Consider the following 71,714-nt stretch of genomic DNA (forward strand, 5'->3'; position numbering starts at 1 on the left):
GTCAGCAGGTAAGTTCTGGGGTTGGAGTAGGGTGGCGGGTGGACAGTGTACTGGGAAGGACCTGCAGTCCTGTCTGCTTGTCCGACCCATCATTTCTGTGAGCTGGGTGGATGATCAACCCCTGGGTCCTCAGAGGACAGCTGGATTTCAGAGCCCAGGAATCCATCCCGCAGATGGCTTCAGGCAGTTTTACCTTAACGGTTCTTTATTTCCTCACTGAAATGGCTTCTTCTTTTATTTTAGTTATAAGATTTGAAATATTCATGTATAGACATTTATTTATTTCATATGTTTTATACACATATATACATGTTATACTGGAAACAATCTAGATAACAGAAAATGAAATACATTGAATGTCTCTCCTGTGTGCCAAAGGTCTTTACTAATCTAAACCCACATACAAGGCAGAAGTCAAGGGGATCTTCTTTCTAAAGCTGGGTTAGATTCTTGGTTCTGCCCTTACAGCTACTGAGCTCCGAGTCATGAAGACTGAATATCACTGAGCTTTCAAAGCCTTCCATTTTCCACGTGAAAGGACAGTCTACTGAGATGTGTCCTCTGACCGCCCGCCCCCCTGTACCGACATTCCCCAAGCTGATTAGATTTCAGCTGCCGGCTCCTGCTTTCCTGATTAAAAGGCCTTTGGTTCCTTGACTTCACAGGACTAATTTGGTAATAAACCAATCAATTAAGAACATATAAACATAGTTTCCTGTTTACATTTGGAGCAAGCAGCTCTTGGCTGGATACAGCACCAAACTTCCTTAGCTTCCAAAATAGTTACCATGTCTTTTAAGAAAGCAGGTCTACTGAGCCTGGTAAGAACGCCAGTAACTCTGCCTGGCCTGACGGCCCCTGGGCTGCTGAGTCACAGGAAGTGTCTGGGAGGACAGCTACAGACTTTCATCTCTTGCCTCCCTGGAATGAATAATTCTAATTCCTAACAAAAAAGCAATTGTGACCTCAGAAAGCACACAGTACTACTAATTAGACCATAGATTTACTCAGTCGATGCCTGCCGTGTTTGGTGCCAAGTCTCAGATAATAAGGCCTTCCATTCTAACTCTGTTCCTTAGTCATTACCCCATGTGACCTCAATGCAACAGCCACAAAGGGGCTAGTGACCCCCATTGTTAGGACAGTACAGTGACTCAAAGTAGGATTCTGTCTTGTCTCCGATCATGATGATCCAGGGCTCCATCCTTCTTCTGCTGCCATGGGCCCGAGGCAGATTATTCTCCAGTTGATTCCTTCTGGGTCTTTTTGATGGCCGGACTCCTCTTCAGTGCCTTCCCCGGCAAACCCTGTTGGTATTTTAAGGGGCATGCACAGGAGGAGGCATGGAACTTCTCTGAATGTGGGATCCGGCCAATGGAGAGTTTCACTTTCTAGGACACGAGATAGGAGATAATTAAATGACCAGAGAGTATCCTTAGGATCCCATCCTTTATACCTCTTGAATCTGTTTTTGAAAGAAATCGAACGATGAGCCAAAGGCAGTTGCAGGTGATCTGTATGTTCAAGCGGAACACGGACTTTGATTTTCTGATATCCATAGGCCTAAGCCTCTAGGCAGGCTCCGGAAAGGGCTGATGGCCCCCTGTGCTGGCTAGTGTTATGTTAACTTGACACAAACTAGAGTCATTTTGGAAGAGGGAACCTCAGTTAGGAAATGCCCCCATGGGACTGGCCTATGGACAAATCTGTAGCACATTTTCTTGATTGATAATTGATGCTCACTGTGGGTAGTGATGTCCCAGGGCTGATGGTCCTGGGTGCTATAACAAAGCAGGGTGTGTAAGCCATTGGAAGGAACCTTGTAAACAGCACTCCTCCATGGCTTCGATTCAGTTCCTGCCCTAACTTTCTTTGGTGATGGGCTGTGATGGAAGTGTAAGAGAAACAAACCCTTTCCTTCCCAAGTTGTTTTGGCCATGGTGTTTTATCACAGCAGTAGAAATCTTACTAAGACAGCCACAGAGGATCAGTAGCTCAAAAGGCCTGTAGAACCCTGTGTATCCAAAGGAGACCACCAGCCAAAAGCAGAAGGAAACTGAAATTGAACGTTTCTCTTGCAGCTCCTCATTTCTTATCCCTCTAAACACACACACCATCTCCTTTGCCTCTGAAAAGCTGTCTCACTTTCCTCTTGCTGTCTCTAGCCCCTCCCTCTGCCAGCCTCCCCCTTCTCTGCACTGTGGATAAAGTGGATGCCATTGGCTCAGACAGGAGACCCAGGAGATGCCCTTGCTCTCACATGCCCTTTTCCAGGAACAAGTGTTTGCATTTTAAAAGAGGACTGGCCATCTGTTTTCTTGTAAAAGAAAGAAGTCAGGAGTGGTGGGGAGGAGAGTTTTCTACTCCTCTAGATCTGTGGTTCTCAACCTTCCTAATGCAGCCCTCTAATACAGTCAGTTCCTCATGTGTGGTGACCCCAACCATAACATTATTTTAATTGCTACTTCATAACTGTAATTTAGCTACTGTTATGAATGGTAATATACATATCTATTACATAGGTTATCTGTGAAAAGGTTTGATGGGATTGAGACCTACATTGGTGGGGGTTGATAGTGGTCAGTATTATTTGGGAGTTGTTCTCAGAAGCATGCAGAAGACAGCAAGAGCACAGGAGAGGTGCGGTCTACAATGGCAGTCATGATGGTGCATATGTGAACGGCCAGGTGGAGATTTAGATGTGTATCTGTTCACAACCCCTATTCTGATGTGGGATTCCCTTCTGTATGCTGTGATACCACTGATAAATAAAGGAACTGCTTTGGACCTATAGTAGAGCTATAGGGGAACAGAGCTAGGTGGGGAAAACTAAACAGAATGCTGGGAGAAAGGAGGCAGAGTCAGAGAGAAGCCATGTAGTCCTGCTGGAGCCGGAAGGAATTTTAGCAGGTAAGCCATGTGACAATACACAGATTAATAAAAATGAGTTAAACTAAGATGTAAGAGTTAGCTAATAAGAAGCTAGAGCTAATGGGCCAAACAGTGTTTTAAATAATAATCTGTGTGATTATTTCAATTCTGGGTGGCTGGTATGAACAAGCAGCCTAATACAACACTTTTCTTGATTGCTGAGCACATGTATGGATCTTTGGGCCAAAATAATAGTAACTTCCAGAAGTTGCACATGGTTTTCTTCACCCTTTGGCTGTAGGGTGGACCTTTGGCAGAAGCCATGAATTATAAGTTGCCAGACTATCGGGCTAGATCCCTCAAACCAACCTCTTATCTACCTTGCAAACTCCTATCAAGGATTGAACTCAAGCCAAACCCTGCCTGCTGTGAGGGTATCCTCAGAAGACCCATCTAGTCTCCCCCAACACTTTCGGCTCACATCCCAGAGCACACACTGTATTCGGAGACTGCTGACGATACTTGCTTTACCCGCTAATCTGTGAGCTACTTATGTGTAAGCCGAGACCACCTTTGTAGCCTTAGAACACAACAGTAGCCAGTAGAGAGTAGGGAGATGTTCAATAATAGCGAGGGAGCAGATGAATGATGAACCCTGGCACTGCCACTGACTAGTTTTGTGTCTACCTTCGTCGCATGCCTGACTGGCCTTACCCTTTTAGATAATACAATAAGAATTTCTCCCACTGTCAGGCTTATGGAATGATGGAGAAGAAACAAGCTGAGCCCTTAATACGCATGACACACAACCACAGACTCCCAGAGCCGGAAGATAGATCATTACTGTTGCTGCTTACAGACATTTCAAGTCAAGGTTCTATGCTTCCTAAGTATGTTAACTGCATGGCCCAGTGTTTTAGATGCATCTATCTGTTAACTGTGTGATCCAGTGTTTTAGATGTATCTATCTGTCTGTTAACTGCACTGTCTGGTGTTTTAAATGTATCTATCTGTTAAAGGTGTGGTCCAGTATTTTAGATGTATCTATTTAATAGAAGACAAATGTGAATGTCCCTAACAGAAGCAGCACATGTTGAGCCCTTCCTCTCCTTTCTCCCTAGTCACAGTCCAAAGATCCAAGAAGCACAGTTTGGAAACCATAGGGAGGGATGAGTCCTTGCTCTGCTCCTTGCTTTAGAGCAAAGAAGCTAAACACAGAGAAGGCAGTGCGGCCTTCCCTAGGTCACGGGGCTAGAAATCAATGTGGCTTAGAAGGAATGAACAATATGAAAACTATACTACCATGCGTGTAACATGATCTTGGTTTTTAATAATAACTCCATGCAGAGAGTTATTAGATGAGAACATTGACATTCAGGAAAGTGAGCCACTCCATGTCACATGGCCCTGCAGGTAGAGGCAAAGCCATAGTAATTGTGTCTGGGACATTGCGAACATGTTAGCATGCTATATCATTTTGTTCTTCAACAACTGCTACAATCACTGTCCCTCATTTTACAAAAAGGCAAGACACAGACTGCTTAAAGGGGCTATCTACAGTCCGCTAGTTAGTCTGAGTCATGGTGCTGTTTCTGCTCCCCACAGTGCCTGAGATCAAAAGCCCCGAGCCCTCTCTCCTAGCCCAGTGCTTTCCCCAGTAGCACTTGAAACAAAAGACAAAATTTCATTCATGTTCTGAGTCATTCCCAGACTTCCTCCCAGAGCTGGATCCTCTTCTTCCCAGCCCTAACTTGATCTGGCCTGGTCTGGTTCATAGGACTCACCTCCTTCTGGTTACAGCGGGTAAGAAACAGGGAAACTTCCTCCAGGTTCTGGGGCTTCAGGTCATTGACAGCCAAGATATGGTCTCCATGGCAGAATATGCACCCTAGTCGGGGAGGGCCTTCCCACTGAGCCACACTGCAGTGGGAACACAGCATCCAACAAAAAAGTGAGGCAGAGTTCATTGGCTCCTTGTGGGGGCAGGAATGGGGCCTGTGGGATTACCTCACTCTGTGCCGAGTTGCCCCATATTGGAAGCCAACTCTCTCCTTCTGTCTGGACTAACTTCCTCCCTGCCTCCCTTCCCTCAGAAGCTTTGCTCCAAGCTAATCACCCTCGCAAGGCCCTGCCAAGTCCAGTCCCTTGTTTTGCTTGTAGTTAATCTATCCTGTCCCAGGACTTATAATTATGCACGGTGGGAATACTTTAACTGTAGTTCTGAGTAAGATGTACTTTTTATATTTATTGACTCACGGGCCTCTCCTTTTCATCTGGCTTTATGACCTGGGAGTACAGAACTCCCTTTCTGTTTCCTTAGCTGGTGTTTAAAAATTGATAACTGCAGTTCTAAGAAAACAGGATGCTCAACAAACACCTGCCAGAACTGAGCACACAGAGCTGCAGTGAATATTTAATAAGTGGATGAATGAACGGACATGTAAGCTTGGGCACAGATGAGTCCATAGGCTGAGCAGGCGTTTACGAGTCTTAAATTACAAAGATTTTGTAAAAATGAAAAGTTGTGGCAGTATGGGATCTTATTTATATTAAAGAATTACCTTGTAAAAATTCAGTCTTCCACCAAAATGAATTAAACAATTTGGCTTATTTATTTTAAGATGGGGGAGGGGAGAGCATCTCATTATGTAGCTAAAGCTGGCCTTAAATCTACTACGAAGCTCAGGTTGGCCTTGAGGTCTATTCCAGGGAACTAAGATTACTGGCCTGTGCCCACATGTCCAGTCACAGTCTAAGAGGATGTAGAATTAGATAAATAGTAATTATGGGAGGCAGAGACAGGAGGATTTCTGTGAGTTCGAGGCCAGCCTGATCTACAGAGTGAGTTCCAGGACAAGCCCCCAAGCTACAAAGAAACCCTGTCTCAAAAAGCAAAACAAAAAATATTTGCCACACAGAATTTTGTGCTTGTGTTTTGGAATAGAAGTTTGAATGGGGTGTGGGACTCTTAGGCCCACATATATATCTTTTCCTTTTCGATCTTATAACCTCATTCTCTTCTTTCCTTCTTTAAATATTCACTCCATGGTGCCTGGAACAGCCTCTTGCCATCCATTCTCCTTTGAAGGATCAGAAACATCCTGAGTCCTGGGCTTTTTGGTTCTCTTAGACCCCCTCAAAAGTTGACCTCCTATATAACAATAGTCTTTCTGCTGGCGAGCCCTCTCTCTGGCAACACCAGCCCTAGTGCTCCGTTGGTTTTGTCAGATGCAGTGTTCAGAACGAGGGTGCCGTTTCATCTCTGATGTCTGTTCAAAGCTCCACCTACCATATCCGTCCTGCCGCTTCTACAAGAGCAAGATAGTCGATGGCATCTTGAGGAGTGAGGAACACATTCAGAGTCTCCACTTGGCTCTCATCGGGGACATTGCTGGGACAGAAAACATTTGTGTAAGACGCGTCAAACAGCCGATGGAACCTCGCTCTGAGCTATCCTTTTAGAGTGTATTTTTGGCCTTCTGCTTCTGAGATGACATTTTCCTGTTAAAGCTTGCCCAAAACATACCAAGAAAGAAATAGGAATTTAAGGTATGGAAAGACATTCATTAATCCTCCCTGCCCCTCTGGCATGTGGTAGTGGTTGGCAGACAGCAGAAGGAGGCAAAACTGGACCAAGTGGGCTTATAACCATCTCCATCCGGTCAATTTACATGTTTGTTTTCTGGAAATTATTTCATACAAGAGGGCATGGAAAGCAGCTAAAAATCGCAACTATCTTGTCAGGTGCCCTTGACGTCACCTAGGACCTAAACTCTCCCCTTCTCATCTGCTCAGCACCTCAGGAGGCTTGCCTGCCCACATGCCGCTAGTGTGGGAGGCTGGTGATGCACGCTGATGCTGGATCAGCATGGTCCAGGTTTTAGGGCCGGAAAAACTGGCCAAGGGAAAAGCGTTGAAACCGTTGGGAGGGCCACCCCCATCCTGGGGGACCACTCTTCTTCCAACTCTATCATTTACTGTCTATGGTCACAACACCAGTGACACAGAGAAGGGTCACAGCCTCAATGACACACAGAGGAAGCCTGCCATGCTTGTCTGACTTGGGAATTTTCAGAAACTACTTTGAAATTTGTAATATTGAGTGCATTTAAGGCATCTGTCTTGTTCTTAGGGCCCACAAAGTTTTAGAAATCAGGGCTTTACTTGAGTAATATAGACAATTTCACAACAGTTAGGGAGGCGGACCCCGTTTTGTCTTCTGCGGTCTGTGCTTCCAGGTCAGCAAGTGAAAGATACAGATAACTCCCTGTGCCGAGTTCTTGCAGAGAAGTTGCCTGCTCCGGAGTCTCCGGAGAGCTCTGGGTTTCAGCTTGGCCATCAGCAGATGCAGGGGTTGGTTGTTTGAAGAAGCTGGAGTATAAGAAGTTGAACAAGGGTCTGTTTAAGCACACGGTGACAGCTTCCCACTCTACCTGTCATCTAACAGCTGTAAGAAGACCAACAAAGCCTTGGAACACGTTCAGCCATCAGAATCCCACCAGAGGCCGAGTCAAACTGAACAAGCCTTCTTTCTAAAAATGGACTTGGAATCGAAATAACATTTTACAGGGTTGGGAGAACAGGGTGAGAGTTTGAGAGACATAAAAGCCAAAAAAACCCAGAAGACTTCTGAAGACAGAAGTGTCCTGATGTCACAGGTGGCTTTCTGTGGGTCAAGAAACCATCGCCACATTCCTTTCTCTTAAGTCCACAGGTTGAACGCCCGTCCCTTGAGCATCTGAAACCTGAAATGCTAACTGACAATACGGATGCAGCGTGTGGAGTAAGTCCACACCATCACACTGTCTTTCATGAACAAAGTCAATTTCAAACACTTTGCCTAAGGTTATCATCAGGTTATGTATAGAAGGTACATTTGGAAATATGAATCGTGCATGTATTTTATGTTTAGATGACTTCTGTTCCACAAGAGAGCTCATTATGGATATGCAGATATTCCAAAATCTGAAAAAAGAAATAATTCTGAAACCAGAAACATTTGTAATCCTAAGCATTTCAGATTAAGGACATCGACCTGAATCAATCAATGTGCAGAGCGGAGTCTTTGTGATGCTTTGAAGCAATTTCTCAACAGTTCAAAAATGAACTGGGGGCTAGAGAGACGGCTCGGTGGGTAAAGTGCTCGTTTTGTAAACAGTAGGGCCGCAGGTTGGCTCTCCAGGGCCCATGGAAGGCCAGGCGTGGTAGCGTTTCTCCAATCCCAGTGCTTCTGTGGCAAAATGGGATGTGGGGAATCCTAGGAAGTTCACAGGCCAGTTCATGTGGTATGTGCAGTGGCAAACAACAAGAGAATGACTCAAAGAGGAAGATGAGGACCAACACCCAAGGTTGCCCTCTGACCTCTACATGTGCCTCATGGCTCATGTCAACCACACATACACACATTATCCCTATATATACATATAAATGTTTGTATGTGCATATGTCCTCACACAAAGGTTAACATGCTGAATTGGTGGTAATTGCTCTATTAAAAATAGGTTAGCTAATAGCAGTACTTAGAAGGCATTTACACTCACCAGGATCTCATTGACATGTAATTGCTCTCAGATTTCTTGAAAACTTGGTCTGGACTACTGGATTCAATGGAGTCATCGGAATCGCTGGAGTCAGCAATATTCTTCAACTAAAGGCATGAAGAGAAGATAAAGGATACATGTCTGCCACTGGCCAGGCCCCTCCTCACCTCCCACTGCAGTGCAATGGAATCACACAGCTTCATCGCAAGGACAGCCGCTCTTCAGAGAATATCACCTGGCCTTAACCACGGGAGATGGAGCCACAGTTTCTGGCAGATTCAAAGCCTGTTTTCCCTTCCTGGGAGCCCTTGGGGCCCATTCCAGACACATGCATTCTATGAGAAGCTTTGGATTTTCCTGTCTGCCCATTCCTAGTCATTCACTGCATGAGCCTTTCCTCCAGGGGATTAATTCTATCATGGAACCTCGGAAGCTGATTGGGCCAAAGACTGGATGCAACTGTTGCTTCATATCCACGGATACTTCCCCTCTAGTTCATATCCACTGACTTCTCTTCATATCCACGGATACTTCCCCTCTAGTTCATATCCACTGACTTCTCTTCATATCCACGGATTCTTCCCCTCTAGTTTACCACTGACTTCTAAGTGGAGCATCGCCTTCCCGTCAAGCCAGTCATCCGTGCATCTGTCTCCTCACCAAAGGCTCTCTTCCAGACCTCACGCTCATGTGGTCTTCTTCGCCAGGCATGCCTTTTTCTTCTCCTGCCCGGTGAAGTCCTGTTGTTTCCCCACATTCCTGAATCACCTCAGCCTGCCTGACAGCTGTTGTACAGTTTCATCTCCTTCCCCAGATACCATATCTCACAGGGGTCTACAGCCTTCCTTTCTACACACCTGATTGGTTGGTTGCCCTAGAGAATACTAATGCAGAAGTATTCTTGGTGAAAGAAAGTGTTCTATGCTTAAGAAACCATGGCCATGCCTTGTGCTATGCACTTGGCTGCTTACAATGCAGAACTATGTACCAGGGGCTCTGAGAACTTCACTGTGATGGACAGCTTGTTCAAACCACTTGTGACTTAGCATTTCTATAACCAACTTGACCTCAGCATGCATCTTCAAGTTATAATGTCGTCATCTGATAGAAACCCCCCAGTTTTGGAGATGATGCCACTCTGCTCCCCTAATTTTGTCTACCACCTCATTCCACCTTTTCTATCTGTGGCTTACGCACATATAACTCCTTGGCCAATGTTCCAGGAAGTCAATCCATGTTTTGTCACTTCCTTGCTTAGAAGCTTTCTTTGTCCCTATGCTTCTCACAGAGTGAAGTCGGCTTGAAATCCAGTACCCGTCATGGGCTGGCTGGTTCTCCCATCACGGGATGGCTGGTTCTCCCGTCAGGGGTTGGCTGGTTCTCCCGTCAGGGGATGGCTGGTTCTCCTGTCACAGGCTGGCTGGTTCTCCTGTCATGGGCTGGCTGGTTCTCCTGTCACAGGCTGGCTGGTTCTCCCGTCATGGGCTGGTTGGTTCTCCTGTCACAGGCTGGCTGGTTCTCCTGTCATGGGTTGGCTGGTTCTCCTGTCACAGGCTGGCTGGTTCTCCTGTCATGGGCTGGCTGGTTCTCCTGTCACAGGCTGGCTGGTTCTCCTGTCATGGGCTGGTTGGTTCTCTTTTGTCCTGTTAATTCTCTACTCTGCCATTCCTTCACACAGTCTGCAGTGTTGTCTACCTGAGCAATTCATCAGACATGGCAGATGCCAGGGGTCCCTGAAGCCTGCTTTGACTCAAGTGGAAAGAGAAAAATCTGCTCTATGTCTGATGACCCTAGACCACTGCATGCCTCTTTGTGTGGCATTATCTTTGGTGATGGAGACTGTGGGCTCTGAATTGTGGAGACCATGAAGCCCACTCGTCACTGGAGCCACCATGCTGGGCACAGTGAAGTGTCTAGCACCCCGAAGGGCGTCCGGTTATTAATAGGCTGTTCCACACACACTCACAGCTGATTACCCAGTGACTGTTACCCTTTTCCTTTCAGTCCAGGAAACAGAAAGACTACTAAATTCCAAACATTATCTACTGAGTTCGCAAATGTCACCTCCTCTGTAGAACTTTCTCTGGTCTTTAAACTGGAAACCACCTTCCTCTTCCCACCCCTTGTATGACCCAGGCATCCTATAGGTATGTGTCTTGCTCCTAGGCTGATGCCAGCATTATAAGCAAGCCATTGGTCTCTGCCAGCTTCACCTCTGTGCCTTCCTGGTCTCAGCCTATTGTCCCAGCAGCAGTGTGTGGCAGAGGCTCAGCAGACGTGGTGAAGAGATGAATGATGGGTGGGTGGGGGTGAATGATGAGTGGGTGGGGGCACTCACTTCTGAAAGGATGCTTCGGGGAGTCTGATAGTAATTCTCTTCTTCTGTGTCTTGAGGGGGTTCTGAGTATAAATGGTCTTCATAATGATAATTATGATCTTGCCTGAGTTCTTGGAGACTATTTTGTATTAAATGCTGAAAAAGAAAGATGCAAAAGGAATTAATGAGTTCCTTCCTTCCTTCATTTCTTCCTTCCTTCCCTCCTTCCCTCCTTTCTTCCAACAAAATTAAACCAATCCTTTCTAGAAAAGCTTAAGCAGATGAGTTGTGTTGACAAGGTTGCAGTCTCTTTCATTACGACACGCGGAAGCCCACACACTGGACTTGCCTCCTCAATCTGGGTCACCTCTAATGGTGTGAATGTTTAAGCATAGCTCATGTCTGGAATTTTTCTCAACTGTGGAGGAAGTTACAACTCAGAACAAGAAGTTTTCTGCTGTGAGAGGCGTGGTAAGGCATAGAGCTTTGTCATGGTGCCTCCACCCCATCTCATTCCTGTCATCTCAGCAGCTCCTGAGGAGGCAAACAGCCCCGAGTCACTGGACCTCCAGGGTTCCTCTTCTGTGTTGTGCCTCCTCTGTTTCCATGGCAGTGCAGTTAGGTAGTGTTGGCTCCGTGACAGTGTGAATTATAGGTTTCCAGGTGAGGTAGATACGAGCAACTAATTATTGCCTTCCCTCCCCTAACAGACACCAGATACTCCACGAAGGCAGCTGCTCTGAGTAGCCTAAGGATTGTTATGAGTGCAATCTGGTTACTCCAGGAATAAGACTGGGTGGCGAGGCCTTGCATAAGCCCCGAATGTTTGTTAGGAATCCCATGGAAGGTAAGTGTGTGTGTGTGTGTGTGTGTGTGTGTGTGTTAGGTAGATAGATAGATAGATAGATAGATAGATAGATAGATAGATAGATAGATAGATAGATAGATAGATAGGATACCATGATTCAGGATGGTTCAACTTCCAGATTTTTTTCTCTCATAGAAAGAATACAAATGCAAGACACATTCAGTGGGAACTGTATTGCAGATTTTGAACTATAGTCTTTGTGTGGGCCACCAATAAGGGTAAGATCACTATTTTGTAAGTCTGGTGGCAGCAGTAGCCACAGCTCCTCGACAGCCCTGCAGTCACAGGGGGAACAGCAGACCCTGCACTGCATGTTTGTTGCTGAGCTGTGATGTTCAGAAAGTCAGGTGTGGTAAATGCACTTTCACCTCATGCTGCTTTCCATTTATTATGAGTTTATCAGGACTGGCCCCACTGAGAAGCCCACAAGCATCTCTACATACTTAAGTCATATCCATTTCTCTATCTCAAAGCTCTCTGCTGTGATACGAATGTTCCCCTCGGAAACACATTGCAATTGAAATGTCATTTTTAGAGCAGTAATGGTAGACCTTTAGGGATAGTCAGGTCATGATAGCATGTTCCTGAATGCCATGTCTGAGACGAGGAAGGCTGGTTCACCCTGGTTGTCCTCTGCCTTGCTCGCCTGTCTGCCGTTCACCTGATGAGCCAGCAGGAAGGCCCCTACCAGATGAGATCCCTCTCTTGATCCTGAACCTCACAACTGTCAGAGCTGGGGAAACCAATTGTTATTGCTGTTTGGAAACTCCTAGAGTACCGCAGTGTTCTGTTATGGATGCTGAAGATGCACTCGGCAGCGGGATTAGGCTGAGTTGGGAGAGAAGGGTTCCTGATGGACCAACAACATCAATAAGAAATCCCAGCAAGACACGTGGTTGTCTTTCACTTGAGATGGTTGAAAAAACAGTATTACTTGATCTGAATAAATAATGGGAAAAGGTAAAAGCTGCCAACAAGGCTCCTCTGTGGGGAAGGGTTCCTCTGAGTGGGAGTTTTTTTCAAGGTCAGTCTGACTGCCTTGTTTCAGGCCACTGGTTTTCCTCATGGCTGAGATGAGGCGTTTGGCCTGGTGGTGTTGATATGCCGGAAAAGCTTTTAGAATGTTGGAGAGCTGCCAGCTAGATAAAATGAGAAGCCTTGCCTGTGCTTGGTACCCACAGAGGAAAAGGAGCCAGTGGGGTGTCTCTAAGGGATGAAATAACAGATTTCAGGGAAATAAACTGCCCAGCCTGTTTACTGAGAATAGCCAAATCTAGACACACAACAAACCCAGAGACATGAGGGCACAATTCTGTGACCTTCAGGGGGCAGGAATTGCTATCTACTTCCTCAAACAGATTGCGTTCGAGTGAAGAGGATCTGACACCCAGAATGAGAAGCCAGACCGACTTCCAAAATGAAAGCCAAAAGTCGTTTCACAGTTAGAGTGCAATTGCCCTCCTGTGACTGTCATCCCCTCCACTACCACCTGGGCGTCCCTTCTCCAGGGTCCCCAGGGCTTTGACGTCTGCACTGCCCAGTGGCCAGTGTCATAACACAAAGACAAGGATCAATGGGGTGAGCCAAGGGAACTCCACCTTGCCTGACGGTACGGGCAGCACAATAGGAGATCATAGGGTACTTGGGGGACTTTGTGCCCTGTGTGTGGAAGGAGGGGAGGTTGCTGGCCACACTTAGGGAAGGACCTGCCATCTGTCAAGATTTTCAAAGCGGAACTAAAATCTTTAGAGTCAGCTAGGCAAGCGTTAAAGCCTACCTATAGAATGGGAAATGAGCAAATATGCATAAATATTAAGATCAGAAATCATTGTGTGTGTGTGTGTGTGTGTGTGTATGCGTTTTGTTTGTTTGTTTTTCCCCACTGGCCTGGAACTCACCAAGCCGGCTAAGCTGACAGGCCAGAGAACCCCAAGAATGCACCTGTCCCTTCCTTCCCGGTACTAGAGTTAAGATGTGTGCCGCCACACTAGTTCTGGGGAGTCAAAGCCAGTCCTCGTGTTTACATAGCAAACACTGCTCTGAGGGACCTGTCTCCTCAGCTATCTCCTCCAGGAAGATGGGCGAGGTCAGTGCCTGCTGCTAGCCAGTGGTTCTATTCAGCAATGGCCGCTCCGGCTGCAGCGTCCTGACACAGTAGGAGGAGGTGTGGATTACCATGTCTGGAAGACTGGCCCTCGGCAATGCAAGGCTGACATTCTCCGGAGCACTGTAGAGGCCAAAGAAAGGACTGGGGTCGGAAACTGGTCTTCTGTCACCCAGAGAAGGCTTCTCCTGCTTAGACAAAAGTCATTTCACAGTTAGAGTGCAATCGCCCTCCTGTTACTGCCATCCCCTCCACTACCACCTGGGCGTCCCTTCTCCAGGGTCCCCAGGGCTTTGACATCAGCACTGCCCAGTGGCCAGTGTCATCATACAAAGACAAGGATCAACCTTATCAATGACACTTTCTCCTGCTCCCAAGTCCCCAAGGACACCCAGCCTAACTTTAACAGGTGCCCTGAGTGCCCCCCAAGCCTCTCCTCCCCATCGTGTCTCCCTTCGCGCCCTGTCGTTTCTTCTCTCATCATCGAATCTACTGGGAGACATGCCTTGATCTCTCCTTCTCTGGGGCGTATGCTGTCAGCATGGAACAACATGGAAAATATACCCGTAGATGTAGCTACACCCAAGATCCTTCTGTGACAGGCTCTAAGAAATTTACAAAGCTCCTTATGAAGCCAATTAAAACCTTCAGCTGCTTACCTGACACAAGAGACATTATATTAAAATGCGGGCAGATGGAAACAATGTTTGAGACGCCTCCCTAGACTTAGCCATTCAAAGGGAAGCTGGCTATGTACCTAAAATCACAATGGTGGAAAATAGTATACTTCACGCTGCTATGAAAATTGCCACCATTAACTCTCACTCCTCCTGCTGCAACAATGACAATATAATTTAGCTCTCTTACAAAACACGAAAGTATTTTTCCTTTTGTTAATTGTGAAAGTAGCAAGGGCATGCGTGTCCTCGCTCATTTATTCTTTGTATTAGCACCAGTTGCTAAGGGGAAGGAAAGGGCCGCTGTTGTTTCTAAGGAAAGAAGGCAGTGCTCAGCTGCCCTGAACGCCATCATTAGTGATGTCAAGTTACCTCTGTATTCTGATGAGCTGCGTGCGCACCCCGGCAATATGGTGACATGAAGGAGACCCAGTCTTTGATCGTCTCCCTGAGGGCAGGAAGAGAGTTTCAGGTGACATTGGTAGCAACCTTTCCCACACTCGTTCTGGACCCAGCAGATTCTTTGCATCCGGAGCAGCTTTGGGATCAGCTGCCTATAGAACAGGACTCTTTCCCCAGGCAGTAGCCTGGCCCACTGTTCCCTCGCTGTCTCTGCATCTGCACAGTTGAATTAACCCTCACGACTCCTCCAGTATGGAAACTCAGAAACAGCAGCAGGAACATGGGGCACAGGGCTTCTGCTTTCCCAGGTGTTCTGCCTGTCAGCCCCAGTTCCCCGCCCCCCCCAGGAAATGCATTTTTAGGAAGAGTGTTGTATTGGTTCATTCTTTGTCTACTTGACATAAATACAGGTCATCTAGAAAGAGGAAAACTCAACTGAAGAAATTCCTCTATCAGATTGACTTGTAGGCAGGTCTGTGGGGGTATTCTCTTGATTAAATATCATTGTAGTGGGGCCTGGTCTACTGTGGGCTGTGCCGCCCCTGGGCAGATGGGCCTAGGTGCTCTAAGAAAGTAGGCTAAGCAAGCCATAGCGAGCAAGTCAGTGAGCAGTACACCACACTCCCGGGCCTCTGCATCGGTTCCTCCTCCAGGTTCCTGCCTTAAGTTCCTCCTCTGACCTCCCTCAATGATGGTCTGTAATCAGGACATGTAAGCTAAGCAAACCCTGTCCCCAGGAGTCAGTGTTTCATCACAGCAGACAGAAAAGTGAACAAGGCAAGTGCGTCTGCACAAATTGACACATCCCCCATCTTCTTTTCTGCTGTCTTGGGTGGCAATTCAAAAGAAAACTGCAGCTTTGGGTCAACTGGAAACACGCGAAGGCTTCACGCTCGACTTCAGCCTTGCCTCCTCCCACGCTGTAACCTCTCTCCGATAGATAAGCGGGCGTGAGATTCCATAGGAGCTGCTCTTAAAAGCCGCAGATGCCTTGAGGGTGAGCAGTCCCTCTCTGTAGTTCATGGTTTTCACAGAAGGCATCTGCGCGATAGCGACTGTCGTGGCTTGCCTTGTGACCCTCTCCTCATGTACGAAGTCTTTCCGGCTCCCAGCCCTCAGCTGTTACCTTACGCAGAAAGGGACCACTTGCAGAAATAGTTGGTTAGGTTGAGGTCATACTGTAGAGATACCTCCTACACTAGTGAGACTGCTAACTGCGGGGAAAAAAGGAGAAGTTTGACCCAGAGATGTGTGCATATGGGGAATGCCATGTAAAAGCTAGGGTTTGGCTGTTGTAGCCAAGGGACCAGCAGCAGTTCCGTGAGAGAGGGATGAAAAGAGCCTTCCTTCCACAGTGCTTCACGGGAGAGGCCATGTCTGCTCCTCATTCTGACTCCCAGCCTTCGGAACAGTGAGGTTAGAAACCTCTGTTGTTTATAACACAGTTATAACACGCGTAGGCAGCTAGCAGAATGATTCTGAAAACTACTTTAAAAGTCAAGCAGGAAGCTTAGTTAGCACTTGCCACGCAACCATGAGGATATGAATTTAATCCCTACAGAAAAGCCAGGCACAGTGGAGTGTCTGCAACACCAGCTGCGGAGCAGAGACAGGCGGATCCCGGCAGCTTTCTGGCGAGTCAGCCTAGCCTAACTCAATCCATTGAGGGGCTCTGTGCCAAAAACCAAAATAGACAGCTCCCGAGGAGTGATGGGCAAGGTTGTCCTCTGGCCTCCATGTCCACACACACACGCACACACACTCACATGTGCACACACACACGTGTAAACACTCAAATATGTAACCATACACATGTGCACACACTCAGATGTGCAGCCATGGACATATGCACACATATACACACACTAACATGCATAACTACACATGTGCACACACTCTCACATGTGCAATCAACACATGTATACACCCTCACATGTACAGACACACACATGCACATACATGTATACATTCAAATATGCAACCACACACATGTGGACACACTCAAATATGCAGCCACACACAATATGCACACTGGTACATACACACACTTACATGTGTAACCACATACATGTACACACATACTCTCATGTGCAACCACACATATGCACACACACGTGTAACCACACACATGTACACACACTCAGTTGTGCAGCCATAGACATTGCACACACACATTAACACACACTCACACATGCAGTCCACACATGCATACACACTCACACGTCCACACATATTCCCATGTGCACCCACACACATATGCACATACACGTGCACATATACTCAGATGTGCAGCCACATACATATGCACACATGCAATCACATGTGCAGTCAAACACATGTACACACACATCAGATGTTCAGTCATATACATACATGTGCACACATACTTACATCTACAGCCATTCATATATGTATACACACATGTGCAGCCACACACATGCATAGGCATGTATGCACACACTCACATATGCAGCCACACTTATGTGCACACACACTCAAATGTGCACACACACACAAAACCATTTTAGAACACTGAAGACTGCTGCTTTGCACGTGCAGCCTGGTTTCCCTCCTCAGCCTGTTCATCATCTATAGATTTATAATGATTTATAATGCTTTAATTTCACACTCAGCAGACACGCTCTCATCAGGCCCTCACCTGTCATGGCCAATGAGGAAGTAGTCCCTGTTTGCAGTTCTGATGGACATCACTTCATCCGGGTGGCATTTGAACATCTTCTGCACAGACTGCATCTTTTCCGGGCTACTTATACCAACTTCTATGATGGTGCTTCTACAGACACAAAGGAACCAGACGATACAGAGAGCAACTTCAGATAGAAACAGATCCCTATTTTAAATTAGGAATGAAGCTGACGGTTTCATTGACCCACATTTTAAAGACTGTCTAGTTCACATCATAAATCTCATTTGAATTCTTTCTGTTTTAGAAAATAACTCTGGATCTGCTTCATCAGTAATTGAAAATGCTCTGCTCAGCTGGAATTTCGATTCAGAAGTTTCCATTTGGGTTGGACTCCTGAGTCCACAAATCACTATATTTTCCAATATTTCGGGTATGTGATTTCTGAAGAAAAGACAAAGAATAGTTTATCTAAATATTTCTTAAAGTCCACTTTGGCTCTATGAAATTGAATTTAAGGAGCTCTTTCTCATCAAAAAATTAAGTGAGACAAAGTCCTCAATCGAAGGATCAGGAATTAGAGATTTACTGCCTATGACACAGTGTGAAGCAGCTGTTTCACTTTTACCCACGCCGTTTGTTATGTCGGTTCTTTTAGAGACACAAAACCTATGGCAGGTCTGAAGCCCTGGCTTCTTTTTGTTAGAGATTCAGGTTCAAGTTTCTGGGCAGCTTGTTTAGCGTTTGACTTGGGCACATTGTTGCTGTTCAGTTTTCCCGGTTTGGATACTCACAGATCGATTTCGATGGAGCCTCGGTGTTGATGGTCTTTGTAATAGGAGAGGCTCAGGCCCCTTTCCCCGTTCTGGGACAGGATGCAAAGCCGCCTTTTCCAGGAGGTCTGAAAATGAGAAGGTTCTGCTGTGTAGCTAAACCTCGAAGATGAGCAGGGACTTTTCTCAACTGCTCCTGAGGCAGGTGGGAGGCTGGTTAAACTACAGCAATTACTTACTGCCTTGAAGAAAAGCTGAGGGGGTGGCGACTTAATGAAGTAATCTTGTTTGTGAACTTCATTTCCATAATAAAATGTAAATTGTTTGCCTAATAAAAGAAAGTGAAGAGGGTTCAGTTTGTTCTCTCATAAATTTCAGAAAAGAATGGCTTCACTTGGAAAACAGTATCAATCTCCAAATTATTCCGCCTTTCAAAAGAATATGTACAGTAGCTGCTCCCCCACCCCAGCCCCAATGAAAGACCAACTGTAGAACAAGCAGCAGCTGGCATCCAGAGGCGGCTTCATTCAGCTCACACCTGCCTGACTCGGTTTCTACAGTTTGGCCCTGGGTCCCTCGGTGTGAGCAAAGTTTGTTTCCGTTCTCATTTTGACAGTGAGGTAATGTGTGACTAACCCAATCAAGGCAGGACCACGTGCTGGTGGGAGCAAGGCAGGAGGCACTAATCTCTCTGTTGCCAGAACAGGTTCGGTGGCCTCAGAGAAGGAAGTTCAGGAGAGGGGCCTCAGTAGTGTGACTGGATATCATGATCTCAGCCACTTCATTAAACAACCCCGACTCCATTTTCACCCAACAGGCTTTAAGCCTTTGGGAAGGTCTGTCTTTTCTGAACCTCAAGGCAAACCAGAACAACACCCTGGGATGTGAGATTAAAATGTGCTCTTAAATACAATTTTAACAGCACTGTTTTCCTGAATGAAAGTAGTCCATGCATTTCATTTAAACAGTTTAGAAACAACAACAACAACAACAACAACAACAACATAATAATAATAATAATAATAATAGAAAGCTACCTTTAATTCCAGGAATTGTGACAAAACAGCTAATATTTGGGAGCCTCTTTATTACTTCTGCCACCCAAATTTCCACAGCAGGTATTTCTGCTTTTATTTGTCAAATTGTGTGTGCATGTTTAGTGCACACACATGTGCACACACACTTCCTCACATACCAGGACTATTAATCTACACATGTACGTGTCACAGAAAATACTAGAGCACCCACATAAGACAAGACAAATGCCGATTCCCTCCAGCTCTGCTGGAAAAGGTTGTAATTCATGGGACGTCAGGTAGAGCACTGAGAACCATGCCAGACCCGCCTAACAAATCATCAAGAAGATCACGTTGTTCCCAAGTACCCAAGATTTATAAGAATAAGGAAATATTTGGTCCCAGTAAGGTAAAATTTGTAATGCCTGGCAACGGGTCAAAGGTAGCTGGGCACGCAGAAGAGGCAGACAAACGTGACAATAATACAGGGGATAACTAATCAATCAAGGCAGACCTTGAACAGGCACAGGTGTGAGACATGCCAGAGATTTACTGTTATTGGCAAAAGCTCGGGAGATACGCGAATTAGAGAGACCCAGAGTGAACTCTGAGAGACGAAAACAATGACACCTTGGGGGCAGGGAGGTCTACACCATGGGCTGTAAGAGAAGACTGAATATTTTAGAGGAAAATTACCATGCGACCTGAATGTGTAGTCGTAGGGACAATCAAAATAAGCAAAAAGTCCAAAGCATAAAAAGAGAGCTCATGCACTAGGAGCAGTCTTGTGTGGCCCAGTGTGCAAGAAGCTGAGATTCCTTAAAAAGAGGGGAAAAGGCAAAAAAAAAAAAAAAAAAAAAAAAAAAAAAAAAAAAAAAAAAAAAAAAANAAATAATCACACACAAAAAAAACAAACAAAAGGAAGCATACACACGCACACACACGCACACACACACACACACACACACACACACACACACACACTACCACCACCACCAATAACAAAATAACAGTAATTCACAGTCACTGGTCATTGATATCTCTCAATATCAATTGACTCAATTCCCCAATAAAAAGATACAGAATAACAGAATGGACGTGATAACAGGATCCATCCTTCTAATGCATATAAAAAATACACCTTAAAATCAAAAATAGACAGTACCTCAGAGTAAAGGGATGGAAAAATATTTTCCAAGAAAATGGATCTAAGAAACAATTTGGTGTAGCTATTCTAATGTCTAACCAAATAGTCTTCAAACTAAAATTATTCAAAAGAGAAAGGAAAGGATACTTCATATTCATAAAAAGAAAAATCTGCCAAGAAGATCTTTAATTCTTAACATCTATGCAACAAATGCAAGGGCACCCACAGTTGTAAAGGGAACACTACTGAGGTTTAAATCACACATCACCCTTACACATTGATAGATAGTGGGAGACTTCAATACCCTACTCTTCCCAATGTCATCCACACAAAAACTAAACAGAGAAATAATGGAACTAACAGATGTTATGGAACAAATGGACTTAACAGATAACTACAGAACATTTCACACAAATGCAGAAGAGTATACCTTCTTCTCAGCACCTCGTGGAACATTCTCCAAAATTGACCACATACTCAGTCACAAATCAAGTCTCAACTGATACAATAAAATTGAAATAACCCCCTTGCATGCTATCAAACCACCATGGATTAAAGCTGGATTTCAACAATAACAGAAACAATAAAAAGGCAATGAGCTCATGAAAACTGAACAACTCTCTACTGAATGGCTACTGGGTAAAAGCAGAAATAAAGAAAGGAATTAAAGATTTCCTAGAATTCAACATACTCAAACCTATGGAACATAACAAAAGTAGTGCTAAGAGCAAAGTTCATATCACTAAGTGCCTTTATAAAGGAATTGGAGCTATCTCATGCTAGTAACATCCCAGCACACCTAAGCTGTAGAACAAACATAAACAGGCTTATCCGAGATTTATAGATGGCGGGAAATAATCAAATTGAGGGCTGAAATCAATATAATAGAAACAAAGAAAACAACACAAAGAATCAACGAAACAAGAGTTGGTTCTTTGAGAAAATCAACAAGGTAGACAAATATTTATCCAAACTAACTAAAAGAGTATCCAAATTAGCAAAATTAGAAACAAAAAGCAGGACATAACAACATACACTAAGGAAATCCAAAGAACCACTAGGTCAAAAAAAAAAAAAAAAAAAAAAAAAAAAAAAAAAAAAAAAAAAAAAAAAAAAAAAAAAAAAAAAATTAAAAAAAAATTGAAGAAACAATTCTAAAAGTTTTGCAAACTTAGAACTATAAACCAAGACCCAATCAATCCAATGAACCTCACGAAACACAAGATATGGGAAAAGTAACATACCCTGAGGTTCCTCAAAATTAAGACATTCAAAACCATGTCACCAGAGGAGACATCTCAAAAGTAGACAGTGGAGCAAAGACAGTCCACACACAGCAAAGACAAGCAACAAGAGTGCTCAGTTTCTTTGTAAAATTTATTTATGGGTATGAGTAGTTGCTGTGGGACAATGGTCTTGTACCCTGTAAAGATTTGTTACTTGTATTTTAATAAACACTGATTAGCCAGTAGCCAGGCAGGTAGTATAGGTGGAGTGACCGGAACAGGAGGATTCTGGGAAGAGGAAAGGCTCAGTCTGTAGTCGTCACAGAGGAAGCAAGATGAGAATGCCTCACTGATAAAAGGTACCAAGCCACGTGGCTAATATAGATAGACAAGAATAATGAGCTAATTTAAGGTGTAAGAAAGAGTTAATAGGAATCCTGAACTACTAGACCAACCAGTTTATAATTAATGTAGACCTCTGTGTGATTCTTTGGGACTAGATGGCTGTGGGACTGGGCAGGACAGAAACTTCTGTCAACACTGTAGTGTAAAGGCTAGGGGTGGACAATGAGATTACATCGCTACAATGAGCCTGGATTATTTGTGAACTAATGTGCTATTAGTTAGGCTGTTATAGGTTTAAAAACATATAAACCCTAAAGTAATGGCTAAAAATAATATAGTACAGTTTAACAGGCTAATTAGAAGGATGAAGTCCAGTCATAAAAGTGCTCAATTAATTCACAAGCGACCAGAAAACACGTGTGTGTGGTGGGGGGGGGGGTGAGTAGGCCAAATGAGAAAAATAAAAAACAACAATGCGATACAGTCAAGCCTGAACACAACAGTCACATAAAATCTAAATAGTCCAAGTACCAGAAATCAAAGGAAGAAGTTGGCAAATTGGATCAAATAATAAGATCCAACTCTATGCTTCTTAGGAGAAACACAGGTGTAGGAAGCAAAAGTAAAAGAAAAATCACGCATGCCTTAGTAAGAGATCTCATTGCAAAAGCAACTTGGAGAGCTCTGGAAGGGTGCATTTAGCTTCACTTCAGGTAACCGTCCATCACAGAAGGAGGTCGGGGAATGAACTCAAGGAAGCAGAAGCCATGGAGGCCTGCTCTTACAGGCTTGCTCCTCATGGCTTGCTCAGCCTCTTTTACAAGTCAAGGTCACCTGCCCAGGGTTGTCATCACTCACAATAGACTGGGCCTTCCCACATCAATCATTAGTCAAGAAAATGTACCCAACAGGTCAGTATGGTGGGGGCATTCTCTCAATTGAGTTTCCTCTTCTTAGAGGACTCTAGGTCAGGAAGAAAAACAACAAACAAATGAACAAAACCCTATGCAGTACAATACACCGTGTTAACCCGAATCACAAGGAATCAGAGTAGCTGTAGTATGTCATGTAGATTTCAAAGCAAAATTTAGCATCAGGGATTAAAGAAGGTCATTTTATAATAGTATAGGAGTCAATTAATCCTAAGAGAATATAATAACAGTAAACATATGTGTACCCAATAACAGAGATTTAAACATGAAGCAAAACCTAACAGAATTGCAAGAAAAAATAAACATATTCAAAATGAAATGCACCCTTGCCCCTTGTCCTTCATCTCCTGAGAGAGGCAGGAGAGTTGACCCAGACCCCCACCAACTGAGTGGGTCCTGCACCTCACCTGGGCAGCCCAGTAGAGCTGACCCAGTTTACAGGGGTGTGAGTGAGTCTTCCAGAATTCATGAGTGTGAAAGACCTGGCACTGCCTCTCATCTGTCATACCTTAGCAGGGGCAAGGGAGAGGTGCCTTCCCTGACCCATTCCTGGCTGCCTGTGGCAGGTGGAGGAGCTGGTCCTGAGGTCAGGAGAGACCCTGCCTCTCACCAGCTGCAGTGCTCAGGAGAGCGGCCTGCACCTCGTCTGGACAACACAGTAGAGCTGGCCCTGCTGGTGTAGGTGTGGGTGAGCCATCCCTAAGGACGTGCGAACAGGAGTAATAGCCTCACTTGCTGCTTATTGCGTTGGGTGAGCTAGCCAGGGCAGTGCTGGAGAGGTTACCCCTGCTGGTGAGGATGGGGGAGAGCTGGTGGACTGGCCAACCCAGCAGCCACCCAGGCCCAGAACCAGAGCTTTGAGTAGGCTCACTCCAGCATCTACCCCATCTATGATCTACTGGAGCACCTGAAGATACTGGTCCTGTAGATCCAAAGCTGCAGGATCTCCATGACACAGGGCAACAACAGTCTATTCTGTGAGGGCCGAGCATCAATAGTGTAGCAGAAACCAGAGGCTCTGAACTAGGCCAACGACTCATTGCAGTGAACACTTGCTAGTCACGATGAATGTGCTAAATGGTACACCATGTGACTCCCTGTGACAGTACAGCTTCTGTGATAAGAGGTTTCTTTTTCTTTTTCTCTTATCTTTTAAATTTTATTTTGTTTTATCTTGGGGCAGGTGTCACAAGGGCAAAGGGCAGATGTGAAGGATAGGGAGGTGAATGGAATCGAGATGCATGATGTGAAATTCATAAAGAATAAAAAGTTAAATTAGAAACAAAAGCAAAATGACAGTCACCTACTTAAAAAGCCTTCTCTCAATAACAAGGAGAGCACGCAAGGGAAAAAATCAGCCAGGATACATCAGCTTGAGCAACATCACCAATGGCTTAATCTGGTTGGTTAAGAGCATTTATAGAGGACAGTGGCAGAATGGTTGGTCCTGTTGCCCTGTGTACAGCATAGCTCTTCTTTGTTGACTGAGGTTTCTGTCCTGCCCAGTTCTGGCAGTTGTTACGTCCCAAAGAAATCACACAGAGGTCTACCATAATTATAAACTGTTTGGCTTAGTATCTCAGGCTTCTTATTAACTCTTATGACTATGCAGAGCAACTGAGCAAAGAAAGGAAATAGAATGCATCAGGGGTTAGAAAGAATTAAAAATATCTTTCCAGATGACATGATCCTGTGGTAGAAAAATCTCAAGCAGTTCACAGACACAATAAGAGTTAATGGACAAATTCAGGGGTGTGTGAGATAGGCCACTGTGTGTGCAGGAGCACAGACATGAACCTGTTCCAGTGTGTGAGTCACTGTGTGTGCAGGTGCACACATGTGAGCCTGTTCCACCTTGACTAAAGGTCAAAGTATTTGAGTTTACTTTTATTCTTTCAAAGTTGTTGGTCAGTTCAGGTGTAGCTACAAACAAGAAACCCTGATTAGTTGGTGTTTTGGGCATTATGATGGCCCATAGAGGTGGATCTGCTCCACCCTGACCATAGGTCAGAGAATTCAATCCTATTTCTGCTCCTTTATTTTCAAATAGGAGGTTTGATATAGGGAGTGGCTGCCTATAGGATATTTGGTCCAGGGTGTATTTACTGCATATTCCTGCCCAAAACATCAGAATACTTAACTCAGGAAATAGTGGCTGGAGGTCTCAAGCAAGCAGGTAACTGTTCTGATTGTCCAATGCATCATGTTAAAACAGTATTTTGTTTTCTCCCCGCTCTCTTTTGTACTGGGGTGTAAAGGCATATGAAAATAAACACAGGTGGACTCAGTATTCACTGAGTTGCCCTCTTGGTATTAACTTAAGTCTCTGTGTTCCTTTCGTGTCTCTGTTCCTCCTACCTAACATTTCTAACTCACATGGCCCCACCCTGGAACATAAGAACCCGTGGCTTACTACAACTATACAACCTTTCTCAGATTTCCATAAAGTGGTAACAGATATTGGGACAGTGAAAATAAGAGAGTATTTTCATTTATTATAGAATCTCCCCAAACAAGATACATAAAGATACATTTAACCAAAGTGGTGAAAGACTAATATACTGAAAATTATTAGACGAATTTAAGACAACATAAATAAGTGGGAATACATCTGATTCCCATATGCACTCATTGAAAGACAATAGTTCTCATAGTAGCATATTAGAAATTACCCCAATGCAGATCCAATGCATTTTTATCTGAATTGTAATGCATTTTTTAAGTGGAAAAACTCACTCATATTATCATGTAGATTTCTCAATAGCCTTGAATAGTTAAAACAATTTTGAAAGGTAAAGAATATTCAGATGTCAACCACAAACAAAAACAAATAAAACACCAGACTTTCCAGGGTTGGAGAGACCGAGAGATGGCTGGCTACTCTTGCAGAGGACCCAAGTTCAATTCACAGCACCTACATAGCAGCTTACAACTGCCTATAACTACAATTTCTGGGGATCCAATACTCATGTCTGGTATCCCTGTGTACCAGACACGCACAAGATGCGCATATATGCGCTGGACATGCACATGGTGCATTTACATCCATGCTAGTAAAACATTCATGCACATAAAAGAAATATAAATATATTTTTTTTAAAAAGATTCTTACTGCAAACCTGTAAGAATTAAGAGCACAGTGTGTAGACAGAACCACAGACCAAGGTAATAGATTGTAGAAACCAGAAATAAGCTGATGCGTCAGTGCCCAAGGTCATTACATAGATAAAGTGCAATCCCCTTAGCAAAACCCTTCCAGAGTCACCGTGTGTTCATGCACAAAATGAGTCTGGGCTCTACAAACCAGTACATTGATTCAGCAGATGGGAATGGGAGAAAAGACTTGTCTCTGACCGTGACAGACAGCTGGCTGACCCGCACTAGAAGTAGGGAAGGACTTCTATTCTAGAGTTACAGGATGCTTTAGAATCTGTAGTTAAGAGCACTGGCTGCTCTTCCAGAGGTCCTGAATTCTATTCCCAGCAACCACATGGTGGCTTACAACCATCTGTAATGAGATCTGGTGCCCTCTTCTGGTCTGCAGGCAGACATGCATGCAGAACACTGTATACATAAAAAATAAATCTTAAAAAAAAGCGTTTGGTTGGTGCTGTGAAGCACAGCATTGTGACTGTACTATGTCTTACTAAATTACGCACCTTTTCTTAAATATGTTACGAAGTTAAAGGCAGGAGGGGCTGTAGTTCAGAGGTTGAGTGCTTGGCTAGCATGGGAAAAGTTCTGAGTTGATTCCTAGCATCACACACACACACACACACACACACACACACACACACACACGAAATGTTCTAACATTAAGGGATATGTGATCACATACAGGTTTTTCACAAATGTTCGAGGCAGCTTTACTCAAAGACTAGAAGACTGGAAGTGACCTGGTTCACTGAAGGTCAATAGATTAACGAATTGTGATAGATCTATGCACAGGAATACGAGTTATGAGCGAAAAAGAAACAAGCCATTTATATATGCAACAACAGAGGTGCATCTCAGATGTTCCTACTTAGTGATAAACTAGTTGCTGGGGATAGAGCTCAGCTGGCAAAGTGTTTGCCTAGTACGCATGAGTCCCTAAGTTCAATCCTCAGGGTCGTATCAACAGAGCATGGTGGTTCGTGTGTGTGTGTGTGTGTGTGTGTGTGTGTGTGTGTGTGTGTGTGTGTGTGTGTAATCTTTGGAAGGTGGGGGCAGGAGGATCAGGAGGTTATTTGAGGCCAGCCTGGGCTACAAGAGCGATCCAAACCCAATACAAAGCTATATCCAAAAGGAACAGATACCAAGTATAAAATTACAAACAACATAAACAATATTAAGCAAGGAACACATGATAAATGTTTTGAAAAACATTCTATTACAAAGAGTTTAAATCTGGCATCAGAAATAAGCTTGGCTAAATCAAAAGAGGAAGCTAACTATGACTATCTAATCTTCAACCGCATCGAAGGCCTGAGAAGGGAGATAGAAGTGCAATCAGGCAGCTTCCAAAGCGCATAGTTTACGATGGAGACAATTGGCTACCTGAACAATCACCCAAAGTCTCATTGCAATGTTGAAGCAACCACCTTTCCCTAAGGCCTAGCATAACTGACAGACCATTTTCAGAGGCACGAAAATTTTTAGCACCATCTTACCCTTATCCTATCTTGGCAAGGTTGACAGTTCCTTGCCTAAAGGCCAATTATGCCAAGAAGAAAACAAACTCTGAGTGGAGTGTCTTTGGTGCTCAACATTCTCTCAGGAGTAGATTGGTGCTATCAGGAGCAATCATGTCTCATGTCAACAGAACCGTAAGTTATTTAAATGCCATATTCTACAGATCCTTGAAGTGGTTGAAGATTACCTATCTGGGCAGAATGCAATCTCTATGTATCTAAAGAACCTAATTAATCTGATTATACGTATAACAAACATGAACAACTATTGACCTATAATATTTGATACCTGTATAACTTAAAGACTAAAACTTCATGTCAGAATATTAAGTAATCTAAAAACAAATGTGCAGCAAATGAGGAAAATGGCCTCAAGATGTAAACAATGTGTAAGTATCTTGATCAGAGGTAAGAATAATATATAATGCAATATGAAAATATATCTTAAAAGTTGTACTGATATACAAAATGTCCTAAACAGAGGTATAAACGTGCATGCAATCTGACAGAATAACTTTGCATGGGCCTACAAATATTGTAAACAGTAATAACAAATACAATTTGAACTTGTATTAATATATAAAAAACTATGCCAGTGTAAATTATCTATAAATAATAGCTCATAAGTATCCACTCTGTTACCCATTATTATTATCTGGGGAAAACTCACGCCACAGAAACAGAAAGTCTAAGTTCAGCTGTGCCACGGGGGAACCACACAGAGAAAAAAATACCTGGTCTGTGCCCCAGTTTTTCCCAGACTCCAGGAAGCCACGCCTTAACTAGGACCCACCTCTTAATGATAACTGGCTAACAAGGCTTCTCCATCACCTACACATAAGTCTCAAGAAACATCCAGGGAGAAAGGGAAGAAAGATTGTAAGAGCCAGAAGACTAGAAAATCTGCTGTAAAACTGAATCTCCTAGAAATGGCAGCCTAAGATAACCGTAGAGAAGGAGAATTAGCCTCTTACAAGGATGAGTCCCTTAACTGGTTACCCAATACAAAGGGATCAGCCCTTTTATTATATAAATGATAAACAAGGATTCAGCAGTTGTATTTATATATATTTATATGTTTGTGTATCTGTGGGTGTGCATATAATATATATGGGTGTGCATGTGTGTGTGTGCATGTTTATAACACTAATAAATTAAAGAAAAAGTGGCCACCAATTTGAAAATGGATGAGGGAGAACCAAGGAAGGATTGGAGGGAACAAAGGGAATTGGGGAAGTGGTGTGATTAGATTTTAATTAGAAATATGTATAAAAAATTTCAGAGGAGGACCAATGGAACCAAATAGAAGACCCAGATATCAATCCACACACCTATGAACAACTGATTTTTTGACAAATATAAATGGAAAAAGAAAGTATATTCAACAAATTGTGCTGGCATAACTGGATATCAACATGTAGAAGAATGAAAATAGATCCATATTTATTGACGTGCACAAAACTCAAGCCCAAATAGATCAAAGACCTCAACGTAAAACCAGCCACACTGAACCTCATAGAAGAGAAATTAGAAAGCACACTTGAACACATTGGCACAGGAGACCACTTCCTAAATATAACCCCAGTAGCACAGACACTGAGAGAAACAATTAATAAATGGAACCCCGTGAAACTGAGAAGCTTTTGTAAAGCAAAGGACACGGTCAACAAGACAAAACGACAGCTTACAGAATGGGGAAAGATCTTCACCAACCCCACATTGGTTGAGGGCTGCTTTCCAAGATACACATACACATACATATACAAATAAAATAAGAAAGTAAGTCTCCCATGCATGCTAAGACACAGCTCAAACAACTTCTCCATACCCCAGCCTTCCCTCCAGCTTCCACAGGGCTTTGTTGTAGTCCATGATTACTTTGTGGCTCTTTTATACATGCTGAGCTGAGGTTCTCCATGCACTGCCTGTCTGTGTCTCTCCCAATTTCTCAGTGAGATTCTAAGTTCCCTGGGAACAACAGCCTATAGCAAAGGCTTCTGTACACCTGCTGGAGTTGAATGTGACAGTTTGTTCTCAAGTTGCTGCGTCCCAAGTTCTGCTGTTTTAACCACTTTTCTGGAGTGAATTCTGTTCGTCCTGGAGTGAATTATGTGCGTGTACAGGGAGTGTGTGCTGAGTGTTTGCACAACATGAGCTGAGCTGCCTGCCTAACAAGCCCCAATGACAATTCAGGATTTGTTAAGTGAGAATTCTATGCAAAATTAAAGGAATATATATCCTAGTCGTGCCTGGGCTGTAATTTATTAAAGGCACTGTCTCCAACCTACAAATGGAACTCTGAGCCAATGACAAATAGGAAATGCCAAATGTCTTGATAATTCAGCTTTTACATATAATAAGTGAGTCCAACAGCTTCTACTTTCTCTAGACCAATTGTCACTGTCCCAGAATATCTGTTGTCCCTACGAAGCGGGAAACTGATGTCTGGGTCCTGGACAACCTGATGGACCTTGCTCCTTACTTTTGATGGAAAGATGTTTTTTTTTTCCACCACCACACCCCTTAGGTACCTGGACTCTTTGCAGATCTGGGTTCCATCCGGATGGCTGTTCTTACCTGTCATAGAAGAGGTGAGACAACAGTTAGCCTCCAGATGTGGCCGCAGTGACTAACTCCATCTGCAGTCAAGACAGGCCCCACCAACTGTGGCTTCTGTCTTTTCTGTCTGTAATCTATGTATGGAGTCCAGAGGTCAATCTTGGGTGTACTTCCTCAGGTGACATCCATCTTGTTTTTGAGACAGGGTCTCTCATTGGCCTGGAGTTCACCTGACTGGCCAGTAGGCCACAGGAATCTACCTGTGTCTGCCTCCCCTACTGATATGACAAACATGTGCCGTCATACCTACTTTTCAGTGTGGCTTCTGTGGAGTGAAGTCAGGTCCTCATGCTTAAACAGCAAACCCCTTACTGACTGAGCCAGTCTCTCCAGCACCATCTCCCCAGCTCCTCTAATTCTTTGTTAACGTGTTCCCCCATTGTATCCAAAGGTGATGGTAGCCACGGCGCCTGTGCTTACCCAATTGGTGATCTACGAAGAAGCTGTGAGAAAGAATACAAGGGCAGTCCTCCCTGTGAGAAAGACTGCAAGGGCAGTCCTCCCTGTGAGAAAGACTGCAAGGGCAGTCCTCCCTGTGAGAGACTACAAGGGTAGTCCTCCCTGTGAGAGACTACAAGGGTAGTCCTCCCTGTGAGAAAGACTACAAGGGCAGTCCTCCCTGTGAGAAAGACTACAAGGGCAGTCCTCCCTGTGAGAAAGACTGCAAGGGTAGTCCTCCCTGTGAGAAAGACTGCAAGGGCAGTCCTCCCTGTGAGAGACTACAAGGGCAGTCCTCCCTGTGAGAAAGACTGCAAGGGTAGTCCTCCCTGTGAGAAAGACTGCAAGGGCAGTCCTCCCTGTGAGAGACTACAAGGGCAGTCCTCCCTGTCCCCACCACATGTGACTGTAGAAGGAGAGCCCCAGGGAGGCAGATTTGAGACACCAGAGCAGCACAGAGGCAGCCGATCCTGGGTCAGATAGCACTGAGAGGCAGTGTGGGTTGAGAAGCCGCCATGATGAGCCATCTTCACATCTCAGGGTTGCTTTCTTCAAAGAGAACCTCATGAGCAAGGCCCAGAGACCCCTCTTCTTCAAGTGCCTCTGCTAACCGTGCAGCCATTCCCAAGATTTCCTGATGCTGAGGCCCAGGACTGACCCATGGAAGCTGACTCTAACCAGATTTGTCTATCATCCATGACCATCTAGGGCAGTGGTCCTCAACCTGTGGGTCACGGCCCCTTTTAGGGGGTTGCATATCAGATATCCTGCACACTGGGTATTTCTATTACAATTCATAACAGTAGCAAGATTACAGTTATGAAGCAGCAACAAAAATAATTTTATGGTTGGGGGTCACCACAATGTGAGGAACTGCATAAAGGGTCACAGCACTAGGAAAGCTGAGGACCACTGGTTAGGGGACCGAGAGGTCGAAGGGACGTCCACAGAGTGAGGGCTGCAGGACCGATGGACTAGGACTGTGTCTGTGACCTACCTCTACCTTGAATTAGTAACACCTCAAAATGGGAGGCTCTGAAAAAGGAGGCACCAGGCAACCTGGGGCCCACAGGGAAGAAGGCTGAGGGCTGTTTGCACGTCTGTCCTGGTGTGACCGTGTGACCGCTCCTTTCCTGACCTTTGCCCTTGGTTATCATCAGCCACTCATTCCTCTCTCTCTCCTTTGCTGGTTGGGGAGAAGCAAGTCGGAGCCGTTGAAGACCAGCGTGCGTTTCTGGACTCTTCTATCTCACCCCCGCTGCCCGGGGAAAGGGTTTCTCTCCTGGAGGGGTCCTGAGCAAAAGCAGAGGTGACTATCTCACTGCCCCTCTGGGGCATCTCATGGCCTGCACTGGAGAACCGGCAGCCTTTGCCCTCACCTGCTGTGATGGACCAATTCCACTGGATGGAATGCCAAGCAGGAGAGGCCAAAGGCCTTTGTTCCCTTGAAGAACAGTTCTTTACAAGAACTCAGAGATACTTTGCCCTTCGTTCCAAAGGCACAAATAATTAAAAATTAAAATATACATTTTCAAATTGCCCTTGAGAATTTTATGCCAAAAGCATGAATTTCTGGCCACATCTGTAATCCCAGCACTTGAGAAATAGAGGCAGGAAGATCATATACTCAAGATAGCCTCGGCTACAAGATGAGTTTTAGGTTGGCCAAGGCTAATTTGAAATCTTATTTAAGAACAACAACAAAAAAAAACCCTCCCTGGGCTTCTTTTCAATGTCAGAGTGTCGTTGCCAGAAGTGATTAGGTATAAGCGCTTTCAGGATGCCCTTTCCTCCGGCCTCCACGCGTGTGGGACACGGCCATCCACGCATGCAGCGTTTGCAGCGTTTAGCCCAGTGAGAAACGGTGCACAGAGCCTGGATCCTGGAGCTTTGCAGAGGAGGCCAGTTGTGAGCAACATATTTTAAAGCTCAAAAGTGTTTGGAAGTTGTTCTTCGGGGAAAAAAAGTTTTGTTTTTCCTGATAAAATACGTAATTGTTTTTAAAGGCCTTATAGTCTGCAAAGGGGAGGGATAAAATCTTCCCAATAACGTTAGTAAGAACAGCTTGTTACTTTATACTTTGTACAGAATCCATGCTTAATCCTTTCCCAGCACCAGAGCTCCAAGTGGAGCCAGAAAGAGTGGCAGCGGCACCCTGGGCACTGAGCACCCAAGGTACTTACCAGGCACTGAGCACGGAAGGTACCCACCCATTTGCATGTTTTATGATTTAGGGTCTTAGAACTAGCCTGCTCTGAAGGGGGTATTTCATAAATGGAAACCTCCCTTTGAGAGAGAAAGCGGGAGGTGAACTGCATCTAGTTCCCCAGGGCAGAACAGACAAGCCCCACACCTGCACCTATGCATATCTCTTCAATTTAGCACTTTGATCTCCTTCAGGAAGATCTCCCATTTGTTCCCCAACCTGTTTACTGTCATGTCGGTTGGGATTTCATAAGTGTGATGCCAAGAAGTCCCCTTTTCCTTGGGCTCTGCCACCTAAGAAGACTATAAAGAAAAACCCTAAAATATCAAGACCGCTCAACTGGAAAATGTCCAGTTTTCCAATTTGTAGTTGCTCAGTTGTGAAAAAACTCCCAGATCACCAGATCTTGAGACTCTAAACTCACAGTTCAGCAAGCAGTACTCACCAGGCCAGGGGCAGTTCTCTGTCCAGCTCCGGAACTCCTCCGGTTTACTCTGAGCCTGGCCCGAGGGAGAGGATTAAGTACAGGCTCTGTCAGAAACGAAGCAGCAGGAAGTTCTCAAGCCTTGGGAAGATCTTACTTTTGTCCCAAGCAGGAATAGAAGCTGGTGCTCGGGGAAGTCCTGGCCTTTCGTTCTTCTTGTGGCTTGGAACAGAATCGCACCTGATGTTACAGGTATCTGGGGGCGGGGGAAGCATACAAATTTGAAAAATTCCTGCAAGACTTTGGACCATAGTAACAATGACTCAATGCCAACCTAGCCTTGACCTTCTGCAGTGCCTACCACTGAAACAATTCCCCGCTTCCCACCCGGCCGTATCTCAGAAACACATCTTCCTTAGGAAGGAATGCTTTGTCCTCAACGAGGAAACAAAAAGCTTGGCTTCTCTAACACAGCTGTTCCTTCTCAGGCTCTCCAGGAAGACTGGCTCGTTCATGCTTGATGGAGCAGTTTCATTGGTGCAGTGAGGGGCTAGGCATGATGGCCAGCACACGGCCTCTTCCAAGTAAGAAGCTTACACAAACGGTTGCCATTTGACAAGAGCAGAGGTATTGGCCAGCTGAGGGGCTCGTGTGTATTTTAATTCATAGTTCAGAAAGTGAGAGGTGGCAGAGTGTGAATGAGTTATCTTGTTACGCCTTTAGAGATGAAAGTACAGTCTTGGATCTTTGGCACCCTCACAGAGGTAGATCAGTTCCTGCCCACTTTGGCACGTATTCTCGTTGTAGTCTTTCAGACTTCAGACTTTGTTCTTCATTGGAAAAAATAGGAAGGATAATCCTTTCGTTTTTCCCTTTGAGACAAGGTCTCATTGTTTCTGAGGCCAGCCTGGAACTCATTAGGTAGTCAAGGCTGGAGTCTGAGCCAAGCCTTCTGAGACGGGGATCTACAATCCTACAGAATATGTGCAACCATGCCCAGCTTTGGGATAGGTAATTCTGGCTTCACAGATTCTTTCCTAAGAAAATAAGACTTCAGATCTAAAAACCAGCACCATGCTGGGTAGCCTCCAGCCAAAGTTCTTTGTTGTTTAACTTCTGCACCCATGGAGGGTGTGGCTCGCGCTGGTTCCTTATTTAGCCACTCTTCTGGGCTCCAGGCACGCAGAAGCAATCAATTTGTGCACCTGCTGCACAGAACTCGCTTTGCTTGTTTTAGGAGAAACCATTTCTTGAAATGTATTTCCTGATAGAAAGTCAGCCTTGAACCTGGACGCCCTCTGTGGTTCCATAGCAGGTCTTAGTCCAGTCGCTGCTAGTTAGTGCCCTAAGCAGTTCCTCAAAAGCTGCTCTGGTCTCCACTGGGAAGCACAAAGCTTCCGAGAGTCTGTCACCCAAGCAAGACCTAACCAAAGGGAAAGAGGAAATTGCTTTACGGTCTGTACTCCTTCACCATAATAAAATAGACAGCAGGCCCATAAACTTCCTATCTTCTGTGTTCCAATCTTTGTCCCTAATTCTCCAAAAACCTGACACAATTTTTCAGGGAAGGGGCTTAGCATATCCCACAGATGCCTGAGAAAGCTACTTATACTGTAGATACAACCTATGAACCGAAATGATGTCTGCTCTGGCATCAAATACTAACCTTGTGAGGCGTCCGTACACATGCCATGAGACACAAGCATGCTTTTCCTTATTAATCATCGCCAACAACGTGGGCAAGGCTGTCAGCCTAATATCTTCGCAAGCAAACAATTTCTCTAAAATTTCAGACAACCAATTTGCTAATTTCATGATGGGCCTCTGTCATGAGATCACTGTTCAATTTCCTGTTCCTCATTCACCAAAACAGCGCTGGAGTGTGCACTACAGGACAATACCTAGGGTTTACTGGGGATTTTTTTTAGCTCACTTAAAATATCATTCAATCACAACAATTTTGTAGGGTAGGAATGATGACCTCATAATTTAAAAAAGAGGAAACTGTAATTTAGGGATGAAATAGCTTGCTAAAGCCAGGGACAGAAATGAGGCTCTTGTCTATGCTGACCCTGTGGCTGGCGTGTCCTCCTTTGTACTCTGTAATCCGTGAGTCCTAAGTTTAACTGGACGGGTTGCCAGCTCCACGGTCCTCATGATCTCATTCCTGTCCTTGTTCAAAGCAAGGGCTCATCAGTGTACAGGCTGGCCATCCACATGGTGTAAGCCCATTGTCTGTGTGGAAGGACATCCATGTCGATGCCACCAGGAAGTGGTGACATCAGTCACACTGCAGGCAATCTTTACCGTGTCTCTTTTCGGGGGACAAATAATTAAAAGAAGCAAGAAAAGGCCTACACACGAAACAGTAATAATGAGGGCGTCCTACAGGCTTTGTAGAAAATGACACCAGGGCAGAAATTCATCTCCTGCCCTGTCTGATGTCCAAATCACCCTGTCTTTGTGAAGACAAAGAATTTGGTAATCTGAAGCATTTTTATGATTTTAGTGAGTTCCGGCACTGGACCGATGGATGGGCAATGTGGATCATCCATCATCATCATCATTATTATTATTGCAGCAGTAGAAATCACAGTGGCCTCTTATTTGTCAGGCATCATGAAGGATGTCTGGGTGAAGGAGTCCAGATGACCTGGTGAATTTCTAACGCTGGCTTTGTGACTCTGATTGTTTCAGACATGGTCGTCTGCCATATTTATCACATTCTCACAAGAAAGCATCCAATCCCCAGGGAAGAGATGTGGGGGGGACAAGAATCCCTGTTAAGTCCTTTCTACATCAGGGAGGGACAGTTTTCCTACAAGGCCTCAGGAAGATTTCCCATTGCATTTGATTGGACTGGTCATGCCACCTCACGACCAGTCTCAGAACCAAGAAGAGATGGAGTCTCTTTGGCTTGGACTGGTTATGATTCTTTCCACTGTCACGGGAATGAAGTCAGGGCTCAGCCAGGCAGGCAGGGATGGCAGCTGTGCACCAGCCTGGCCTCCTCTCTGGGAAGGGCTGCGGAAGCGAAGCCTGTCCCTTGATCTCCATGCACTAGCCTTCCTGGTCTTCCACCCTGTCCCCACCCTCTAACTTACTCTTCCCTAAACTCCTCCCCTGGCTAACTCCTGCTCATCCTCCAGATCTTGCTCGTGCCTCTCTTCTCAGGGACCTCTCTCTCTCCCCCCCTCTCCTCTCCTCCCTCCTCCCCTCCTCCCCCCCTCTCAGGACACCATCTGGCCCTGTGTAAACTTTGGGGGCACATTTCACTACTCTTCATTTTGCGCTCATTGTCTGCTCATTTAATCCATGACTGTCTCATCCTCCACAAGACTGCGATCCAGTGAGACAAACACTGTGTTTCTGCCGACCGATCTCCCCACAGAGAGCTGTCGTGTCTCTCACAGTCTGCTCATGGTGGTGGGCCTGTGTTACGGATACACAGACCCTGAAAAGATGAGCATCTTTGATGAAGTCATCTTTGAGCCAGGCAGACTAAGGAGCCGGTACCACACTGACAGCATCCACCACTCTGTTCCTTCCTCCCTCCAAGGTCACCTTGAAATGGCCTACCTCTGCGTGACCCTTAAAAACTTTTAGCCTCTGTTTTTCAGCTGCACCTCCCTAGCTTTGCTGTCCTTCCCACCACCTCACGATAAACCAATCGCCTCTTCACCCTCTCTGCAGCCTCAAGACTTTCGGCCTTCCTCATTCCTTCGGCATGTCAGCTATGCTGACTGACCTCTCCTAGCTGAAACTGCCATTTCCTCTCCTCCTGCAAAGCTGATGAGCTAGGCTGGGCTTTGTGCGAGAAGACAGCTGAAGGGATGGAGTGAGCGAGCAGCAGCCCCCGGCACTGGCCTTCCCCTGGCTGGTCACACATAGCAGCCTCAATGACAGACTTTGCTCAAAAAGGCAATGGCAGTGGCCACCCTCGCTGAAGCCCTCTTTACTTGGTTTCTAGGTTGCTCTCACCCGGGTCTTATCTACACTGGTCAGTTTCCTTGGTTCCATCCTATTTATTTCTCTATTCACATTTCAGAACCCTCGGGGATCCTTCAGAGATGTCCTGCCTCTGCCTTTCCCAATGCTAGAAGCACTGTAGGTCCATTGAGGTTCACAACCGTTAAGAAGCAAGACACAGATTTGTCTTATGCGTGACAATCTTCGGTTCTGGAGCAGATATGGGAAATTCATGGAGGGTGGGTGGGTAGGTGCCTCCATTCTGGGCTAGCATCTGCTAGGGAGGTACCACAAAAGAACCGAGGAGTTAGGTGTACTGACAAGTGAGTGCTCAGATGATGACCCATGGAATCAAAGGGGTATAAAGAGGGAAGGCGTAAAGAGACACATGGATAAAGGAAACGGAAATGGGCTCCTTGGAGTGGGAGTCCTGGTGAGGTCAGAGACTGATGGTCCAAGCTGGCTGGAAGAGGGGTGGTTCTTAGAAAGAACAAATTTGAGTAATCTTAAAAATAGAGTGACTGCCCGGCAGGGTGGTAGACTGTGTGCAAGGCCCTGGACTCACTTGTGCCCCCAAAGTAGAGCAGCTGCAGGACTCAGGCCACTGAACTGAGCAGTACAGAGAAGATCAGTGACAATGAGATCAACGAACTGAGGACTAAGTTGTTTCATCCTCCATGTGGGTATCCAGGTAATGGAACAACATCCTTTGGAAGTTTCCAAAAAGAGGGTTTTTTTTTCTTGTTTGTTCTATAATATGATTGTGAATGGAGCCTTGGCTGTGGCCTATAAAGGTTTTAGAAACAGAAAAACATAATAAAGTTAACAATTTCCTCCCCCTTAAACACACACACACACACACACACACACACACTTTTATATTGGATTCATTGGTAAAAGCAAAGACACAGACGCCAACGAGGACTTTTAGATCCATATAGTGCTGAAGTCATGTTTATTTTTATTTCAAAATGACATTTGGGTCCACATAGCAGGGAGAATGGAGATAGGCAATAAAGGGCAAATCAAAGATTCCAGACTCAGGAGACAGTATGGCAGTGAAGCTAGGAGGGAGAAGGGAGGTTTGGAGACAAGATAGGAGGGAGGAGGGATGCTAAGAGGGAGGAGGGATGCTAGGCGGCTCCCTCCTTTTACTCCCTTTCTTTCTCCTGTCCTAAATGTTAATCCTGTCATTGTGGCTGTCCATGAGCTGTGGGGTCTTGCTGGACAGGGAAAGGGGCTGCAGTTCTCAGTACAGAAGATGAAGGGAGAGAGGAGGAGGGCCCCAGGAGCAGTGGTCCCCACACAGAAACTTACCTTCCACTGCCCTTTATATTGTCCAGGATGTAAAATGACTTCCGGTCTCTGTGAGTCAATGATGGGGCTTTCCTGCTGCTTGTGGTGTGAGTGGCCCAATTTTCAACTTCAAACATAATAGAACTAATTGGCCATCCATTTCCTGAACCATATAAGAGAAAGTAGGCTATAGATAAATTTATATGAATCATAAATTCAAGGAATCAGATAAACCCCATATAATAAGATTATACTCCAATTGGTATTGTGCTTTTGTTATTGTCCTTTTGTATTGGGAAATGTGGTTTTTTTCTTCAATGTTTTAATCTCTTTCAAGCTCTGCTCTAGCCTGCTTTCTGTTGCTACAATAAACACCATGAAGGAAAGGGTATATTTCAGCTCACAGGTCACAACCCATTATTGAGGGAAGTGCAGACAGGAAGTCAAACGAGATCTGAAGCAGACGCCACAGGGAAATGTGGCCAAGCTACCTCTCATACACAATAGCTCAGGCCCACCTGTCTAGGGATGGTGCCACCTATAGTGGGCTGTTCCCTCCTCCATCAATGGAACAAGAAAGATGCCCACAGGCCAGTCTGATAGAGGCAGTTTCTCCATTGAGGGTCCCTCTTCCCAAGTATGTCGGGTTGACAACCAAAATTAGCCATCACAATCTCCTATTTCAGTTGGTTATATTAAAAGGGGGAATATTTAATTTCAATGTTTATTGGTATGAATTGGATAGCAGGCACTATGGGAATAGAGAAAGAGACACACCAGTGTGGAAATAACCAGGGTGTCTGTCAGGATCCCTTGGCTCGGAGTGGACATGGGGAGACTCACTAAGGGTTATTTACAGAGGTGTCGGTTGGGTTAAGGGAGCCAGTCAGGCATGGTGAAATGCCAGGGCCCACTAGCTGCAAGCCTTTACCATATCTAAGCCTGGTGAAATCAGAGAGAGGGAAGGGTTACCAGACTGTGAGGAGATTTGTAGCCATGGAAGAGAGACCACACTGCCACAGCAGAGGCCCTGGGATGGCCAACATCACTGCCAAAACCATGACCAGAACAGACAAAGTGGAGAAACTGGGGATGGGAAGAGATGGGGAGACGTCAGCAAAGGAGAAAAGACGAGGAGAGAGCCAGCAACATGATATCAGAAAGAAGCAATGTTTAGGGAGGTCAGCCATGTCCTCTGTCATCCGACTGGGATGCATCTCCTGGATTTGGTGAGGTGAAGGTCCTCGCGATTTTAGAAGACCTGCTTGTGAAAGGGTGCCCCTCTGTATTCTATGATTATGTTTGTTCCCATTGGTTATTAAAGAAGCTGTTTTGGCCAATGACCCAGTAGAGTAAAGCCAGGTGGGAAATCCAAACAGAGATATGGGGTGTAGCTGCCAAAGGAGAAAGACGTCAGCTGGCAGCCAGAAGCTTACTGGAAGGTCACAGCCTTGTGGTGATTCACAGGTTAATAGAAATGGGTTAATTCAACATGTAAGAGTTAGCTAGAAATATGCATAAGCTATTGGCAAAATAGTGTTGTAATTAATATAGTTTCTGTGTGATTATTCAGGTCTGAGCGACCAGAAAACAAATGAGCAGTCTCCTACTACAATCGGCATGGATGAGAAGAGGCAAGATCATCTACCTGCTGAGAGCCATGGTGGGGGCAAGGGATAGAGGAGTGGTTCTGGAGGGCCACATGAAGAAATCTGGAGGGGGTATGATCTGGGGGAGATGAGTGCTGGAGTTAGTCCATCCAGAATTGAGAGCTGGGGTATTTATACACTGCCTCCTGCCAGCCATCAGGAAGACAGAGATTCACTGGTACAGGTAGCTTCTCAGCTTTGGAGGCCATGGGCATTCCCAGGCAAAGCCAGTGGTCAAAGAGCACTGACTGATACGATTGGCTGTCTCGTCACCACGGACGACTGCAGAAAGGAGTTTCAATAGGCACATGGGTACCCTGCACTCAGAGTTTTGAGGCTAAGAAAATCAGTATAACAGGAGCTTAATATTCTACACTCAACCAAGGTTTCAAGGATGAAGAAGACAGAATTTATAATAGGCGAAATAATGGTTCCACACAACAATCTCCAGAACTCAGGAATATGGTACTGTGTACGGCCAAAAGCGAATTCAAAAACATAAACTGAGGGTCTAGAGATGGGAGGAGGGGCCAGACTGACTCAGCTAGACATTACAGACACGGGTAAGGAAGACATTGCAGGAGACTGAAGACTGAAAGGCCAGCAGTCTGTCAACATTCCTTTCACCATTATTCCTGGAACCCTGGTTTTCTCGCTGTCTCTCACTTAGGCCTGGTGGGAGGGGCCACAAGGTCTCTGCTCTGCCTCCCTTCTCCACCCCCAGCCCACTAGATGTTAATCTCCCCAGAGAAGACTTTCCCAGTCATTCTTGCCCAACCTCCCACTTTGTTGTTTATGGTCTCCATATCTTATTGATCTTGCTACTTAATATTTCCTGGTACACAGAACTGTGTTAACTATCAGTGCTCTCGACCAAAACACGAGTTCTTCCAGGAGTAAGACTGTTTTATCTTCTGCTATATCCCCAGTGTGGAAGAGCACTTTACACACAGTTGAAGGAACACTTAATGAAATGTACAGACAGGTCACTATAAATACGGCCATTTCAAGTGCCGTTGATGGCTAAGGACGAGTGGCGAGCCCTCACGGAGCTGTGGTTCTGCTGAGAGGACAGCTGGGTAAGTTTTTGTGTCCCCGCCCACATCTCCTGAAAGAGAAATTGGCCTTCAGCCCCCCACAAGCCTCGTCAAGCCAGGAAAGAACTTAAGGGCCGACTGCGATTTGTTGAAAGTAAACCCCTCCAACACAACAATGTTCAGTCACAAACTGGTTTTCCCTGTACCCTCAAATGAGAGTGAACTTTGCTCCCATTGGCTGCCTGGCTGCAGGGACATGGCCCACGGTGCCAGCATTCCTTACCTTGTGCTAATCCATCACCTGTAGTCCATACCCAGGTCTGATTTTAGAGTGGCCAGGCTGCTTTGTGTTAGGTTTCCCTCACAGGACTGACAAAACACCTGAGGAAAACAACTTAGGGTAACTCTGGGTCACAGTGTGGGGGTGGGGCAGTCTGCCATTGGGGGAAGTGGGGGGCACTCTGTTATTGGGGGAAGGATGGGGATGGGGCAGTCTGTTATGGGGGAAGGATGGGGGTGGGGTGTAGGCTATCATTGGGGGCAGGAGCATAAGGCATCTGGCTCTATTGTGTCCAGCCATTGCTTAGGCAGTTAACTTCTCCGACTCACCAGGTGTGGAATGGCGCTGCTCACATTACGGGCATTGTCTGTCCACCTTGATTAATCTAGTCTGGAAAATCCCCTGTGGCTATGCCCAGAGGAGTGGCTTCTTGCTGGTTTTGGCTCCTGTCAAGCTGACCATCACACCTAGATTTATATTTTTATAAAATTAAAATATCATTACATCATTTTCCCCTTTCCCTTTTCTCTTGCTAGCTTCTCCCACACACTTCCTGCTTTAGATCAAATCCATGTGCCCGTTCCTTCAACTGTTGTCTACAGTCTGTGTGTGTTTGTGACTTCAGGGCTGACCACTAGGAACTTTCCCTGCATTCCCCCTCCTCTCAGCGTTCCTTAGTGGTCTGTGGTTCTTTGTCTAGGGTGGAGGCCCCACAAGATTTATCCTTTCCATGTTAGCTGTCTACTGGCTTCATTCTTGTTCAGGCAGCCATGTTGGTGACACTTCACAGGTGTAGCCTCCCTGACATTTCTAAGAGACTCAGTTCCAGAAGACATCCTGCTCCTCTGGCTCTCAGGATGCTCCTGCCCTCTCTTCCCGATGTTCCCTGAGCCTTAGGTGCAGGAGCTGTGATTTCTTATAATCAATCAATCAATCAATCAAACAAACAAACAAACAAAAAAGCCGATTGAAGATGTTCACTTTAACAAATTTCCTCTGCCCCCTTGCTTTTCCTATCTCCATTTATCCAGACTCCCTAGAGGGTGAGACCTTCCTTAGGTTCCAGCTTTCTACCTAGTCAACTCACCCTTCCCCATTTCTCCCCAGGTGTCCACCTCCACCTGCAAGGATTGAACACAGACTCCTGAGCCCAGCCTCACTCTGGGATGAAGTGATCAATACCACAGAGGCTATAGTGTTGCTAAGGTGTCTGTGGTGGAGAACCGTCATATTTGGTCCCTCTCCTTGTGGTCTATAGAAGCCTACCTAGACAGGCTCATCCATCTCCTGAGCTCCACAAGGATTTGTCCTTTTGTTGTGGAAGGTCCTTCTGTCTATGTGTTGCTTTTATTGGTTAATGAATAAAGAAACTGGCTTGGCCTATAGCATGAGAAAAAGAAAGGCAGAGAGAGAGAGAGAGAAGTCATGGAGCCACTGCTGGAGAGCAGAGCTAGGTGGGGAGAACTGGACCGAACGCAGGGAGAAAGAAGGGCAGAGTCAGAGAGAAGTCATTGAGTCCTGCCAGAGCCAAACAGAACTTTAGCCGGTAAGCCACAGCCATGTGGCGATACACAGATGAATAGAAATGGGTTAAATTAATATGTAAGAGTTAGCCAATAAGAAGCTAGAGTTAATGGACCAAGCCGTGATTTAATTAATGCAGTTTCTGTGTGATTATTTCAGGAGGCCGGGAACCAACAAACAGGTCTTCCTCCAACATCTTCTGCTTGAGATGAGTCAGTATTTTCTCAAAAACACCCACCAAAAGAAATGGGTCCTTAATGATTGTATATGTTTATGGAGTCTGAAAAACTTTTTTTTCCCTGCAAGTTATTACCCTGGCTTCTCCCAACAGACTCACGAGACAACGATGCTAGAACAACGTTCTGCAGCATTAGCTCCAGGGCTATCAGATTTAGCTAAACAAATACAGAAACAAAACAGTAACAAAAGTAATTTATAAAAACCACATCAAAGTAGGAGGGGCATGGAACGTTCCATCCAATACTTGGTGAGTACTTACACCAAAATAAAATTTTATCTACAATTTGTAAATGGAGGCTGTGTATTGGTTTTCTGGCTGCCCAGTTCCAAATAATGACATAGAAACTATATATTCATTACAATACTGTTTGGCCAATAGCTTAGGCATATTCCTAGCTAGCTCTTACATCTTAAATTAACCCATTTCTATTCATCTATGTATCACCACGAGGCTGTGGCCTACCAGTAAAGTTCAGGTGTCTGTCTCCTTTGGCAGCTACATGGCATCTCCCTGACTCCACCTACTTTTTCTCTATAGCTCTTCCAGCCTGGCCATATTCTGCCCTTCCATAGGCCAAAGCAGCTTTATTCATTAACCAGTAATAGCAACACATATACAGAAGGACATCAAAAAGTCAGATGTATTTGGTGCTGCCCTAACAGAAAGAGCTTCTCCAAAGACGATGAAGCTGTTTTGGAAACAAATCATGCAATGGGATTATGCATCCACAGGAGACTATGGGAAGCAAAGGGAGATGCAAAGAAATGCAGAGAACTCCATGAGCATCACAAAACAGTGAACCATGGTGGGGAGAACCAAATGCAAGGAGCATCCATCTGAGGCTGGACAGGCAGTTGCCAGGTTGGAGTGTAAGGTGTGAGTCCTCTATGCAAAGTCGTGGTTCCAGTTCTCTGTGACAGTTCCTGATTTCAGAAACACATATACTGGCCTCCAGACATGTGCACGTTGTTGTCTTGACAACAATCTGATTTTGACAAAGGCGACACCATGTGGACTATTGATGACATTTTCTCTAGGCACTCTGGGAATTCTAGAGGTGGTCTCCTCTTACACAGCTCAGGTGAGTGATATATGCCCTTCTTTTGCCTCTAGAGCCCTCCTTTCCTGTGCATAGACAATCATTATCCTTAGAAAGTACCTCGTGTACATCAAAATACCATCTGTAGCCCTTACCCTCACCCCCTTTCCTAAGAACCTTTCTGTGTCACACGTTATCATAGGGTCAGACATAAAAACATTGGCTGCTTCCTGTATTCTATGCATTGTGCTATGTGCTTGGTCTCACTTCACCCTTGGAGAGAAAGAGTAAACAGAACGATTCCTATCTAAGATGGAGAACAGGTTTGGAATGGTTGAGAGTCCTATGGGTTGTCTAATATGAAGCAGTGGAGTTGGGATTTGAAGCTGAGGTTGTCTGACACCATATGGCTTTTCTCGGCTTGTGTACTAGGAGAAAAGGGGATGACACTAACAGCTTCATCTCTGCACTAGTCCAGCCTTGTGCTTTGCTCAGCTTCCTTTCTGAAGCTCCTGGGCCTTGGAACAACCACTGAGTAGACCTTCTCCATTCCATGTGGGTGGCTCGGGAGATTAAATGTGTTATCAATACAGCAATCCTTAAGATGTACACATATTCTTGGAAACCTTATTTTTAGCCATGAAAAAGAGTGTCACCACAAAGCTTTTGAAGAAAGACATTGCAATCATTGCCAGTATGCCAAACTCTAAATTAACCCAGGCACAGTGTTCTTTAAGCACATTTGCTGAAGCTGAGGGGCAAATAATTTATAGTTGATTCTAGGTAACGGGCTATCACTGCGTACCGAGAAGCTGTTTTCTGTGACCCATATCTTTTTCAGCATAAGCTGCTCTTTGTGCCTTATGTAAATATTTGTGAAATTCATGCATGCTCAAGGAGAAGGCTGGCGTCCTCAGGCCAACCAAAATCACAACCAGCAGCCCAAAAGCAAAAGAATTTGTTTGCTCCATCTTGCCAGTACTTACGGTAGCTGGGGAGCAGGGCAGTCTGCAGGAGCTGTTCCCAAGAGTCTAAGAACAGCTCTATACACCCAGAAGAAATGCTTGAGAATCATTTGTTCCCTTCCCTACTTAACATCAATCTAGTTAATATTAATTGTGAAAGGCATTGCAGAAAAAATAAATTCCTTTAAAAACATCAGTAATGGGGCTGAAGAGCTGGTTCAGTGGTTAAGAGTAGCTACTGCTCTAGCAGGAAAGCTTGGTTTCCCGTACCCATGCTGGGTATCTTCTAACTGCTTTTAACTCCAGTTCCAGAGGAGCCAACACTCTCTTAAATGCACGTTTCCCTACTACATACACATTATTAAAGATGGAAACACTCAAATGTCAGTACGCATTGTGGAGATGAGTGGCCCCTCTTGTCTAGCAGTGACTGTCAAGGGGATTTATTCCAGAGACAAGAGAGGCCGGTGTCCCTGGGGTAACCTGTTGAAGGCTGCTGGTTTGTGTCTCTCTTACACTTCACAGCCTTCCACAGTAAGTTGCCTTGAGTTTAAAATTCCTAGGTAGACTCCCAAAATTCCTGGGCAAGGGCACCCCAGCCCTGAGTGCATTAATCTCCGGAGTCCTTTGCCAGTCAGTGTGGGGAGAGGGTGCCGTGCTAGTTCCTCATTGCTGTATAAGCACACCTGAGGCGCAACTGAAGCCAGCAAAGGTTTGGTTGCCTCATGTTCAGGATCTTAATCCACCAGGGAAGAAAAAGCAGAAGACTTCACAGCAGCACGAACACGCAGCAGGTCCTGTCATCTTGACACTTCAGAAAACACACAGCTGGAGTCAGCATCTTACCTTAAAGGTCAGCTCCTAATGCCCCTGCTGCTAGCTTGACTGCATGCCCCAAAGGCTGCACAGCCCTCTGAAGAAGCTCCACTTGCTGGAGACCAGGGGTCCAAATGCAAGAGTCTGTGTGGGCTTTTCACATTCAAACTGCAACCCAACAGACAGATAGGCAGGTCGCAAACAGTCAATACTCCCGGTGCTTCGATTGTCCTTTCTGGCTGTTTAACTTAAGAGCCCTTTAGAAACCATAGGAAGCCTGCTTCCTTGGAGTGTGAATTGGAAATTCTAGCAGTAGTGGTTGAACAAAGATTCCTGGTTTTCATCCCAGACCTTCAGAACTGCAGCGGGAGCACAGCAGGCTAAGGAACTGCTTCGGGAGTCTTCTATGAAGGTTCAGATACCCCAAAGTTTGGGAATCATTAAAGGAGCCATCTATCTGCAGCCCCAACCTCCTCCACCCTCACGTTCCCTCCATTTTTCTGGCGGCTAGAATGGAAAGTATTTCTTCTTATCAACTTGCCTCTGCCCCAGGCAGAGGGGCAGCCTCCATTTGTATTTAGAGCTGCGTAGACACAACTTCCTAGTTAGTTAGTTTAGCGGGTGCTTGCTTATCTTTTCTGGGGTGAGCATTATTTCTTGGTCACATTTGAAGCACACAACAACACAACATCTGGCAATGAGTTGGGTTAAAAATTCACTCCACCGGCCAGTCCCTGCAATCCTGGAAGACTTCAGTTTGACAACACAGGTTAGAAAACACGAACAAACAAAAGGTCTGGGGGCAGGAAGCGCAAGTGGGTGGTCTGTTCTTGATTCTCACATCATCAGGATTTCCTGCCACCACCGTCTCCTCCATATCACATCTTCATGTCACCGCCATCTTGGATGTCTACTATTTATTGTTCTTTATGCAAGCATCTCCCAAGCCCTCCACTCCCATCCTCTCCTTTCATCTTCATGTTACCTTCCTAGGAGGATGAGGAAACGGAGGGATCACATGAGTATCATGCGACCAAATGGCTCAGATGGAAGCAGATCTTAGATCAAACTCAGTCTAATTTTTAAGCATCTCAATGTTTTCTTGCTTTAAAAAAAGGTGACAATTTGTTGACTGAGATACGTCTTAAACAACCGAAGCAAAAACTAACAATGTAGGCCAAACCCACCCTGTCACTGACACTTCCTTCTCCTGTGCCTCCATCAGCCTCACGCTATTTGCTCAAGCCAGCCCATCAAAATTCAAGAAGTCCCCAGTCTTGTGTATCTGAGGCTACCACCCTTCCAAATTTATACTCCACAGGCACTGTATGGCTTTAAATGCTTCAATAATTTTACTGAAAACCGTGGTGGTGTATTTATAAAACATAAACTAAAACTAATGCCAAAGGCAGCTCATCTCATTGGACCACTGGATTTTCAGATGTTGGTCATATGTTATAGAGGGCTCTTCATGCATGGATCTACAAACTAATGGAGCTTCCCTGTTCACATCAATGTGAGGTGTTGGCTGGGAATCTCCAAGTATGTCTTTAGTGTGTCTGTGTTTATGATTTACAAATCCAAATGAATGACTTAATATCTAATGCCAGGCTCCTGAGGTCTATCAGGAAAGCGATCTGTGACCCAAGGTCACGCGAGCAAGGAGAGAGAATACATCTCTGGCGTAGGTCGCAAGGGCAGGATGAGAGGTGGGCGTGGAGGAACAAGCTTCCAGGCTTCAATGCGCAACAGCTCCTGCCTATATGTGAAGACACGTGCTACAACACTTCCTTTCTATTTAGGAAGACATCTCGACATCTGCAGTTCACATCCTCAGACACGCCGAGAGCATCCAGGTGAACCTACTGTAACATGCAGCAAATGCTTTGGAATGGAGACAGGTATAAGACATGAAACGCCTATATTATACAGGCCGTGGGGGCGGGGTGCTATGGCTTGAGTGTGACTTCAGCTCCTGTGCTGGAAGTCTAATTCCCAAACTGACATTCTAGCCGTATTTGGAGGTGGGGACCTTGGGTGGTTGATCAGTTGCTTTTCTCATCGCTGTGGTAACATACCAAACAGTAGCAATTGAAGAAAGCATGACTGTTGGTTCTGACTGTCAACGAACACCATGTAGAGTCACTGAGAAAGGAGTCTCAGTACGGGGTGTCTTGAAGAGATTGGCTACGTCTGTTAGGGGGTTGCCTTCTTTCTGTTAATTGTGGTGGGATGACTTCCCCACTGTGGGCAGACTACTAGATAAAGAGTGAGAAAAACCCCTGTTGAGTATGGGCATGCATCAATTCACTGCTTTCTGTGGTTGGCTGTGGATCTGTGACTAGTTGCTTCAGGTTTCTGTAGCCTTGACTTCCACACAACGATGGTCTGTACCCTGAGACTATGAGCCAGACGAACCTTTCTTCCATAAGGGGCCTTAGCCTGTGTGTTTTTTTCACAGAAAGAGGAAATTAAACAAAAGGATTTATTTTGGCTCACAGTTTGAAGACACACAGTCTATCTTGGTAGAGAAGGCATGGAGGCAGGGCCTGGGGTGGCCAGTACATCACATCAGCATTCAGAAAGTCAAGAGAGAAAACTGTTCCTCAGCCAGCTTGCTCCTTTGTTCCTTCAAGTCCACAGGACAATTTCAAATCCAGTTAGGCTGACATTGAAGATATTGCTGGAGGCCCATATTTCAGTGTAGAGGAAAACACTTACATAAATATGTGCTCCTTCAAGGTGATGAGCACACGGATCTAAAACCAGACTCTTGTTGAAGGAATCTGAGGTGATACATCTCAGGAAGTATCCCTGAGATGCTGGGACACTGCCCTTTGCCCTCCTGGCTTATTTCAGTCAGTCCTCTCCACTTCAGTATTTGCTGACCCAACCAACCAAAGATCAAACACATCTGATAGGCTGGCTAGTCTACTAGTTGACATAGCAAGCTCCAGGTTCAGCTGAGAAACTCTGCCTCTGTGATAGAGGAAAACTTCACTGTGGAGGTCCAAAAATGTGAGCCTGCTCCACCTCGTCTGAAGGTCAGGGAGTTGGAGTTGTTGATAACAACTGTGGCTACACACCCCAACCTAGGATGTGGTTACTTGATGTTTTGGACATTAAGATGGCCCATAGAGGTGCATCCTCTCTACCCTGACCGAAGGTCAGAGAATTCAAGCACACTTCTGCTCCTTCTTTTGAAATAGGAGGTATGACTTAGGAAGTGTCTGCTTTCAGGATACTTGGTCTAGGGTGGGTTCACTGCCTAAACAACAGAATGCTTTTCTCACAAATTAATGGCTTGATGTCTCAGAATACTGAAGCAAGTAACTGCTGTAGTTGTCCTTTGTATCAAGTTAAAGCAGGTTTTTGCCTTCTCCCCCATTTTATTGGGGGTATGAAAGCATATAGAAAATTAACCATGGGCAATTTCAGTATTCACTGGAGCTCCCTGCCGCTACTATCCTATGTTTCTGTTTTATTATTTTCACTTGCATCTTTGTTCTCTCTACTCATTTTTCTAATCCCCGTACCCCTACCCTGGCAAGTGGTATACTTATTGAAGCTGGTCTCCAACACTCCAGTGTCATGCCCACACATGGGCACCTACACATCCACAGACATGCACACAATATACAAGTACAGAAAAATAAAAATATACAGGGGATATGCACAGGCTTGTGTGCAAATACAATGTCATCTGATGGAATGTGGGCATTCACGGATCTTGGCACCCTGGGGGTCATCCTGGAACTAGTTCTCCCATGGATTCTTACATGAAGCACGATTAATAAAAACTCAGAGAGAGAGAAACTGGGGTTCAACCTGAAGGTCAGAAAAGCAAAACAGCCAGTCACTGGCTCTTACCTCGACCTCAGTCCAAAATGGTGATCTTAACTTCAAGAATGAGACTGTGACTGAGAGCTGTCTCCTCCTGTCTTATTCCCCTCTAAGGTGGGATTAAAGGTGTGTACCACTACTGCCTGATTTCTATGGAAACTAGTGTGGCTACTGGGATTAAAGGTGTGTGTCATCACTGACTTGTCTGTAAGGCTGGCCAGTGTGGCTGTTTTACTTTTCTGATCCTCAGGCAAGTTTTATTTATGAAAATACAGGTGAAATGCCGCTACACTTACAACTGTGGGAACCAAGATGAGCTGCTGCTGCAAACTGATGGCTACCACAGCTGCTCGCCTAGCACAGCTGCTCGCCTAGCACAGCTGCTCGCCTAGCACAGCTGCTCGCCTAGCACAGCTGCCTGCCTAGCACAGCTGCCCGCCTACCACAGCTGCTCGCCTAGCACAGCTGCTCGCCTAGCACAGCTGCTCGCCTAGCACAGCTGCTCGCCTAGCACAGCTGCCCACCTACCACAGCTGCTCGCCTACCACAGCTGTCCGCTTACCACAGCTGCCTGCCTAGCACAGCTGCCCACCTACCACAGCTGCCTGCCTACCACAGCTGCCCACCTACCACAGCTGCCCACCTACCACAGCTGCCTGCCTAGCACAGCTGCTTGCCTAGCACAGCTGCTCGCCTACCACAGCTGCTCGCCTAGCCCACTGCATTTTGGGAAAGGTCCCAAAGAGGAACAATCGGAGGGAGGGGTGTGCACCCAGGATACAAGCAGGCAATGCTTGGTCATGGGCAAGCCTGCCAATGAAATACGGCAGGCGATAGCTGCAAGAGACTGAAGGTCAGTCAGAGCCTGTGACTTTCCAGGAGATGCCACAGGCTTTCTCACAGAGAGGAGTTCATCTGCCTAAGGTTTTAAATGGCACATGCACAAATCCCACTACTTTATCTTGAAATCTGTTTTAAGCAATTCATAAACACAACGGGCTTATGATGGTTTACAGAAATGTGCTCAGGAATAGAGCTGAGGACAATCTGTGAATGTATAAATAGCCAACTGCTTAAATAGGCTGATGGCACCCTGAGGAAGAACAGGCAGAAATCCAGTTCTGCATGCATGGTGCCCACAGACGCCACTCAGAACACCGCCTCCCTCCTAACACCACACACGGCAAACTCAAGTGATGAAGACACAGGGCTCTCCTGCAAGGAAAGCCTGAGTTCTCCAGACCAATGAGAACTGGGAAGGACTGCTCCCAGCAGGTAAAGATGCTTGCTGGAAAAGCCTGGCATCTGGAGTTTGATCCTTGGAACCCAGATAAAGGTGGAAGGAGAGAACGGACCCCACAGAGCAATCCTCTGGCTGCCACTTGCACACCATGGCATGTGCACAACTCCCACACTAACAAAAAAAAAGTGCAGCCATAGAGTTATGAATGAACTTGGGTCCACGTGGGAGAGGATATCTCATCTTGATAAGCAAACTGTCTCTATGAGCACCCAAGAATGAGGATGCTTTCTTAACAGGGTTTAAGGAGTTGAAAGTACAGGTTGTAGATCCCTGAGCTAAATGCCTGGAATCGGAAGTGTTTCAGATTTTAGAATTTTAGGTTTGGGATTATTTGGATAGATTTTACTAGCTAGGGATCCTTAATCCTAGCGACCTCAAATCCCAGACTTTTTGAGTACACGAAACCATTTTGGAATATTTTAGATACTACACACTCAACCTGCAGTACCCACTGTTTGTAACCTACATAAGCAGGGGTCACTCTTCTCTTGCTATGATAAAAAATACCGTGACCAAAAGCAACTCAGGAAGGAAGGGTTCATTTTACCTTCTGGTTTGTGTGAGGCAGTGCTATAAACCCCCAAAGCTGGCTCCCTGTGGCATACTTCTTTTAGGAAGACTCTGTCTGCTAAAGGTTCCCCGCCCTCCCCTACCAGCACCACCAACTGGGCACCAGGTGTTGAAAACTACATGAATCTCTGGAGTTGTCTTTCATTCAAACCACAGCATTTGGAAAGTTAAAACAAACTATCTCCAGCTGCCTCTGAGAATCAAGTGATGCTTCTGCAATGAAAAGCAGAAAGTCAGCACTAGCAGTGGACAAGGATGGACATTGATGCCCAAAGTGGTAACGGATTAAACATCACTTATGTGCCTGTGGAGAATGTACTAGAGATCCAATCAGATGCAGAGAATCTAGATACTGAATAATGTGCAAGAGAAGTGAGCTTGGTGGTTGTGGTGCCTAATGAAACACGGGGACCCGCGAGTGTCTCCACTTGAGAGAGCACTGGCCCCATTTCTCACCATTTGATTTAGCTCGCTCATGAGCACAACTACAGATGTATAATTTCATTTTAGAAATGAACTTGGTTGTCAATAATTTGCAAAAAGAAGGCTTTACTTCATTAAAATCAATAAATAATCAAAGCTTAGCCCTTGGGATCATTTCTTCCCCTTTGGCAGAACTTATAAAACCAATGGCTAGGCCAATATGAACAGTCCATACACTTGGATGCCTATATTTCTACACTAGCCTACTTTGCTTACAACAACCTGTGGACTCTGGCAGCTGGAGGGTCATAGTCTCTACTTTAACTGTGACCATCTGGTGTAGTTTTGATGGCAGGGACCAGGGACAAGTTCTACAAGTTGGTCTTAAACAATTTGCTTTGTGGAAAGACTACTTTTACAACACTGATTCCCCCCAACCCAAATTAATAGGAGGTAATCCATCCCAAACGCTTTTACAGGTTAACCAGCACTTTTTATGAAACGATTTGACTTCTAGGCGATTGCACACTTTTTGTGCTCTAGCTTCAGAATAAATGTGTGTACTTTGTATGGAGACCAAGTCAGTAGGGTCATCTTCTCCATTTCCTAACTACTACTACTACTACTACTACTACTACTACTACGTCGTCTTCTTCCTCTTCTTCCTCCTCCTCCTCCCCCTCCTCCTCTTCTTCTTCTTTTCTTCTTCCTCTTACTCTTCCTCCTCTTCTTCCTCCTCCTCCTCCTCTTCTTCTTTTTTAATTTTCCCTAATTTCTCTGCCTGAAATAACTTCAAGAAGAAAGCAGTCAGGGCCAGTTAGGAGTTACTAAACCACATTTTAATTAATAAATAGGAACATTTGTTAACACTTATTAGATGGGAAAAAACAGAAATGTATAACGAACAAATTCTTAAGAAAACGGCGCCTTGAAAAGAAAGCGCCAAGACCTTTGCCCTAAGCTTCATTCGTAGAATCAGAGGCAACAAAAAATTATTCTAAAAAAACAAAAACAAAAACAAAAACAAAAAAAACCACCTTGGACTATTTGAAAGAATTCCAGATGCATCTGAAATACGAAAACATTATTTTGCACATGCAGTAGAAACAGATTGTTCTTCAGCACCTGTGTGGATGGTCTGGCGAGCGATGAACAGATAAACTGCTCTGCATACAGGGGGACTGATTATCTACGCTCACATATGGGCCACGGTCACACCCACTCCCTGGCTCAATAGCCCTTGCCCTGCTCTGCATCTCAGGGACCTCAGTCCCTGGGGGCCTCACTAGCTGCTTGCAAGTTCCTTGGAATGGTGAGGCGCTGGTGAGGACAGGAGGACAAGCCTGGGTAGGCCTGGGGATGTCTCAGCATCGGACTCAGCTCCGGCTCGGTTTCTATCTCAGACAGTGGCTTTGTCCTTGGCAGGACTCCATGCACCACAACCCTCCGCGGTCCTGGCTCTTAGGAGGCAGTGCTAACCCAGTTCTTACTGATGACCAGGGAACCAGCCTCCTCTTGGGGCCTCAGGCACACACGAGGCAGATTGCTACTGCTTGGCTCTTTTTCTTAATCACCGTCTTAAGTGAATTCCCCATTGAAGCACCTAGAATGGCTGTTTTTCTAGACTGAGTCCTGCATCCTAGAATATGAACTGTTTTCTCACTTCCCTGGGAAGGTCTGCATAAGAATCTGTCCTAGCCAACTCTACACAACAGCCACGTTTTCCAGGAGAGGTCGATGAATATCATAGCTGTATTTGTTTGTCAAGAACTGGAATTCTCTTGGCCAAGTTTGACTAAGACGTTGGCTTTCCATTAATGCCACCACCGAGTTTTCTCTAGAGGTCATTTTCATAGATAGCATTTCATCACTCAATGTGATGACCAGGTAAAAGAAATATGAACAAGAAATTAAACTTAAAAGGAAAGTGCAAAACTATCCAATGAACAAAATTATTAAACAAAAAAAGTCTAGAAACCTAGAATATCAGACATTACCAGAAAATTTCCTCCTGCTGAATCAACATACTCTCCTGAAATTAAATCTCTTTAACATTTCTGAACATTCAAGAGCATCAAAATGATTAGAAAATCGCAACTGGACTCATCAGTGAGTGACGGCTGGTCCTCAGCTGGAAGGGATGCTCAACGGCCGGCTGAAGAAGAGTTCTTTGGTGAGCATGGAGACCATACAGGGGATCTGCTTCTTCTCGTTGAAGCGGGGATCATCACTCTGGGACTCGAAGTGCCTGGCCACCATGTCGTTCACCCTGGTCAGTATCTGCATGATCTCCAGCTTTTTGCCGTGCTCGTTCAGCATGGAGCAGAGGGCCTGCACAAACCAGGAGCCTTTTCCTGGGTTTCTCCATGAGTAATAGCCTTCAGCCAGAGAGGGAGAGGAAGGGAGAGAGAGATAGGATCCATTAGTCAACCCTGCTAGCTGTGCCACCTACTGGGAAGAATGGACTCTCAGCCCAATGGGACCTAGGTGGTTGGAGACCATTTCCCTCCCTCCTGCAGCAAAGTCACCAATGCACAGGCTGTGTGGAGATCAAACATCTTGGGTGTGAAGTACCACATGAAGAGGCTCAACATGCTTTGGATATCCAAGCATGGAAACCAATCACAGACCATGTTACTAAAGACCAGTGATGGCAGATATTGCCACAGGATTTCCTGTGTCTGAAATACCTGAGACACCCAAGAGTGAGCTATGTGGAGAGACCCTAGGGAAAGTGAAGGATGTTTCACAGCTTTGCAACACCTCACCACCCTCTTGGAAGGAGTTGAAAGCTTCTAGCCCAAGCTCAGCAAACAGAGTTATAAGAGCTGCAGAGACTTTTGAGGTGTGTGTTCACTGTTGGGAGACACAGAATGAAGGGTAAATGCTATGGGAGAATGCTCTTGTATACTGTAAAGATTTGTCACTCATACTGGTTTAATAAAACAGTGATTGGCCAGTAGCCAGGCAGGAAGTAAAGGCAGAGCAACCAGACAAGGAGAATGCTGGGAAGAGGAAGGCAGAGATGCAATCACAAACCAGATGCAGAGGAAGCAAGATGAGAATGCTTTACTGAGAAAATGTACCAAGTAATGTGGTTAAACATAAATAAGAATTATGGGTTACTTTAAGTTGTAAGAGCTAGTTAATAATAATTCTCAGCTAATAGGCCAAACAGTTTATAATTAATACTAGCCTCTGTGTTTTTCTTTGGGACTGAACGGCTGCAAGACTGGGCAGGACAGAAACTTCTGTTTATGGGTAAATCCTGTTGGAAAAAAATGCAGAGGCAAGTATTGCGGGCTACTTTAGGGGTGGGGACAGGGAGGTTCCTGATCTGGGATGGTAGGCATTGTCAGGCAAGAAATGTGCTTCTCATAGACCACACAAAAGTCTCTGGGAAAGAAATCTGACTCTCTGGGTTTTCCTGGGCTTGGACCCAAACGTCCTAAAAGGAGACCTAGGTGCTGAGACGGGAACATCTGACACAGAGGAGCAGATCCCCAGGAAGCCAGGAGGTCACAACAGAAGATAGCTCTAGTCACCTGAACAATGCAGAGGTTCACCGGACTCTTATCCCTGTCCATGGCGCCCTCCTACTGTGATTTCCTGCCATTGGCTCTAGGGGAATCTAAAACTGCTTCTAGTGCACTTTAGCATGGCTGGCGAGAACTCCCACCTGCATGTCCAGATGGCTACGTGGGAACCCCAAGAGGACAGAGGTCAGAGGACCCAGGCCTAGAGAGTCAGTCACCACCCCGCCTCACCAGGTCACCATGAAGAATGAGATCTAGAAATTAACGCAATAAACATGGCGTTTCAGCCATCATCTTGGGATGGACATTCTGGTGAGAGGAGTGTTTTTGTTTGGGTTCTTAAACAGTGTCCACCATGCGGTCTAGTGTCTCAGTCTAAACCGCGAAGCTACCGGACTGTGGGCCCTTCACCCAGGAAGAGGGAGGAGTGCCTGCCTCTCACTGACAGCAAGAACCAACACAAAGCTGTATTCAGTTCACACGATGAGTTGTGTTGACGCGCCATCCTGACAACTGGTCCAGATCCCGTCACCTGAGACCTGGGTCAGCGTCACTATCATCCTTATCACCTAGTGAGGGCGTAAGGCTCAGTCAGCAGGTGGTCACACAGTAGCAAGCTGCAGTGCAAACTGTCCTTAGAATGCTTGACTGCCCTGAACACACTGGCAGCTGCCAGCCTCAGCCAGGAGCCGGGTGGTGTAGTCACAACTGCATCCGTATGGAGACAGGGTCTCATTCAACACAGTGGCCTGGTAAGGATGCACTACTATCTCCCTGGGCTTGAGCTTGACCTTTGAACTCTAGGGGCTCCAAAATAACTATCTGAAAGTACAGACACCATCTTGGGACTTTTTCCTTGTATTTCTTTATCAGGGCAGAGTTCAGGCTGCTTGGCAGCGCACACAGCCCACAGTAGGCTCCTCTGTGTACTTCCATGTTCTGACGCATGCTGAGCTATAGACCAAACCATGCACTGTGAACATGTAAACCTTGTTTAAATGCCAAGGTCCCAGCCTCCAGCGTGATAGCCTTCATGGAATTGAGTTAACAAGGTCAGGAGGGTAGGCCCCCGGCCCAGTAAGGTTAGGGTCTTTATGAGAAGATATGATGGAGCGCTTCCTCTTGTGTTTTCTCTGCCATATGAGGAAGAAGGAAGGCCATTTACAAAGCAGGAAGAGTCCTCCTCTGAGACCGGTTGGTTGTGGAATAGGTGTCTGCTGACACATCCATGACCCGTTTGGTCTCATGTCTGGCAACTACACTGGGCATTTGACCTAGAACAGAACGGTGACGGAACTCAGGAGTCAGTGATGGCAGTACCATGGAGGAAAGCCTTCCTTGTTGGCCCTGGAGGAGTCTGCCCTCTTCCTCCAGAGCCTCAAGACTTTCTCTAAGCCTCTCCAACTCCACCCTGGGTTTGTTCACAACGACGCCTGCCAATCCTCACACTGCCAACCTCCCAAGAGAAGGGGGACCAACGTACGTTCTCTTACAATGTTTAAAAGTGTGACGTCACCATCTTCACAGAAGCCACCCATAGAGCCTGCCAGATACACCGACTTATTTATCGTAACTAACACCATGCCTTTGCAAAAGTCCTACACAGCCTGGGAAGTCTCTCTCAGCGAGGGTCTGTGCCCAACAAAGAAAAGGCTTGTACCGAACAGATGTGGGTAAACACAGGGCTTGGTAAATAACAAGAAGCCACACTCATTCAGGGCATTGTGTGGTACCTGCCCTGATCACAGCACAAATGATCCTGGTCTGAGACACTATACAGAGCATCTGGGTACTGAAATTTTACCCTGGACACATTTTTGAGGCTCACCCAAGTTCAATTAATTTTTCAACTGCTAAAGCAACAATGACTTTCTCCATTACCTCACAATTATTATAAGGATGACAGGGGGGAATGGTTTATAATTATTCAAAATGACATAATTTTTATCATAATGTAGTTACTTATATGTATTTATTGCTTATTGTGAAAGTCTTGCTATTATTATTAACCCTAGTAAGTAACACAAAGGGACAGAAATCCACTTTCCTGGGGAGAGGAAGGAATTCTCTGGTAGGCAGAAGAATGGTCCTCAGAGATGGACACACCTAACTCTGGAACCCGTGACTAGGTTTCCCTACATGATTAAAAGGGCTTTTCAGATGTCATTAAAACAATAGACTTGAAATGGAAAAACAGTCCTGGGTTGCCCAGGCAGACCCAGTCGCAGAGAGAGGAGGAAGGTTGAAGGGAAAGAGCGTGTTTGTGGGGTCGGTAGAGAAGACGGGGGGGGGGGGGGGGGGGGGGGGGGGGGGGGGGGGGGGGGGGGGGGGGGGGGGGGGGGGGGGGGGGGATGACAGAGAGCAGGGCAGAGAGACCTGAGGTGTCTGGCCTTTGAAGAGAGGTCACAAACCAAGGGATAGAGGAGGTTCTAACATGCTGGGAAAAAGAGGAAACAGATCTCCCCCTGAGCTTTCAGTGGAGAGGCAGCCCTGCCGATTCACTTTGGGGCTCTGACCTCTAGAACACCCAGATAATGTGTTTATGTGGCTCGAGTCATTTTGTCCGGGAAAGAATGGGCAACTGCCTTCCTACACGCCTGGGCATGAGAGGAAGTGCTCCAGACGTCAGAACATTTGTGTGGGTTTGACTGGTTGAACAATGTTTTTTTTTTCCCCTTCTTTTTTGGGGGTGTGTAGTATGTATATGTGAATGTGTATGTGCTTGTGTGCACCTGTGTGCAGGCACCTGTGTGCAGGCACCTGTGTGCAGGCACCTGTGTCCATGCTGGGTGTTCTCCACTATCGATCCCCACTTTATTATTTGGGACAGAATCTGTCACTGGATTTGGAGGTCGCCAACTCAGCTAGAGAGGCAGGCCAGTGTGCCTCCAGGATACTCTGTCTGTATACCCAGGACTGGGGTTCCAGCACACATTGTTATGTCTGGTTTTTATATGGGTGCTGGGGATTCAATCCTGGGTCCTGATGCTTGAACTGCGAGCAGCTGAGCCCGCGCCCCATTTCTGACAAGCAAGTGTGACATCTGAGATGCTTCCGAGTCCAAACTTCTGGGCATGATACTGATTCAGTTCCAAATTTTCCAACGTTTTGGGTTAGGGGGCACTAAAACCATAATGGATTACTGTGGGAGACTAATACAGCCCTCATGCCTTGATGTCCATGGAGGACCTTGGATTGGTAAGGCCAGCAGACAGTAGATGGGTACCTGGAACTGTGGAGTAAGCGAAGAGAAAGTCAGCTTCCACTGGGATCTTGTGCTTGGGACTGGCATCTGTTTCAGTTTCGTTGATAGACCCAGAGTCGGCCTGAATCCCGTCGTCCAGCTTTGTCCCTCGGCAAGCCTACAGCATATCAAAGGAGAGATCACACCAGGGCTGGATCTGAAACTGCATGTACGGCTCCCTGCGGTGCCCTAGGAGCTCAACGGCCAGCTGATGAAGAGATAGCCACGCGGCCTGAGTCAAATCACAAAGCGAAGCTCAGCAACCCCTTCCAGAAATGAAGCAAGCGCCCGTGCCAACCCTTTCCAGGCAGAAAGCCCAGCTTCAGTTTGCACACCGCACAGAAACACACCACCCCTGGGACTATGTCACTGCTCCCCATCCCAAATCACCTGGATGAAGAAGAGCTTGGGCTTTTCTAGCAGGGTTTTGCACCGATCGCCCCTAAAATGATCCGTCAGATCCTTTATCGGTGTTTTATCGTCTTTCCCGTAAATTAGATTCTCTTCTCCGTGGCTGAGCAGGACGCAGGCGAAGCAGGCTGAGTTGCTGTGGTCCTCCTCGGAGGCTGCAGGGAAGCAGTGTCAATACAGAAGGCGCTAGGGCTGGGGCCCCAGAAACAACTGACTGTTTAGGGCCAGGGAAGAACACAGTATCCCCTTCTCAAAGGACTGGGCTGGGTCACCTCCCTGAAGAGACTGGGAACTGCTGGGGAGAATTCTAGAATTTCTCTTAGACAGAACCCAGGCACCAAAACAGCTATTAAAGGACCCTGGGGAGCAGAGGAACATGGCGGCACTGTGGGCTGATTCTGGGGTGCCGGAAAGATTAGTTAACCTCCATTTTCTTGTCTGTCTATAAAAGAGGTGGTTATGGTGGTTATCAAATGAGTTCCTATTTATTGGGCACAGGGTCTCACGGTGTAGCTCTGGCTGGCATGGAACCTGCTATGTAAACCAGGCTGGTCTTGAAATCAGCCTGCCTCTGCTTCCTGAGTTCTGAGATTAAAAGTCTGTTCCACCACATCCAGCTACAGTTACTATTTTAAAATTGAGATACATAAGAAGCATCATGAAAGTATTTGTTAAAGAAAGGAAAACATTAGGCCAAGTAAAATAAGCCAGTCATAAAAAGGACAAATGCTGTAGGATTTCTATAGGTGAGATACCAAAATAGAAAGGAAATTATCAGTGGCTGGTGGCNGCGGGGGGGGGGGGGGGGGGGGGGGGGGGGGGGGGGGGGGGGAGGGATGGCGCGTGGTTAATTGGCAGGTTGCTTTGGTTATGGAAGATGAAATGAATCCTAAATGTGACTGCTTAACTCCACTGAATCGCTCTCTTTAAAATGATTAAAGCAGTGACTTTGTATTACACATAATTTGTTACAATAGTAAACAATATATATATCTGAAGGACTCTAAGTCAGCGTGCCACAGACACACACATACATCCATGTCTATAGCTGCACTAGTCACAGTAGCAAGGGGACAGAACTAGCCCAGCAACAGAAAGCACATAAGGAAAACGTGGCCCATAAGCACAACAGAATTTTGTACAGCCGTAAAGAAATCTGAAATCATGACATCTACAGGAAAACAGATTGAAGCAGAAATGACTGTGTTAAGTGAAATTAGCTAGCCTCAAATGCAAAGACCCTGCGTTTTCTCTGGTGTGTGGAACCTAGCTTTGAAAGTATGTAAACACATATGTGTGAGCTTACATATGTATGTAGGTTATAAAACTAGAAAGGGGATCACGAGGGGAGTGGAGACGTTAATGGGAAAGGGTCAAGGGAATACATGGGCTAAGAAGGCGGGAAGAGGGGGCGAGGCACTGGAGCAGAGTGGGGAGCTGAATGAGAACAAAGCTGAATGACACACACACGTGACACCTATTGCTCTGCATGCTAAACTAGAAAGTTAACAGGAAAAATATCAGATGGCCGTCAATCCAGGAATCAGGAAAGAAGTCAGAGCACACAGCTGACTGGCTTCAGCTTATCCATGGCCACGACACTAACAACCTACTAGCTAATCCCAAATTAGCCATGGGGAAAAAGATTTAGAATTTCAGGGATATCGCCCCTGTGCTGGCACTTACCCAGGTACTTTAGGTGAGTCATGCATATTTTTAGGATTTATTTTATATGCAATTGAGTACAGGTGCCTGCAGAGGCCAGACAAGGGCATCTGGTCCTCTGGAGCTGGAGTAATAGGTAGCCGTGAGCCATCCAACACAGGTGCTCAGACACAAACCCAGGCCCTCTGCAAGAGCAGTATACACTTTTAATCACCGAGCCATCTCTCTGGCCCCAAGTCGTCAGCTCACAGGAAAATAAGAAAGGCTATATAAAATATTTCTTTTCCAGATATGTAGTTAAGAACCGCTGAGCCCTCTGATATGATTCCAGGTTCAGAACATGCACCTGCCCCAAGTGTGAGAGTACCCCAACGGTGTCCTTTAAGGCATGTCCAGCCCACGGCTTGTGCAGCAGGACATCTATGAACCTGGGCTCAACGCTAAGTGGGAAACTTACCTAACACGTTATGATCCTTCTAGGACTGACTCTGTAACTCTACATGGTCCATGAGCATGAACTTGGCGGGTGTCAGTGTTATGTCACCATGTTCAAAGGCCTGGTGTAGAGTAAACACATCTCTCCTAGAGACGGGCACAGCGCTGAAAGTCTGATCTGGCACCTAACTTACTCTCCGGTCTCTTTCTCCGGTCTCTCTCTCTCTCTGTCTCTCTCTCTGTCTCTCTGTCTCTCTCTCTCTTGTCTCTGTCTGTCTGTCTGTCTGTCTGTCTGTCTTCCTTTTCAAAGTCCACCCACACAAACAATTACACCGTGGCATATCTATACGCAACATTCCAGAGCCCAGGTCCGGTTCCTCCCGGCACAGCGGGTAGGACGGTCAAGGGTAGCTCGCACTCACCTTTTCTAAGCAGATTTTGCATCTGTGCACAAGAGCAGTCATTGTAGACGACTACATCAAATCCCAGGCTTCGGAAGCACTTGAAGAGGGCCTCTGCGTCTTTGTCCGTCCCATTCCGGACATCCATACCTGCGGGGGTGAAGCAAGGAGTGGGGGTGAGCGATGCCGAAGGCAGGTTCCCATAAGGTCAGGTGCAGCATGCGGCTCCAACACCTGGTGCTGAAGCAGAAAACACCTTCCAACATCACATCTTCACTGCCTTACTGGCACTAGAAGCAAACTCAAGAGGCGGGACTCAGCCTCCACTCCACAGGCGCTTCCTCATGGTAAGCGAAACCACATGGGTCTTGGGATGGCCGGTATTGGCTGCCAATGTCATATGATCTAGCCTCACCCAAGTAAACAGTCCATTTTATCACAGCAATAGGAAAAGAAACCAAGACAGTCTCCTTGATTCTTAGCTATAGCACACGGCAGTCCTCCAAGACGGAAAATTCTCTGCACCCTTCTCTCCTGGAAATGGACAACTAACCGCCGGCAGAGGGCTTAGCACAGCGCTCTCTGATGAATGTCTCTGGTGCCATGTGAGAAAGTGGGAGGATGGGGAGAGGCTGGCCCGTCCCTGACACTCACCTGTTGTTATGTCAAAGTTCTTGTTGTTTATGATGATGCATTTTCCCATCTTCTCAAAATTCATGTTGTACTCGTAAGCGGGCTCTCGGACCCGGGTGGTCTTGACTGGGCATGGAGAGACATTTTTCTCCTTTTTCTTCTTTGACCTTGGGTTAGAGAAAGTCGGTTAGAGGCTATGGAAGCAGTCTGGGCAGTTGTGCACTCAGGGAGGCCTTGCTTTGTGAAGAGAAGACCCAAGGCGGCAGACAGTGCTGTGTAAGTGTCCCGTTTCAACGGAGTAAGGAGAACGCAGCTCCCAGAGTGGCCAGCATGGAACACGGATGGCTCAGCACCTGCCATGAACTCGTGAGGCCCGTGGTGACCTAGTGGGGCGTCCACTGGATACCAAATTTACACAAACCTCACAGCAGAATAACTGCCCTGGCTCAGGCAACGGTTTACTAGAAGACAGGGCTACCCTGTTTATCACATCCCAGACAGCAAACAGCCCACAGTCCTGTTTACAGTAAGTGGCTGAACTGAGCAATGTTCCTGCAACAGGGACAGCAGGAAGCACGAGAACGGAAGTCACAAACAGACACAGCAAAGAGCCAATACACAAAGGGCTGCGCCGATTTAAGCACCTCCTACTGAGCCTGGAGAGCTTTTGAAACCAGAGGACCTTAAAGACCTCCAGGGGTGCCAACGCTATTTATTTACTTTAAAAATGTGTCTGTGAACGTGGTACAGGCATGATGCCAGGTGCCTTCCCTCCACTCCTTTCCATCTTTTTTTTTTTTTTTTGACAGTCTCTCCAGGAATGTGGAGCTTGCTGTTTTAGCTAGACTGTCTCGACCCCCAACTAGTACTGGGGTACAGACACGTGCTGGGATGATACAGCTGAAGGAGTCCAACAATGCTGTCTCATGCCACAGATGCAGAGAATTTAGTAGTCGCTCAGTGCACAAGCTGCTGCTGAAGATGTGGGGATTCCTAGAGAGCTGCTGCTCCCCAGTCCACCCTGGGAGCCTGAGAACCGTGGTCCCAGGATCCACAAAGGAATCTGCAGCAGCAAACAGCACAAAGCATCTCCGCAGTGAGAGAGAGGGACAAAGGAGCAAGGGTGAGCGATCTCACCTCTTCATCCTTTTTACACCAGTGCTATAAGATGCTGCCCTTCAGAGCTGGGGTGAGGCTTCCCACTTCACCGACGGCAATCAAGACAGCTCTTCACAGAAGCGTGGTGATCAGTGATTTCTCAGGGGCTGCACACTGACATTCAAAACCACCCACCCACCACTGCAGAAGGGAGACAGGTGGATTTTCCTGAGTGTAAGCTAAGCGAGGTTCTGTGCGTTCAAGGACATGCTACAGGGGCTGGAGTAGAATTCATGTTCCCACTGCCACCTTCTCAGTGGTCCTACAGACGGTGTTCCCTGTGTGAACTAAAATACAGATGCAGGGTTTCCTACCCCAGGAACTTTCTGGTGTTCAGCAGATGTGCAGGAGGTGGGTAAGGGGTCCGATGCCCGTTTATAGGTATCACTAACAATAGCTAACATTTGTCAGTACCCATGGAGTTTGTTAAAACTCCCGGCTGCATCTCCTCCCTGAACCTTCAGTCAACTCATAAAGGAGGGCAGACACCATCTTGATTCTAGTTCTAGACGAATGATGGAGGCTGGCGTGGCTAGCTGGCTGGCTTGGGGAAGAGCGAGCACACAGGGGCACGCCAAGTGTGTGGCCTTCAGGTGTGTTACTCATTGGACAATGGTGACCCTCAGATGGAGGGAAAGCACTGACGGGCTTCGAGATACAGCAACTGAGTTACCTGTTCTCAGAGAGCATCCATGGTTCTAAGGATGATCTCTAGGCCCCAGGATTCACACAGTGGTGTGCAGGGGACCCTTGGACAGAGCCCACTAATTCCAGCTCCCTGGCCCCAAGGCTCGGTCAGCAGCTGGCTTGGGAAAATGGAGATGAGGAGGTTTGATTTTCTCAGTGGTAAACACAGCCCTTGTCGAAGAGGGTAAGGTGCCTGAAAGAGCTTTGAAACCTACCAAGTTCAAAACACACACAGCCTTCCTTTCCTTGTTAGCACCTGCTACCCACAGGCCAGGGGCTCCAGGGGAGCAGTGCACATTCCCAAGGTCATGGTCAAGGTCAAGTTCCGTTCTGGCTGGGTGTGACTCCCCCAGAGAACAGCCTCGAGGTGTGCACTTTCTCTAGTAACGCCCTCTTGAGCAAACACTGCCTTTGATATTGAAATGTAGGGCTGGACTCACAGGCCTCTCAACTTCCTTTTGGGGGAAGTTGGGGTGTAAGTTGTAGCTTTTCTTAAACCGGATCCCTAACTCAGTTACCTCCTCAACAAAGGCAGCCCTGGGACTGGCTTTATACAGCATTTTCTGTGACTTCTTGGAAAAGACCAGAATGGGAAGAAAATGAGAAAAGTTTAAGGCAGCATAGGAATCTTAGCATATTAACCTTATTTTAGGGCACAATTCCTGCACCCTAGAGTAAACAGAAGGCCGTCTCGGACTGTAGCAGGACGCCCTACAGGCTGGAGAGCACGGCTTGTTCAGGACAACCTGAACAGGCACACTTAGAGAGGCACAGATCTACTTCTATCTTCTTTGGCAAGAATTTCTATGTTGAGGGGCTAGCGAGATGGTTCAGCAGATAAAGGGCAACCCGAGTTCAATCCCTAGACTCCACGTGGTGGGAAGGAAAAAGCTGACTCCAGGAATTTGTTCTCTGATCTCCACAGGCCACAGCATGAGCATGCATGTGCACACACATGCACAAGATGCAGAGGTGACCCCTCACCCTCACCATACACTGTACATACAAATGTAATGTAAAGACCCCAACAATTTCTAGGACAACAGTCATGTCTCAAACATGCTGTGGCTCTTATACTTTAGTTGTCATTAGTTCATCCCTAGTAACATGTAAAACAAAACCAGCAAACATCGTTTGTGAGGATAAAGGGTTGGAGAGAATGTTACATGGGAAATCAAAGGCCTGTGCTTCTGTAAAAATAGAACCTGGAACATTACCTCATTATTTGAAAAGGTAGCTATTAACTTATTTGCTTAAAAAACAAGGAACAAGACTGGGGAACAGGGACACACGCTGTAAAGACAATAATGCATGGTTACAAAAAGTACCTAAAAATTGAATTGCAAATCATGTACAGTTCTTATCCCTGGGCAGATGCCCCAGAAGGGTGGCAGGAACAATTTCCCTCCCCAAACCTGCCCCTAAATTGAACTCCTCAACACTTTAAACTCACATTTGTGTGTGTGTGTGTCTTTGTGTGTGTGTGTATGCGTGCACTCTATGTGTTTCTCAAGGACTGAACTCAGGTCATCAGGCTTGGTGACAAACACCTTCACCTACTGGCTCACTTCATCAGTTATGAAATTCTAGTTTTCAAAATGAAGCCAAATCTCCTCCTCTTGCTGTTTTGGGTCAGTCCACATTAATGGTTCCTTGTAACTCAAATAACCTTTAAACACCAGCTCTGCCCTGACCACAGATGTATACCATCGAATTTACCTTCTTAAGAAGGGCCGGTTGTGGGCAAGCAGAACTCTGGGATCAGCTTAGAGCACAGAACACAGAAACAGTGAAAAGGAGGAAGGGACTGTTTGAGAAGGCATTGAGACTGAGCCAGGAAAAAAGGGAGGGGCAGCCAGGGCTCAGTGCACACAGTGACATCCGCATGGACAAGTGCGAGACCACCTCCTGTCATCGAAGAGCTCAGCAGCTTGGGGCACCCTTTTTTCTGGGTTTCTCTCCTTTTAACGCCCATTATCCCTTAGAAACTGTGGGGGGAGCTGCCATATTGGTACACATTAATTGCTCAGCCTATCCCTCGACCATTTAGTGATGGTCACGGAGTCAGTACAAATGGCAAAATGAGAATTTTCAGGCCATGTTTCAACATGTGGCCTGAGAAGCCAAAAGGATGAGCAGGCCAAGAGAGGGCAGAGCAAAGGCAGAGGAAAAATGAGCAAAGTTGAAGAGGGTGGGAAGGTGTTGAGGAATATTTATCTGTGCTGTGAAGATGTGTCTCTGCCTAAGGTGCCTTACAATTGGCTCAATAAAAAGCTGAATGACCAATAGTGAGGCCCAAGGATATAAGTGAAACTTCCAGGTAGAGAACTCTGGGAAGAAGAAAGGTGAATTTCACCAGCAGACTTGGAGCAAGTCAGACACGAGGCATTGAGGAAAGATAATAGTCATGTGACATATTGTAGATTAATAGAAGCAGGTTAATTTGAGTTATAAGAGCCAGCTGGGGACAAGCCTAAGCTAAAGGCTGAGTTTTTAAGTCTCTGTGTTGTTATTTGGGTGCTGTTGACTTAAAGATAATCCAACAAGGAAGTCTGCTACATTTGGCACCTGATGTCCAACATGTAAATCTACATAACGCCTGAAAAAGCTGAAAAAAAAAAATCCCAAGTACCCCATATACTTAGTGCTAAGAAGCCCGGTTACCAAGCACTTGAATAAGGTTTATGAGTAGCAGGCGGTGGGAGACTCGGAAGAAACTCCTATGGTAGCACAAACCCAGGAACCTCCTAGAGCTGGAACAGACAGACATGCTTCAGGCTAGGGACACAGGCATTAGTCTCCACTCTCATAGACCTGAAAGGAACAGAGCCAGCATCAGGCCAAGTGCTAAGAAGAGCCATGGAGCAGAAAGCTGACCCGCCGCTTAGAAGTTTAAGGTTTGGCTCATGCAGTCAGAGAAGGCTGTAGACATGTACTTAGATGCTGAATGAAGAAAAGAAAATGAATATAGACAGTCATTGACAAATAAATAGTTTAAAAATAATAGAGTAAGGCCTTTAAGAGAAAGTAAAGTAATATAAAAACAAAAATCCATGGAAAGATGGGAAATACACAAGGTGTCTGGATCCTATATATTGTCTGGTTGACTTTACATTTTTAAATGCTAATGTTTTTTCCAATGGCTGCTGAGAGACACTGGATTATGGAAACTTTTAAATTAAACCAACCTCTATATTTTTAAAATGTGTAACTTCAGAATGAAGTGAGAAAATATGTTGCATTGGGGTACAGGTTTTTCTTTTGTTTCCACAGGAAACAAAAAAAGCTATGGATTTCTCCAAAATTAATAAAGACAGATTTGATCAGGGGAGACCTGAGAATCTTGACTACAGTCATGAAGAAAAAAACCAAGAATTACAAAACAGGTGATGTAAGCTGGTCCCTTGACATGGGATCAGCTTGGAGACCGGATGAGACATGATAAATCTTGTTGGCTACATGTCATGACTTATTATGACATGCCATCCTTTCATATGGCATGGAAAAAGGTTTGGTTTTACAGTCCAAATGGACTTATAAAGCTAACATATGCCTTTTATCTGCTCAAACATAGAAAAAAATTATCTTTCAAAAAATCTTTAGCTGACTTGTGCACCCCACACATTCCATACTTGTGTTAATGCAGATGTGTATGTTACCTATAAAAGTTTGTGTGTTTTCAAATAAAGACAAGTAGCCCAGGTGATCCAGCCTCTCAGAATGCCTCTGTTGCAGTTTCCTCAAAATTCTGCAACATCAAAGTTGCTAGCTGAGGTGGTCCAGCTTCTACCACTACTCCAGCCAGTACTTCAGATAAGCCCTGCACAGTCCCATCACACAGAGTTTGGACAACAAAAAATAGTTAGATATCCCAGAACATGATTGTTATCCCAACTTTCTCAGGATTCCCTAAAGATGCTATTAATACAAAAGTTACTGTTATTTTTGTTTTAACATATTGTATGTATGTTTCTACTCTTGTTTAAGGTATTGTGCCTAGGCAGCTCATTTTAAAACATAGCATAAAGTTCTAGTCATTAAAGGCTGTTATTTAAAAACAGTTTAGAATAATTAAGAAATGTAGGTTAGTAGTCATCTATAACAATCAAGCTTAGTCATGTAGGTATGTTTTCAAGGTCAAAGTGAGATATATTTTAGATAGATGATGTTCTTCAAATACTTCAGAGACCTACAGAATATGGCATTTAATATGGTCTAATAGCATAAGGCTTTTCATGACAGTGAGACAGTCTGCTCCCGGCAGCACCAATGTACTTCAAAAAAGGATGATGGGCACCGAAAAAACTCCAAATGGAGTTTGCCTTCAATGTGGCAAAGTTAGCTGCTAGGGCAAGAAATTACCCTTGCCTCAACTCCAGACAATGTGCTATACAAATTGGTCAAGCAGGACACAAAAGGCAATTGCTGAACTTCAGCAAGACAAGGTAGAACAGTCCTTCAATTCCTGCTTCACAGAAAAGTCTGTTGCATATTCTAGGCCTGTAGGCTGAAGATGGAAGCCCCAACATTGCAGAGGAGCCTTGGGTGACTGTCTAGGCAGCCAGATGTTTCTGTCATTTCTATTGTTTTGGACGTTGCTTGCTCTGCACTTCCTATTTACTCAGCTAGTATGATATTCTTCTCAGATCTTTGATAGGATTGAAAACTAGACAGTTATAGCTCTATTTTCCTTGTTACTAAATTCAGAAAAGAAACTTACATAAGAGATATAAAGTTACATAACTTACATAAGAGATATAAAGGCTGAAAAACATATCAGCTTAAGTTGTTTATCTAAGAAAATGTTTTAAGATTTAAGACATATTTTTAAAAAGTGGTTTAGGTAGAAAACGTTGAACTCACTAAGGTAGAATAGATAATACAGTACTTTCTTAGAATTTGCTAAATACAAATGGATTTAGCAAAAAAAAAAATGTATTTAGCAAATAATGACCAGGAGGCTGTAGAGATGATCAGTAATTAAGGGTACTTGCTCTTCTGGTGGAGGACCCAACTTTTGGTCCCCAGTACCTAAGTCAGGTAGCTCACATTCATCTGTAACTTCCTTTCCAGGGATCTGATGCCCTCTTCTGGACTACACAGGCACCTGTACACATGCACAATCACACAGACACATACATACACATAAATAAAAACAAAAAGAAAACTTAAAAGGATAAATCAGGTCTCAACAGGCAGCATGAAGCTCCATTCCAGGTTTCTCAAAGGGCCCTGTGTTTTCATTTCTGACTTCATATTCCGTTTAGTGCTCTCATTCATGCTTAGGTCTGCAGTGAGCTCACAAGACTCTCAGAGCACAGCAAGAACCATGAGAGCCATAGTGGGCTCAGGCCCACCTGCTTCTGCACACAGAATTACTGACATCTGGCCACTGGCTCAGGCAGGACCCTGAAGGCTCAGGGCACAGTGTCTCCCAATCAGATGCCTTGCTCCTTACTGGCCTCTAGAGTGCTCTCCTGTACTCTTCTTCCAAGTGAGTTTTAAACAACTAAGAACAAACAAAAGGAAAATCCATTTTGTCCCTGCCTAGAGCTATCCTGTGGGTTTCCGTTGTTGAGAAAGATGCCAACATTCTGACCACCATCACATGTATGGTCGAGCCACATCCTACCTTACTCTTTCCTTCTCCCAATCATACCACTCTAGAAAACCATGAACTTGTCCAGCCTGTGCCTACCACAGGCCCTCGCCATTGCTCTTTCCTCTGCCGGGCATCTCACGGTGTCATAGCTCCTTTATGTCACTGGGGCTGTCAACCCCTCTTCTACCCACCATTCTGGGTCTTGGGCCTTCAGGAGCAAGCGGGACAGAAACCTCAGTCAACAAATGGTGTCAATGTGGACAACTAAATCCACTTAAAACATGAGAGAGTTTGGGAAGCAATTCTAGACACAAAAGAACAGAGTAAGCATGGCTTCTTGGTAACAGTATTTTCTCAGGTGGGCTCTGTTTGCTAGAGGCAAGCATGTCTCATTTAAGAGAGGCTTCCTGATTCAGCTTTAGCTGTAAAAACCTTGCAGCTCTTTTAAGAGGCCCCACCACCAAACACTTAAATGGTGTGGATGAATAGCCAATAGCATGCTTCTTGGTGGTAGCAGGGACTTTGAAACACCATGGAGTTGTAGCAATAAACATGACTCCAGCCAGTACCTCTGCCATGAGGCTAGACTCTCAGAAAGCTAAGGAATGGGGTGGATCCAGCTGTCAAAGCCACAGCTTTATTCTTAGCCATATCAGTTAGCAAATTAAAGACTCATGTGGTCAGAAAAGGGGAGATACAGTAAAGATAGATTCAAAGATGAAGGAAGCCTCTAAATGGTTTACAGTGTGTTTAAAAATATATGTAGGTTTGGGAGAGAAAAGAAAAAGGATAAAGTCCTTAAGAGAGAGAGAGAGAGAGAGAGAGAGAGAGAGAGAGAGAGAGAGAGAGAAGTTGGATATGGTGGCACACACTTTTAATCCAAACACTTGACAGGCAGAGGCAGGCAGATCTCTGTGAGTTCAAGGACAGCCTGGTCTACAGAGTGAGTTCCAGGACAGCCAAAGATACATGGAGAAAACCTGTCTCAAAAAGCCAAAAATTAATTTCAAAAATAAAAATAAAGTTTAAAGTAAAGCCACACAAAGATGGAAAATACACCAGAGAGTCTGGATACTGCATGTTATTGTGTTGTCTTTAAATTGTTTGATGGCTGAGGAAGGAACAAAAGCTGCTAAAAGACATTTGATTACAAATGCTGCTGAATTAATCCAACATATATATTTAAAAAATGCCTTGACTTCAAAATTTAAGTAAAAAAAAATGTTACTTTAGAGAAGAGGTTTTGCTTTTGTTTCTACAGAAAATGAGAGGCTGTGGATTCATTCTGGGTTAAAAAAAATGAGGTTTAATCTAGGAAAACCCTCTGAGAAATCTCCAACTGGAGCAGATAGCCCAGATGTCTGAGTTCTACATCCAGAACAGATTCAAGACTGCTGGCTGAGATGATCAAGCCTCACAGAATACTCCAGTCAGGACTTGATCATAATATTAAATTTTCTTTAAGTCCCCATAAGATTATCAGTGCCCCCAATGAGCAGGAACTAGCCTGGAAAATTACACCCACATTCCCCAAAAATGGACTATGGATGTTTGTCTTTGTTTAGAATGTTGGTTGCAAGTTCTTATGGATAATGGTCAGGAAAAAAGCTAAACAAAGGAGATCTGATTCAGAGTTCTTGTTTTGACAAAAGGGGTGAGTGCTGTGGGACAACGGTCTTGTACTTGGTAAAGATTTATCACTTGTATTTTAATAAAATGCTGATTGGCCAGTAGTCAGGTAGGAAGTGTAGGTGGGGAAACCAGA

The 71,714-nt window shown here is 45.5% G+C and overlaps 2 protein-coding genes across 7 annotated transcripts in view; both read right to left on the reverse strand.

The window, feature by feature from the left end:
* Nucleotides 1-260: 260 nt before the first annotated feature.
* On the reverse strand, nucleotides 261-33,855 carry Plekhs1 (pleckstrin homology domain containing S1). 4 transcript variants are annotated; one of them, XM_050148508.1, is made up of 13 exons: nucleotides 33,244-33,855; nucleotides 30,067-30,112; nucleotides 18,436-18,524; nucleotides 18,218-18,324; nucleotides 17,439-17,573; nucleotides 14,750-14,825; nucleotides 13,772-13,891; nucleotides 10,750-10,884; nucleotides 8,412-8,518; nucleotides 7,036-7,242; nucleotides 6,161-6,262; nucleotides 4,656-4,791; nucleotides 261-1,391 (listed from the first exon to the last, which is right to left on the reverse strand). In XM_050148508.1, the coding sequence occupies exons 2-13, from the start codon at nucleotides 30,092-30,094 to the stop codon at nucleotides 1,236-1,238; spliced, it is 1,398 nt and encodes a 465-aa protein (XP_050004465.1). In that variant the 5' UTR covers nucleotides 30,095-30,112; nucleotides 33,244-33,855; the 3' UTR covers nucleotides 261-1,235. The 4 variants fall into 4 exon arrangements, with proteins under 4 accessions (XP_050004465.1, XP_050004474.1, XP_050004484.1 ...); XM_050148517.1 differs by having other exon boundaries at nucleotides 13,772-13,888; nucleotides 33,244-33,851; XM_050148527.1 differs by having other exon boundaries at nucleotides 7,078-7,242; nucleotides 33,244-33,851.
* A 19,139-nt stretch (nucleotides 33,856-52,994) lies between these two features.
* Nucleotides 52,995-71,714, reverse strand: part of Casp7 (caspase 7) — a 37,810-nt gene continuing 19,090 nt past the window's right edge. For all 3 annotated transcript variants that reach the window (XM_050149764.1, XM_050149772.1, XM_050149759.1), the window contains exons 3-7: nucleotides 62,524-62,669; nucleotides 61,891-62,019; nucleotides 59,348-59,523; nucleotides 58,940-59,075; nucleotides 52,995-54,555 (exon numbers count right to left, since the gene is read on the reverse strand). In XM_050149764.1, the coding sequence (XP_050005721.1) occupies nucleotides 54,305-54,555; nucleotides 58,940-59,075; nucleotides 59,348-59,523; nucleotides 61,891-62,019; nucleotides 62,524-62,669 (838 nt within the window). In that variant the 3' untranslated portion in view covers nucleotides 52,995-54,304. The remainder of the gene's footprint in view (nucleotides 54,556-58,939; nucleotides 59,076-59,347; nucleotides 59,524-61,890; nucleotides 62,020-62,523; nucleotides 62,670-71,714) is intronic.

Source organism: Alexandromys fortis, unplaced genomic scaffold (genome assembly GCF_014885135.2).
Source record: "Alexandromys fortis isolate MF-2015 unplaced genomic scaffold, M_Fortis_MF-2015_v1.1 scaffold_16, whole genome shotgun sequence".
Lineage (NCBI taxonomy): Eukaryota > Metazoa > Chordata > Mammalia > Rodentia > Cricetidae > Alexandromys > Alexandromys fortis.

What these genes read in the sequence shown, in the direction of transcription:
- Plekhs1 (XM_050148508.1), bottom strand. Translation starts at nt 30,094, where the DNA reads ATGGAACCCAGATCTGCAAAGAGTCCAG. An exon ending in CTCAGCTTTTCTTCAAGGCA is followed by an intron (nt 18,325 to 18,435) that starts GTAAGTAATTGC and finishes TCTCATTTTCAG; the next exon opens with ACCTCCTGGAAAAGGCGGCT. An exon ending in CCCGCTGTAACCAGAAGGAG is followed by an intron (nt 1,392 to 4,655) that starts GTGAGTCCTATG and finishes CTCGTGTCCTAG; the next exon opens with AAAGTGAAACTCTCCATTGG.